Source organism: Brassica napus, chromosome A2, assembly GCF_020379485.1.
Source record: "Brassica napus cultivar Da-Ae chromosome A2, Da-Ae, whole genome shotgun sequence".
NCBI classification, from domain to species: Eukaryota; Viridiplantae; Streptophyta; class Magnoliopsida; order Brassicales; family Brassicaceae; genus Brassica; species Brassica napus.
Genome location: NC_063435.1, coordinates 3,610,414 through 3,676,896, shown reverse-complemented (window position 1 = coordinate 3,676,896; position 66,483 = coordinate 3,610,414). Strand labels below are relative to the sequence as shown.

The following is a 66,483-nucleotide window of genomic DNA, read 5'->3' as shown; positions in this document are numbered from 1 at the left end:
TAGTATTTTCTTTCAAAAAGCAGTTTAATAAAAACATAGAATTATAAACTTATCTTATAGAAAACTTCAAGCCATAACTTGGTTCTCCCTCAACACTGACTTTTACTTGGGCAAAGGAGAATGGTTAACATGAATGCTTTTGACAACCATAACATGGTTATCCCCAATCATCCTTTACAAGTTGGAAACTATAGTCGTGTTGAGAAATTTGTCCCTGGATTCAACCATAACATGGTTCTCCCCAGTCATCATAATACGAATGAATCTGGCTCAAATTTTGTTTAACATATGTTCAATAACTGATTTCAATAATAAGTATTTAACAATTTATTTCATCTAAATTTTGAAATTACAAAATTTTGTACCAAATATTATATAGAAGCGTATTTATAAAACTAATTAATGAAATATATTTATATATGTTAGTTACCTTTAAAATACAAATTTGCATTTTATCAAGTAATATATGGCTATACAAGCATTTATCTGTAGACAACAAATCGTTTCACTATATGTCACTTATCAACATATTGGATTGTTGTTACGGATAAAATCGGATAAGATCGATCATCACATTAATAACAAAAACCCCAAACATGCAAATCATCTAAGCTAATATTTTAAATTATACAATAATTTCATTTATTAGTTATTAAATTACTATAAAATAAACATAATCTGCGTTTTAACGCGGATCAAAATTTAGTATGTTATAAAATACTGTATGTGCTCTATTGAGATATATATATATATATATACTATTTTCCTAACAATATTACACTTCCAACAAATTTCTGCAATCTTAGACTTTTGGTTTCTTTAGTTATAGTGGTCAACTTTAATTTATTTAATCTGATCTTATGGATTTACCTTACTTTTCGACACCGAATGCTTCCCCAGCCATAAGTTTTGTTGGTCAATTTTGTGTCTATATTTAGCTATCACCTTAAGATATTGTTTATGACAAATAGAAACTATAAATACTATACCTTTGAGTCTTTAGCGTCTTTAGATCTGAAAATGAACCACTTCATTATATCTGTATTAGTTATTGCTATGTGTTTAGGTTTGAATGAAAGTAAATCTGGATGCTTTCCAAACACTGTAGAGTTTAAAAATCAACTTGGACCTGGCAGTGTACTCAAAGTCAACTGCACGTCCAACACAAATGAAAATAAAGGTATCCGTGATGTCAAATTCAATGAAAAATACCAAATTTCATTTAACGAGGCAGGGAAAGAGAGAATAGTATGGCGTTGTCATTTGAGGCAGGGTAAGAAAATGGAGCATTTTCAAGAGGTATGGAGTCTTTATGTAACAGCGCGTTCAAAATGTGGTCAGATGCGCTCATACACTGCTAAACTAGATGGGATTTACTTAGTGACAAATAATCAACCCATCAATCCAAAACTTCCTTGGAAGTAATGTGTTTTTTTTTTCTTTTCTTTTCTTAAGAACTAATCATTAAAATATACAATGTATAATAAAACTAGATTAAGACATGCGCCTTGCGCGGGCTGAACACTATATATATATAAATTATTTTATGTATTATATGTTCTTATATATTATAAAATAATAAATATATATTGAATAATTAAAATTCAATAATTATCACATATATAATTAAATTGGTGCGAACATATAAATCCATTTTATTAATTCAAATAATTTTTTCTCTATTTGATAAGATATATAATTAAATTTAAATGATATTAACATACATAGTATATTTTTAATATTGATGTCTATAAATGATGTTTTCTACTCATATTTTGTTTGATCATTTGTATCTTTTATAACAATATTTTAAAATTATTGATAACAAAAGTTTCATTGTGGGATTAATAGTTTTAGTAATTTTAAAGTTGTCAATGTTTGTTCAAAGTAAATTTTGAAATTAAAATATTTATATATTTTATATGGTATATAGTTAGTTTAATTTAAAACGATATATATATATATATTAAATCTTAATAATTAATTAAATTAGAATTTTTAGTTATATGATTTTGTAATCATTTATATTTTGTCATAACGAAAATTTTAAAATGGATCACAAAATTTAAATGTGAGACTTTTAACAGTTTTTCGTAAACTATAGTCATTTTTAAAATTCACAATATAACATATACAGAAAAATATAAATTTTATTGTATGGTTAATGTGGTTGTCTAATTTATTTCAATAATTTAAAAGTAAACAAATATGATAGAAAATACACTATTTTTTATAAAAATTATTAATCAAAATCATTAGTTTTCATATATATACTTTAGCCACATTTGGCAATTTCGTAGTTTTTATTTCAGGAAATAACAAAAAATATTAATAATGAATTTATGGTTAGTTTAATAAAAAATTTATTATATAATTAGGTGGACCAACCTACTCTTCTAATGATTCTAAGAATCATCATAATGATGACATATGACTAAAAAAAAAGTTGTAATGTTTATCAATTAATATATAGAGAATATGAGTTTACATGTACTCATAATTATAAATCTTATAAATTACATCGCTTTAATTTTGTTTTCCAGAAGTATAATAATTATAACGCTTATAGACAGTGGCATTTTTCCAATTCTAATGGTACAAAAATCTTAGATTAAGTTATAGGGAGACAAACCCAAGTTCTAATTGTACCATTTTTCCAATTTTCTCTAAACGTTATCGATCATGTTTAATTTAGTTTTTAAAAATAAAGTCAAAAAGAAAAAAATGGATGTAATATCCTTGTTTTGTAAAACACAATTTTGTAAGCTATAGACAACAATATAATTTTTGTCAGCAGAGTTTTTTTTTCGTTTAATTCTTACAGCTACATTTGATACATATAAATAAGAAAACAATTATAGACAAAATTCTACAATAAATGTTTTACAGCTACAACCCAACTATATCCAAAGGTATATTCTCTTCGAATACAAAACCAAAATTCACTCACACAAAAATGAAAAAGAAAAACAATTCGAAATCATATTGCAAATTCCATGATATTCAACATGGAAATAACATTCTCAAAATCATCACATGGAAGAAATCACTTGGTGCGAAGATAGTGATTCCATTGTCGTAGTTGTTGAGCTGAGCGTAAAGATGAGGAGGTCTATGTGTGTTGCATGGATATATATTTACTGTTGTCATGTTCGTCCGCCATCAGACTTAGTTAAGTCATTCACCTCGAGCGCCTCAGATGACTCCTGGGATCTCATCCCCCCCCCTATCACGAGTGTTTCTCCCTCTCAATCGCAACTCTTCTCACAAATCTCATGATGAGATAGTAATCATGTTAACGTTGGTCAACGATGATATGATCCTGACCAGCATCAAAGTCCAAGGTATGAAAGCATCATATGAAGCAGCTAAGCCATTGATCATGGTTTGGTTTAATGGTCATTTCAAAGGCTAATTGGATTGATCTATGAAGTTTTGGACCGAAAAAAGCTACTGAATTTGGGGTACCACATGGAAGCCTTTTAAATGAGGTTTGTGCTTTTGTTTAAGCCAGGGAAAGGGCCCAAGAAGTTAGATATCAGTGCCAGCCTATTTTCACGAAGTTACAAATTCATTAGAAGTCCAAAACAAGAGGTTTATTTGTTTGCCAAGAGGATGGACGAAAATCAGATATTGGATTGCATGGAAAGCTTTTCTCTCTTGCATGCAAATAAGCATTTAAAGTCTTTTATATTTACTAAGTATTTCTACCATTTCTCATGCTGTTCATGCAAGTGTTTTTCTTTTCCTTACTTTACTTTCTACATTTCCCTATGTTGATCATGCATAGCTTGTTGTTTTCTACTTAAGCTCTTGTATGTTTGATTTCAAATAATTCAACCCTTTTAATAAAAATAATCTTCTTTAAACTTGTTGAATCATTTCTGATTGTTGGTATGTGATATCCTTCAATCAAACTTGCTCTAATCTAGTGTGTCACATCTAGAGGCGACCATTATAGTGTAGTATCAAGAGAATTTATGCGCCTCTTGTGTCACCTTTCGATCCACATCTCTTAATTGTTTGTAGCTTTCTAGCTCAATCGGTGCAAAGTTTATCCATTACCAATTTCAGAGTGTCGATCTTTGGGAGGATCTCATCAAACGAACCGGACCTGGTTTGCAGTATCTCATTGTTATTTTAGTTATTTGTTTTAATGAGTTTTGTTGTTAATCATGGAGATTGATTCTTCCTAATGTTTAGAAACTTAATCATCCCACTTTTCCCATTTCATCGTTGTATAGGGATCATGATCCCACAATTGCTTCTTGTAACTTTTATCTATTTAAATCAATGAAAACAATAAAAAGAGGTAGTCTTAACTACCCAAAGAAAAGTGTGTTCTTAGTTTGTTCTTGACAAATTCTTTCTGATTTGAAGATGGGCCTTAATTGGTATCAAATCACATGTTTCGAGATCAACAATAAATAAGCCTATAACTGGGACCTATAATCACAGAGCAATGTGTTCATCGTTTCTGGAGGCATGCAATCATTGATGGAAATGAAGGAGATATGCAAGTGAGAGAATGCAGGATGATGTTTGTGTGGTGAGAGCAGAGAAACAAGGAAGAAGATGATGATGTGGCTTGTGGGTTTGAAACAGGCTATTAGGTTAGGCTTAATTAAGTTTTGGTTTATTATGTGTAACTTCGTTTAAGGTTTAATTTGTTATTGATTGGTTGTTTTCAAATTGAAAAATATTAATCCGATGTAAATCAGTTATGTGTCGGTTCTAGTTTCAACTTTCAAGATTATGTGGTTTTACAGTTTAAAACATTGAATTGGGAAATAATATGTTGAATAACTTTAATTAAGTGAAATTGAGATAGGATTGAAAGTTTGTGTGTAATTGTAACTATATGATAATTCTGATGTTTTTTTAAAAAATTAGACAACTATTCTATTATTCAAACTTGAGGTTGTCTGTGGAATCAGACCGGAACAGAACAACCAATGTATTACATACTAGATTTTGACTCACGCACCGGCGCGTATGTATTTTTTCAAAAATATTTTGCTATTTATTTGTCATGTCACTATTAGGGCTGAGCAAAAAATTTGAAATGAAGAACCAAACCGATTCCGATTACCAAACCCGAACTGAAATTGATTAAATATCCCAATTATTCAAATTTTGGTACTTAGAGAACCGAAACCAAATCTTTACGAACCGAAGTATTTCGGGTACCTGAGTGTATTCGAAAAAGATTTATATACTTACCTATATTAATTATTTTTAGATTTAATGTATATAAAAACATCCAGAATATATATGATACTTTTAAGTTGTCTAAAATACTTAGAAATATATACAAATAGTCAAAAATAAATATCTTAAATTGTTAAAGTATACTCAAAACACCAAAAATGCTTAAAATAATTATTGACTCTCTATCCAAATATTCAAACCAAACCAATTTATATGTTAAGTTTATGTATTCAGACATATGTTTTCAAATTTATGTGTAATATATTATTTTTAATAGATTTTGAGAAATTTAAAGTATATAATGAATTTTAAAATTTTAAAAATAATTTAAATGGGTTATATGAACCCGAATCGAACACGCAAAGATCCGAACCAAATCTGAACCAAAATTTAGAAATATCTGAATGAGTTTAAAATCTTTGACCTTTAAAACCCGAAACCCAAACAGACATGAACCAAACCCGAATGGGCACCCGAACGCCTACCCCTAGTCACTATTATATGTGTCATCATATAATTAATCGTATTTTATATGTACCATCATATAAGTGATAACATAATTAATAGTATTTTATATGCATCATCATATATATAATCACATATATTATATTTTTAGAATTTAATGTGAAATATAAAACCAATAATTTAAGTTGGTGTTTGAAATTGAGCTTTGTATTGTATTTTTCTTATATATATATATATATATATATATATATATATATATATATATATATATATATATATATATATATATTGAAAACATTTTTTTTATAATGGTTATTGAAAAATATTTTAGTAAAACTCAATTATTGAATATATGTATATTTTTGAATCATTTTTTTATATAAATCAATTTTAAATTATTATTTTGATTTGAAATATGTATATCAAGTTTAAATTTTGTTTTATGATTATTTTAGACAAAAAAACATGTTTTTAGGTAATTAGATTAGTGGACCATTTTCGTATATTTTAAAACTGGTCTAGATCTATAGTTTCTCATAATATAATGAACTTTCAATTTTTCTTAATAACATAAGCCCATTATTTTTTTCTTATATACTGCAATTCATGTTTCCAAACAACATTATATTCTTTTTTATACCGCTATTCTTGTTTCCAAACAATTCCTAAAGACACTTCTACTTTAATATGATAGATATATGTGAAAGGATATTGCTATCTTAGCTAAGGAATTAGAAGATACATTTTCAGAATGAGGAATAAAAATAATCGAGAAGTCGAAGAATCTATTCTTCAATTTTGACAACTCCTTCAGTTTAGTGGAAAAGTTTGTCCATGCTCCGGGATCTTGAATCACAAGGTTAAATCGTTAAAATCGGTGCCAAAAGCCGGACGCGCCGATAGCTATAGTATGCACTCAATTGCTCATGCGAGAGCCTCAAGTTCCGAGTGTATGATAATTCTGATGGATAAAATAAGTCGTTTACCCTGGTAAGTATGGTTTAAATCGGTAATTTTCAACCGAAAGTAAACATAGATACAATATGATTTAGGTATTTTATCCAAAACATCCATTTCTATCAATAAATACCTAAAATAATTAATATATTTAATTTATAATTTCAATTTTATGTATTAATATCAATATATAATTATAACTCATATATATATATATATAGATTTATTTATATAGATTTATATGTTTGGATACAATTCTCATTCAATTCTCGGTGCGGATCGGATTCAATATGTTTGAAATTTTGAATTGGGAAATAATAGGTTGAATAACTTTAAATAAGTGGAAATTAAGATAAGATTGAAATTTTGTATGTAACTGTAACTATATGATACTTATGATGGGTAAAATAAATCGTTTACCCTAGCAAATATGGTTTAAGTCAGTTTTTTTGTCTGAAAGAAATCATAGATACAATTTGATTTGGTTATTTTGTATTCAAAACATATGTTTCTATCAATAAGTACCTAAAATGGTTATTATATTAAATTTATAATTCTAATTTTAGGAATCAATTTTAAATTAAGTATAATTATAACTAATATTTCTGTATATATATATATATATATATATATATATATTGGATACTCATTCAGTTCGGTGCGAATCGGATTTGATATCGATACTTTGGGTTTGAAAAGAGTACATGTTCGGATATTTAGGACGGATCCAATCGAGTTTTGTATCCTGATTTTCAGATTCCTTGTCGGTTTTTTAGATGCGAATATTATGTCTAGCCCTAGTATCTAGGATGAGAAATTCACAATTGACAAAGAGATGAGAAAGCAATAAAATTATGATTATTAAATTGTTGAGCTATTGGGTAGAGTATCTCTATGTTAATGATGCTTTTAGCTAGGGGTGAGCATATATAATTTTGATTTGATTTACTCTGGAAATATATGGATATCCAGAAAATTTGGGGATATTTACGGATATTTGCGGATATCTCATCCACTTTGTTTAATACAAGTAAATCTATAAAACCATATAAATTTGTTTTCAAACATATTCTTATATAATAAGATAATAAGTAAAAAGTAGTGAAAGAATATGTTCTGTAAATATTTAGATTTTATTACTTGTCACAAAATTTAAGAAAAATTGTAGGTTTTATAATGATTTTATATTGTTTTCTTAATTTCATAATTTTATAAGTAATTTTGTGAATAAAATTATATGTTCAAATAATAATTATACAAAACTATACATTTAGAAGGGGAATTGCCACAAATAGCACATTCATAGTACCACTTTTCATGTTTACACTAACCACTTTTATCCTCACTTTTAATGAAGGGTAAAAGACAATTATACCCTTAGGGTTAACTAATCTAGACTTAGGGTTTAGAGTTGAGGGGTGGGGTAGGGTTTTTGGAATGTGAAATTTAGGATTCTAATAAATATATAAATAAATACTTAATAAATATATAAATTATTTTTTTTTATTTTTTATTTAAATAATGATTTATTATATATATATAATAACAAGGGCATAACAGTCTTTTGCCACTTAATGAAGAAGGTATTTTTGAAAATGTCTCTTTAGTGGTGTTAAAAATGAAAAGTGGTACCATGAAAGTGGTAAACATGTAATTTCCCCCATTTAGAACTATATATTTGATTTTATTTATATATATATATATATATATATTTTTTGGTATATAAGCCGGAGAGGAGCGGGTATCCGCATCCTAAACTTTTAATATTTGTGATTTTTTTCGTTTTAATGGATATTTATTTTTAATATTCAAATCAGAACGAATAACAGATCAAAACAAATTTTATGGATAAAATGTAGAACCTACTTTCAGACTCGTGTTTCTTTAGTTTTAGTGGTCAACGTTAATTTGCAATTTAAATTTATTTGATCTTATCTTATGGTTTTACCTTACTTTTCGACTGCGAATGCTCCTCCAACCATAACTTTAATCGAGTAATATTTGCGTCTATATTTAGCTTCGTACCTTATTCATCACAAAAGAAACTATACATAATACGCTTTGGGTCTCTAGCATCTTCAAAAAAAAAAAAAAAGATGAATAATCTCATTACTTTTATGTTAATAACTGTTATGTGTTTTAGTTCGAAAAGAACTTCCGGATGCAATCTGGTGGAATTTCAAAACCAACTTGAACCTCCTCGTAGTGTCAAAGTCAACTGCACATCGAACAAAAAGGAAACTATAAGTGTTCAAGAAATAAAATTCAATGGTAAATACAACTTCCCGGTTAGGGAGAGAGGCAGCGGCGATAGGATAGTATGGCACTGTTATCTAAGGGATGGCAATCATTTTATTGACATATGGAGAGCATACAGAGGAGCCTCCAGGAAACGATGTAATCAGATACGCGCATATATTGTTAAATCTGATGCCGTCCGCTTAGTGAGAAATAATGAACCGACCAAGCAAAGTTTTGTTTGGATGTTGGCACGTTTCTAAATAATTTGGTTTTGTTTCCTTACCATTTTGAAGCTGTGTTTTTTGGAGCCTTGTGCGCTAAGTCCTTTTTCAAATTTGGGATTATAATATAAAAAAAGAGAATAATAAAGTATGAGTTTATTTGATATATTTATTGTATTGTATCCATCTTTCAAATTATATCGCATTATATTTCCCCTACTTGTGTATGAATTTTCTCTTCAAAAGACATTTCTTCGCTCGTACATTCTCTTTTTCAATATTCTGTTTGAAGAAAAATAAATAACTCCACGAAAATGGAAAGAAAAAAAACAGTCCCAAATTCCATGGAAATAACTCCACAAAATAACCAGTTGGAAGAAAAATCATGAGTAGTGACAAACCAACTGATCATCACAAGACATCGCCGGAGAAGACGAAACTCTGAAACCACCTCACCCAACTTTTTCGCATGGACTCTTTTCACCAGAGAGCGTCATCGAGACTATCTCGAGATCTCCTCCAGAGCCACCAGAACTACAACTAACAAATTTAAGAACCACACCCATCTCTTTCTCCTTCACCGCTTGAGACCTTTCCACGGAGAACTTTCATCAATCCGTAGCTGAATCATTGAAAGAGCCTTGCAAAGCTAAAACTCCCACTGTCATCGTGATGAAAGAGATAAAAACAAGACTAACTAGAACAGCGTGAATGTATGGACTCAGGACAAAGGCGGCTTTGGTTGTTGCAAGTGGTGACAATTCAACTTCCCCCCCCCCCACATTGATTTGGTATTTTAATTAATCTTAATATTTATAAGAAAACTAGTATTATTCTCGTGCTGCGCACGAATCAAATTTATTGTATTTTAAATTATTTTATCATAATTTTTAATCAAAATAAATGAGTATTTTAATCAAAAATTATATATACATGAAAGTATTGCTTCCACAATATCAGCACACAGGGTTTCATACTGAAAATCTGATATTTTTAAAATTAAAATATCAAAGAAAAAGTATTAGTATTCTTTATAAATGATACTTCATATAAAAGTAAATCCATAATGATACTTACAATATGTTTATATCATATATTAATAGTTTTATGAGTTACTTGAAAGCTAATATTGGATTTCTTACTTTATTTTCAGTATCAAATATGTTTGAGAACTGCAAATAATTTGTCTAACTATTTGAGCTACTGCTTTGTGATATTCATGTGTTAATTAAAGTTCTGAAGTTAGGTATATATGTTTGAAAATCAAGATATTAATAATTAAGCACCTAGTCTTTAGATATTTTTCATCTTCTATGATTAGGTTTATACACTTCTGTTTATTACAATAATATTTGAGTTTATGCTGAATCTTAAAGAACTAATTGAGCTGTCTAAAAGTAAAAAAAAATTATGTTCCAAAGTTATTTAACTTACTGTTTGAAATATCATTTAGGGCTGTCTTGATACAACTTTTGAAGAAGATGCAAAAGCGCTTGCAGTGCTTGAGAAGATATTTTCTGCATTTCACATCAAAGCAAAAATGATAGGAGAGTAGGAAAATTAAGAATGATATGATGCTTTTAATATACAATTGTTTACCAATGCAGTAAACTGAATTTTTCTCTCAGTGTTGCAATTTGAATGCTGCTCCGTTTATATTCTTTTCCGGATCTTGAATATTCATATTGGTCGCTGAAACCAAACATACAAATTAGTTGATTTACGTTAATTAAAAATACAATGACACAAAATTATTTTACATATCCTTTGTAATTTTGACGTAGTGTTGCTTTCCATGCATATTGGAGCATGTTTTTTTTTGTTTTGAAAATGGAGCATGTCGAAGAACTATCGGTAGAATTTGCGAGTTTGTTTTCTATAGCACATTGAAAAATGCATGATTAGTTTCTGCACAATTTTAAATTTATTTGAATTTGATTATGAAAATAAAATCGTTTACCTTTGCCATAGATTGTGGTTGACTTCTGATGTTGTTGTCTCCTTCTCCCTGGTTATTTTATTAGGATTTGGAATCTTCATTGTTGAAACTTTGCAATGAGACCAACACGGACGTTAAAATGAAGTTTGTACTTGTTACAAATGTGTCAGAGACAATTTAATAACAAAGATTTGAAAACATAATTGGAAACGTGTGAAGAAAATAGACAAATGGATACTTTTGTTTGTGATGAAGAAGATATAAACAGTTTTTTTTGTTGCTTCGTTTAAAAAAAACAGTTTTTTGGCTAAAAACAGAAACGGTTGTTAAATCGAATGTTTTAACTTCCATGAACAGAAAGTAGAATACGTGGGTTTGGCAAAAAATTTAATTGATTTTTTTTATAAAAAAAATTGCCACGTGTCAGTATTTGATTCGCCAGACGACTTGCGCTTTAGTATATAAAGGATGAGATTCTTTCCTGAAACTGATAAAAAACATTTTTACTATTTAGAAAAAATATTTTAAAAAAGGAAACAAAAGGGCAGAGAGAGAAGAATCAAAGCCCACTTCTTCTTCTTATGTGTCTAATCTAATCTCTAATCAAATCTCTCACGCACGACTCTGAGAGAGAGAGAGAAAGAGTCCATCATCTTCTCCGATCGAAATGTAAGCTTCTCTCCTCCTTTATTCCCATTTGGGTTTCTCTTTCTGCTGCCATCGATTTCGAAATTAGGGTTCTTGATTAACCCTTTTCGCCCCAATGTAGTAGTGTATTGGATTTCGATTCGTGTTTACTCGCTAATCATAACCCATAAAGTTTTTAACTTTAATGAGAATCTCAGCGAATTTAATCAGAAATTTGACTCCTTTTTTTTTTTATCTGCAGAAGCATTTTATATTCATCGTCACCTTATTGGCTATGCAGTTTGCTACTCCTGAAGAAGGAGAACTAAGATCAAATTTATATAAATGAGAGACATGTTGTATTTAGAATGCAGTTGTAATGATATTCATCTCGCTGAGTGGCATCCTTTGGATTCTTTAAACTCCTCCTAAACCCTCTCTTTTTCACTCCAGGGTAAGGCTTGGATTTTGATTATTTGGTACAGGTTCTTGAGTTTTATATTTCAATTGTTTGTTTTTTTGGGGGGAGAAGGAAGGGAGATAATGTTTCGTGATAGTCTTTGGTTTTCCCGTACCATTGGTTGCTTTGGATGCTTTGGCACTTCTACTAGAACCCGAGAGTTGCCGCCTGAGAGGCCACTCCAACATGATGATACGCATTCCTCTGGTAGTGAGGCAACTAGCAGTTCCAGAAGCGAAGAGGACGAAGAAGAAGTAGAGCAGAAGAGCCGCTCTAAACGGTCTGACGAAATTTTGAAATTTAGATTAGATCATGGTTTGATCTGCAGGCAAGTTCCTGTGAAAGTCACTAATCAACTTATCCGTGGAGAGGTACAGTCATCTTCTCTCATATTCTGCTATTGGTTTGAAGAATATTCCATGATGTTGTCTGATGTTGTCAGGATGAAGATGGTAACAAGATGATCAATGAGTATGTTCGTGTGTGTAAAATTGGATCTGGTAGCTATGGCAAAGTGGTAAGTGTGAAGGAACTCATTTACAGTAACACTATCAAAAGCATCCCATGACATTGTTCATTGGCATTTATAATAGGTTTTGTATCGAAGCTCTGTTGATGGCCTATCTTATGCTATTAAGGTAAGCTATTTGTATTATTTCATTTGTTTAATTGATTACTCTTAGGGCTTTAAGATCTTTTGACATATTTTGATATTTTTAGGCGTTTCACAAGTCGCAATTATTAAGGCTAAGGGTTGCACCTTCTGAGACTGCTATGAGTGATGTTCTTCGTGAGGTATATCATCCCTTTTCATCACTGGCTTCATTGTAGAGAAGTTATGTTTTACGCTTCTTTATCTTCATTCTTCACCGCTTCCAGGTTATGATTATGAAAATTTTGGAGCATCCTAACATTGTTAATCTCATTGAGGTGATAGACGACCCAGAAACTGATCATTTTTACATGGGTAACTCTTTCTCCTCTTCTCTTTTCTGTTGTTTCTGTACTTACTCTCTGTGGAAAATAGCTTCTTATCTTGTAATGTTTTGCCTCTTTGGTTTCACCCAGTTCTTGAATACATTGATGGAAAATGGGTTTATGACGGTTCTGGACCGCCTGGTGCTCTCGGGGAGAAAACCGCTAGAAAGTATCTGCGGGATATAGTTGCTGGCCTCATGTATCTTCATGCTCATGTAATGATCTCTTCTTTCTTATGTGTGGTTCTCTGACTTCATTGTTCATTACCTAATATACTGTCTTGATTCAAAAAAAAAAACAGAATGTGATTCATGGGGACATCAAACCTGACAATCTGATGGTTACTAGTAGCGGTACTGTGAAGATAGGAGACTTCAGTGTCAGCCAAGTGTTCAAGGTAATCATCGATTCTTGAATATTTATCTTGTGACCACCTGAGTGTTGACAATTTAATTGGTTGTGTTATTACAGGATGATGATGATCAACTGCGTCGATCTCCAGGGACTCCAGTGTTCACTGCTCCAGAATGTTGTTTAGGTCAGCTTCCTTCTCTAATATCTTTAAGCTTGGTCCTAGCTCATTAGTGTGTATAGAGAATAAGCAAATATCTTTTTGTTTTTGATTCTGGAAACAGTGTCAGGTATAACGTATAGCGGCAGAGCTGCTGATACATGGGCAGTGGGGGTCACTTTGTATTATATGATATTGGGACAATACCCGTTTCTTGCTGATACTCTTCAGGACACCTACGACAAGGTATGGTTCTGGTTTTGATCAATGTTTTTTCTTGGGGCTCAAGAAAGCTCTTTGAATAGCCCTAATTATTTATCTCTTAACAGATTGTTAACAACCCTTTGATACTCCCGGATGGATTAGATCCTCTTTTAAGAGATTTGATGGAAGGTCTCCTTTGCAAAAGTGAGTTGCATGTTTTCATCATTATGGTGTGGTAAAGTACACAACTGAGTGATGCTATAGTGGACTAACGGTGGAATTCACATGTTGTTGCTGCAGATCCGAGTGAGAGAATGACACTGAAGAAGGTGTCTGAGCATCCTTGGTTCCTTGGAGAAGACGGGCATGTTCCTGAGTATTTTTGTTGCTGCAAACGCAAGTCTGCCTTGAAGATTGAACAAGAAGAAGAAGCTAATGGGATGTCTGAAGACTCAGATTTCTAGCTAAAAACTTTGGAAGCTTTTTGATTGTTTAGAAATGTATAAGATTGAAGAACATAGATGCAGGAAACGTTAACATCAGGCTATCGCATCTCCTTAACCATACAAGTTTCCGGTCGTTGTGTTTCTTTTTTTTTTTAATTTTCTTTAATATACTAGATAGTTTTCATATTATTATCATGTGTTGTTTTATGAGTTTCAAAATTAATATGACAATGATTTTTTATTTTTTTTATGGCTCAAGTTTGATAATTGTCCTGCAAGTAAACTATCCTTCAGTTAATAGGCGTAAAAACATTTTCATTAGAGGAAAGAAGTCTCTGCTTCTGCTACAGCTTATGTAGGAGTGAGTTCAAGTGTAGGAGAGAAAATGATCATCGCGTCAGGTTAATGTCGCTCTAGATTGTCTTGCATGTGTTCCAATGTCCGAGAGTTTCTCAGCCTTCATTCACTTAGTTTTCAAGCTTCAAATCTTTTGTAAACGACAAGATCATGATCTAAAGTTCAAGAGGACCTGAGGGTTTGCATAACATGATCAAAGCTTTCCTTGGATATCAAGAGATCTATTTGTAAAAGTAAAACTTAACCTCCGACTATTTATCTCTTCATAAATTGTTAACAATACTTTGATAATTTCGGATGGACTGATCAATCCACTTCTAAGTGATTTGATCGAAGGTTTTCATTGCAAAAGTGAGTTGGTTTCATCCTTTTGGAGTTAAGTTTGTAGACTAATAGTGTGTAACTTGTAATTGTAGTTCCAACCTAGATAATGACACTGAAGAATGTTTTTGAGCATCCATGCATAGGTCAAACCTGATCCGATGGGATCTCCAAAATTTCAGATACATCAGTCGTTTAAAATGTACAAGCTTGAAGAATAGAGGCGTCTCCCTTAAAACCGTACAAGTTTGATCTCGCTTGCGGTCTTGTAGATGGTGTGATGTTTATGTAACCGTCCACGGTTTCTTAGGGGTCAAACGTGAGAACTTTTACGTACGAGTTTGTACATAACGTATGAGTTTACATATATTAATTGGTGATTCTTATGTATTGTTTTGTCATGGAATATAAGAGAAAAATCACTATATTTATGAAAATTTGAGGTTAGATTGTTGAATTTCCGTGGAATTTTTGCTAAATAAAAGGGAACCAAATCCTTTTCTTTAAAAGTATTAGTAAAGTATTAGTTGACAAAAGCTAGCATTTTAACAAATAAATTGTATGCGAAGGTCAGCAATAAATTATCTTATATATTAAAACAGAAGTCACAACTTTGATTCATATGTGATTTTTTTAAAAAATGGACACTCTCACTAAAAATCAGTTATCATTCATTTAGTACTAATAATATGGATTAATAATATATCATTGTTAATGTAACATCGACTCCTAAAAACCCGGATTAGTTAACAAACTCACATATTCATGTGTGATATTTTTATTCGGATCATCATTTAAAATTTGTATTAAATGTATTTCATTAATGCTAATATATAATGTTGTAACTACTTAAATCATAATATAATTTGATATATTTTAATTTAAAACATAAATATATATATTTAATTTTCTTAACAAATTTGTTGAAAAATATTATAACAATATCTTAATTATCAAAAATTGTATATAAATATTTTCACTAATTTTGTAATTAGTAATGAAATTAATGTTATTATACATTAATATACATATATATAATCAGTTATCTTTTATAAAATTAAAAAAAAATATATCAAATTTTACTATTTTATAGTTATATCTATCATTTTAAAATAAAACATTGTATTTAACTAAATATGATAAAATTATTTTAAACTGATAAATTAATATAATATGTTGGTAGAACGGATTAACATTAGTAAATTAGATAATTCTTGTATAAATTTAACTTATCTTAAACATAAAAAAATATTGATAAAAAAAATAGTGTTTTTAATTACGGATCAGGATCATAATAATTGAATAAAAAATAATTTTAAAAAAGATAATAAAAAATACCAAATATATGTGATGATTTGAAATAATCAATTAACTTGCAGCATGAAAACTATCAAATTGTTATATTTAAAATAATTATATAAACATTTAAATATATAAGTAAGTTTAAAAATATATTCTAATTATGTAAAATATATATATAACCATGAAAATTAATACCCGCACGGTTGTGCGGGTCTAAATCTAGTTGATAATGTTAAAACTCTAGTTAAGAACCAAAATGCTAGAGGATAGTCTAATAAAACTACTTTTAAATTAATAAAAATTGTTTTTGACCAAAACAAATTAATAAAAATTGTCAAGATATGATACTTAAGAATGAATATTTAAAATTTTCCTAAAGGAAAGACAAAAAAGTCATGGTGTGCGTCAGAAAAAAATTCCCACTATAAGACTACTTATTCTAAATAATATTCTAGTTGATTCTTTCTCCCCCAACAATGTGGGTCTTTGAGCTTGATATATATATATATATATACATTTTGTTTATATTATTATTTATAACTACATATTATATATGGCTCTATTATATATGGTTCTATTATATATGGATAATTCAAACTTACCAGAGAGAAATAAAACAAAAAATATTTATACCAAAGTTAATTAGATCAAACAAGCTTTTTGTGAACATTAGATCAACTAAACTCCACTTTACCATTGTATTATATAAAATGTATATAGCTTATTCTAACTTCTAATACATGCTAAAAGAAGCTTATTATGCTACATGTAAAATAGTCGATCGTACAATCATTGCATAAAAAGAAATAATAATCTTATATATGTAGAGTGTGAGAGAGAGAGAGAGAGAGAGTGCTTCCCTATGAATATGCTTTAGCCTTTCGTGTGTCGGCCAATTCTGGTATGGTTTGGATAATTGGATCATCTTTACTTTCACGTAATCGGTAGGTTCCATTCAGATATATAAACATCAATTTAGATTTTTTTATTTTACTTATTTATATGGCTTTTAATTTCCTCATATCTTTATACTTATTTTGTATATTGTAGCAAACTATGTTTTTTTTTTGTAAAGGATGTAGCAAACTATGTTTTTTTTTTTTGGTAAAGGATGTAGCAAACTATGTTGTTATGCTCCGTATATCGTTTTTATTTGAAATTTCCATAACAAATTAATATGTTACAAAATGGTGATTTTTGGTCAGTGTGTTTAAGATCTTGTGGGCCAAAACACATGCAAGTTTTCAGGTGTGTATCCTACAATCGTTTTAGGTCTATGTTTTTGTTGCCGTTAAATCTGTGTTATGAATATTACTGTATATAGTGTAGTGTTATTTAACAAGTTTTAAAAAATGAAGATCCTTGCCATCTACCAAACTACTCCATTTTTATCAGCACTTCGCACATCTATTGACACAATAACAATACTAATATAAACCGTTATAGTCCTTATTTTCGACTTTCATGGTTTTGATATGTACTATTGTAGAGTATTATTTTGTTGATCATAATTATTATGAAATAAAAAGATGATTTACTCAAAATAGAGAGACACAAATCTTCGATAAAGAACGTACAAACCTATTTCTCAAAAAAAAAAAAAAAAAAGAACGTACAAACCCTTCAGCTTTAACACCTCCGGTGAAGATTGGCTGTTTTTTTCTGAAATCAAGTCAAAAGTAGCTTTAATCATACAATTAAATGATTACTCACACAATGTTTAAAAAAGCAAAGATTTCTTCTTCGTAAGAAGCAAAACATGGAAAATAAAGTCACTTTAATCTTGAGCATCATTCCAACTCGAATTCAAATAATGGAAATTGCATTGTATATATACATCAAATAAATTATATTTAATAATTAGCAAAAAATCATCCTCTATCATATACTCCCTCCGTTCCTAAAATATAGATTTTTAGTGTTTTCACACATATTAAGAAAACACATTAAATCACTATAATAAATTTATCGTTTTCTATAATTTTCAATTTTCAACAACTTTTAACCAATAGTAATCTAATAAAACCAATCAATTTTCTTAAAATTTACAATTTTCTCATAGAAAATATAAAATATACATCTTTTTGAAACAAATTATTTTTCCAAAACATTAATCTTTTAGGAACAGAGGAAGTATATCATATCACCCTTTTTATTTACTTCATTAAATGTTTACTTCTGTTTATGTCTTTCCCCTATGACCATATTCCTTATATATTCTTCAAACTATATAATAAACAAAATTTGAAATTCAACTCAAAAAGTATAAATCTTTTTCAAATACAACATGATTTGAATTTTTGAAATTACACACTTTTCAAAAATATAGATAGATAATCATAAAATTTTTTATTTCATACTATATAGAACATATATGTTGCTTTATTCTATATGTTTATATTTCCTCAGTAGTCATACATTTCTCTGTTATTAATTCTACCATAACTCTATATTATTTTTTATTTGTTTTATACTATTTTGACAAATCAAATTCTCAGTATTCAATCGTTTAAAACAACATTGATCAACAATAAATTCTTCCTACATTTAAATTTCATTTATTACTTAACTTAATTTAGTTTCATTAACATCTATCAATATATAGTATCATATATCTTCTAGTATGATGACAAAAAAAATCTTATAGTATACTATTATGTGTTTATCCTATATACAGGAAGTATAACAAATAGACAAATAATATAACACTATTATGTTTATAGTTAGAAGGGTAAAACATAAAAACAGTGTTTTTAGCTATTGACTTTATTTCCCACTTACTAGTGTTATATTCTTAAGGCTTATTGAGAATTTGGTTAATCGGCAAAATGCACCCTTCAAATAAGGTATTATATCGACTTTATCTTTCATATTAAAATTGGCATATACAAAGATGTGTGTATAAAACATACAAATTGCATGAATAACTTTTTAAGGTTCCGTATGTTTGTGGTTCTTAGCTTTTATCCACAACATATAATATATGAATTTTAAGTTATATGATGACACACTGATAATATTTTCAAAGTATGAGAGTTATGAGATTTTTACATACAATCTTTTTATATATTCAAAATCAGCATTTGACTTTTTAATTTAAATATTAATTAGTCCTGAGAAGGATTAAACTCAGAATATTTATGTTTGTAGTTATTCGTTATCAAAATATTTATGCGGTCATGATAAAATAAGCAGAATATATACTACTATAATTTCTTTTATCAATTCTCTTTTGTTTTGTTTTCAACCTAAAGCATTCTAACGTGGACTTATAAACAAATAAAACATAGAAAGTGGCAAATCACATCATTATTATCATATTCGTAGTTGTCGTATAGAATAATTATTTAAATGAGATAACTACGCCACCTAAATAAGCACAAACTTCTTCACTCAGGAGTCGTAATCGTGATATAAGAAACTTGGGTCATATCAAAAGCAACATCAAAAAGGAGATTTAGTTGAAATAAGAAAGAAAAAGCCACTATAACACTACACATGTCATACTTACACACAAAATATAATTAAGAAAACGATTGTAGAAGTCGTCTTATTGAATTGTGTGGCACAGAAGCTTAGTAGCACACAATAGTTTGTTTGTGCGATAGGTAGACAATAATTGTTTTTTTCCAAAATACTGTATATCTGTACATTTCTACCGGCTTCTTTTGTTAGGATTATGTGGGTATGAATAATACATTGCCAAATTAAATTGGAAGTCCACAAAATAATTTATATTTTAGAAGAAATAATAAGAAGGTAGTGAAATATAAATACTGTTGGTAAAAAATCCTGTCAATATAAAATTTAAAGTTAGAGGGGCATAATTTAGAAATCAAACGTAGGATATAAAGACTAGTAGTATAAATTTTCACGCATTATCTAAATTAATACTAAACATATTTGTTCTTTCTATATAATGGCAAATATTTGTAGCCAGTAATTTGCAGAAAAATGTTATTTTCTTCACATTATCACATTTAATAAGATTTATAAGCCCAACACTGGTGACTATCCAGAAACAAATTTGAGAATTTACATCAAAATGGCATAAAAATAAAACAGGAAATACTCGTACTGCTTTTTTTTTTTTTTTTTTTTTTTTTTTTTTTTTTTTTTTGGTCAAATACTCGTACTGCTTTAAACAAACAAAATAGTATGAAAATGAGGATGAAGTGGGCAAATCTTTAGAGAACAGCAGTGAGGTAGGCCCCCATCTTTCTCTCTCTCTCTACATGAGAATCATGCTTTTCTCTCTCCTTCCTCATTCTTCTTCCAATTTTCCACTATCTAGTCTTGCCCATGACTATAAGCACCAATCTCGAGAAGATAAAAGAAACAGCATCCCTCCCTCTCTCTTGTTTCAAAGTTAGTTTCTTTTTGGAGTGTTCTGTTTTAAGGGACGTTTCTTTTGTTTCTTGTACTTGTGGGTTTTTGTTTCTACTTGCTGCTGGTAGTGTGTCTAGTCACGCTTTTTCTTCTAACTAACTGTGGAAGCTTGTGACTACTCTGTCATTATTCTTCTGAGCTCTTGTCTGTTTTGTTCTATTGTTAAGGTTTCTCTTCCTCTCTCACACTGCTTTTGTTTGGTGAATAATAATTTTGAGTTTTTGTTAGAATATTAAAAGGTTTGTCTGAAATTCAATCTCTCCTTGTTTGTTATAGTGATGGCTACTGAGGAGAAGCCTCTTGATTCAACCCATGGTGACTTTGCCACTTCTTCAAATCAGGTACATACAACATATGTATATGTATGCAAATATGAATTTTTGAATGAATTAGACATGTCTATAAGAAAAAATTGTGGTTTTGATGATGAGAGCCTTTTTTTGTTTTAATTGCTTGATATGTACAAAATTAGTAATTTTGGAGCAGATCAAATTGTTATGGGAACCTTAGTGTCTGATCAAATTGATAAGTTCTAATAGAACTCTTTTGTTACTTTCATCTTTGTTCTTAACAAGAAGGCAGAAGGATCATATGCTATAACAGAAGGGACTTCTACAAATGTTCAACAATGGAGGAGAAAGAACCTATCTTTGCAGATACCCTCAAGAACAACTGGTCTCTCCCCTGAAGACTCAGTTGTAATCAAAATGCCTCCAACTCCTAGTCCAACTCCAAGAAGAGTGAACTTCTCTTTGACTTCAACTTCTCCTGGTCTTGGTCCTACTTCTTCTTCTGCTGCTGTTCCTCCACGTGGAAAATCTTCCCTGAAGAATCTAATCCCAAAAGCTGGCTTCAAACCAAAAACCTCTCATACCGATATCGAAAAGGGACAAGGGGATGTTGTATATTCTCCTTCTGCATTGCAGGAGAAGGCTTCAATATCGAGATCACTATCACTCTCAAAGCTGTTCACCCCTAGGATCAAGAGAACCTCATCTCTACCTGTGACTCCCATTGTTCTTTCAAAGTCAGAGTCAGCTCATGGAGGAAGCAACGCTGCTCCTCAAACTCCAAGTGTAAGCTTTCTTTTGTATCTTGTGGAAGTATCTTACAACCGTTTAGGTACACTTATACTTGGTATTGCAGTGCAAAGGGAGGGTGCAGATAGCTAGATCTCTCTCTGTGCCTGTTAATGACAAGGAAGCAAGCTTAAGGAGAATGGACTCATTCTTCAGAGTGATTCCTTCCACTCCTCGTGTAAAGGAAGGAGACGTTCTCTCAAATGCATCAGAGCCTGGTAATACCGGTAAGTTCATGGTTCTATCGGTTTTATAACTATATGTTTATTCATTGTAAATATATCTTTTAATGTATTGAACAGAAACATGTGATGCTGATGGAGAAGACATACCTGAGGAAGAAGCAGTGTGTAGGATTTGTTTGGTGGATCTCTGTGAAGGAGGAGAGACTTTGAAAATGGAGTGTAGTTGCAAAGGAGAACTTGCTCTTGCCCACAAAGACTGTGCTCTTAAATGGTTCACCATAAAGGGTAACAAAACCTGTGAGGTTTGTAAACAAGAAGTCAAGAACTTACCTGTGACACTCCTAAGGATCCAAAGCATGCGACTTTCTGGTGTTCATCAGCTTGATGTCACTGGTTACAGGTAAAATAAAAAATACTCATAAAAAGTTTCTGCAAGAAGTTAAAATTTGTTAGACTGTTCAAACATTAGAAACTTTCTTTTGGTTAAATGATTATGTCTCTATAGAGTTTGGCAGGAGATCCCGGTCCTAGTAATCATCAGCATGCTTGCTTACTTCTGCTTCCTTGAGCAGCTCCTGGTAATCCATCTCTACTGTTTTATATAAACAACAATAATCATCAGGATTTAGACATTCATACACAGATTAACAGTAAGTTTCATTTTGCAGGTTGAGAAAATGGGTACGAGTGCAATAGCGATATCACTACCATTTTCTTGTATTCTTGGTCTTCTTGCATCCATGACCGCATCAACCATGGGTATGTACCTTTTTGAACAAAACTTTTTCAATGTGCTTCCTCCTATTATCTGATATGTTTTTGGTTATGGATTGAATGTTGTGCAGTGATGAGAAGATTTGTGTGGATATACGCATCAGTCCAGTTTGCTTTGGTGGTTCTCTTTGCCCATGTATTCTATTCCGTGGTTAGTACTCTTCACCGCTTCTATTCTATAGACTCAAAAGTTGTTGTTGTTGTTATAATTAGATCACTTGGTTTGTAAACAGGTGGAGTTGCAACCGGTTCTTTCAGTTCTTCTGTCAACATTTGCTGGATTTGGTGTCTGCATATGCGGAAGTTCAGTGATGGTTGAGTTTGTTAGATGGAAACGTAGATGGCGAGCTAGAAGTCTAGAGCAGCAGCAGCTGAACCATGCTCAGACGCTGGATGCAACAACCTCTCAGCATCATCCAAATGCCTCGTAGTAGGCAAAGATGAAGCTCATTTAGTTATACAGTAGTTGGTTAAATGTTTGTGGTATGGTTTGTATAAGAAAAAGAAAAGTGGAAAGACTCTTCTTTTGTTTGTCTTTGCCTTCTTTACATTATTGTAAGTTTACAACTTTCCCAATCTCTAGAAATGAAAGGTTTGCAGTAGTATTGGATTTTTATTAATTTGGTTTGTGTTACCACACCTACTTCAGTGTATGACAGTTCTACAAGCTGGCCTTTGAAACCAGATTCAAGAGTTGAGATCGTCTTTAAGTCAAACTAAACATAACCTGATCATACAGTATAACTTTAAGGAGATGTATTTATCTATAACTCATACCCTTTTGCTTAGCTTGGGATCACAATTCGTCCTTGGAATCACTTTCAGTACTCTTTGTGGTGGTGCTCTCAAGCTTCCCTTTGGTCTCAGTAGTTTCTACTTTTGGTGTGGACTCGGCAGCTTTAGGAGATTCAGTTGATGCAGCAGGCTTCTCAAGTTTGAACGGAATCGTTGCGTGTTTCCTCAAAAACTTGTAAAATGCAACCACAGTGCGGTCTGCATCTACCGTTATCTGCTCCACATACAAACAAAGGAAAGACAATTCTTTGTTTTAGAGGGAGTTTAAGAACACAAAACCGTTGAAGCCAAGAAGCAGAACTTACCGGTTCTGAGGAGGTCTTGTTTCCTGCAGGGAAGAAGAGAATTGTAGGGAATCCTTCAGCCTGCAAACAATTTTATGTCAAAACCAGATAAAGAAATCAACTCTTGAGGCTTTGAAGCTTGGAAGGCTTCCAATGTACCTTTGCCTTGGGATGTTCATTGGTTGTTCCATCCATCTTGGCTATAACAATAGAATCAATGCTTCTTAAATGTTTGGCAAGCTTGTTATACATTGGTTCCAGGGCTTGGCAATGCCCACACCATGGTGCATAGACCTCAAGAAGAACATCCTTAGACTCGTCCAGGACAATTTCATCAAAGTTATCTCCAACCACGATTTTCACATCTCCATCATTCTGTATGGACCAAAAAAGTTAAGTCCATTGTTACACGAATGATAAGAAAGAGATAGTTTCTTTCTTTACCTTTTCAGGAATGGGGTCTGACTTATAGAAAGGCTTTAACTTGTCGTTCAAGAACTCTTCCCCAAATATCTGCAAAGAAATTACATTTTTAAACAAACAATCTATAGCCAGTAAAATAAACTTCAAAGAAGTACCTTAATTTTATCTGACTTGATTTCGCCTTCAAAGTAGTGTTTTTGAGGATCTTCATTTCCTGTGAAGGCAACAAGCTAGACACACCAAAAGGATGTATAAATATCAAATGTGCAACTCTTTCAAACCTATAAGAAACAAACAAAAGAAATGACTTACTTTAGGAGCATTGCTACTAGATACACCAAAGTATTCAGCAACTGGCTTCCCATAATCCTCGTTATCCACATCCACAGATACAAAGATGAGCTGTTGCAACAAGCAAAGGGCTTCTTGATGTGAAACAAAGCATATCAAAATAAATTTAAGAGTACATATGTTCCTCCTACCTTTCCTTTAAATAATTTTGCTGCTTCTTCAAACTCTTGAAGAACCTTTTCAGAGCCCTTTTCAGTTGCAAACAACAACAACTGCAAAGAGAACATATATGTTTTGTTCATGTTAGTAAATTCACTAAGCCAATCTTCAAATTTAAGAAACATTTGACACACCTGCTTCTTGATTGCACTCTCAAAAATTTCCTGGGAGCTCTCTGGGGTGAACACAGTGACCAAAGGAAGCTTGTTGGCGGACACAAAACTAACTAGACCCGACTTAACAAACTCCCCATCTGCAGATTCATAATCACCAAAATAAAAAATAAACAAAACAACACTAAATCAAATGACATAGTAAAGGTTTAAAGAACCAACCAAAATGGCTAATCTTCTCCTCTTCTCTCTTAACTAAGACAAGAGCAGGCCGTTTAGACTCCGGATCAATATGAAACATCTTGGCCACATCAGGGTTCACTGTTTGGTAGAAGTTCACATCGTCTTCAGCTTTGGAAGCAGCAGCAAGCTGATCGTGCTCAACACCAACCAAAGAGTTCAAGTAACCCAAGACGACTTTGTTCCCAGAAGTCAACACTTTCTCAGCATCATCTAACGTCGTCAAGTTATACACACTTGGACCTATCTTCTTCTTCACCCACGTCACTATTGTCTCTCTAAAATCACAAAGCAGTAAGCTTTAAACAAATCCAACAAACGCCACAGTAATACAACTCACACTAAAGACTTGAACTTTCAATACAATTCACACTAAAGATTTGAACTTCTTTTTTTTTTTTTTGGAAAGAATGTTAAATTAATCACCCAAAAAAAGATTTTTTTATAATGACTGTTGCTTGAGCTTTAAGTTTGAGCCAAAGGATCTAGTTTTACATCAAAAACCAACGAGACTTTATCTAAGCGAGAACCATGTTTCCATGGCTTAACCATTATACTAAAGATTTAAACTTTCAATTACAAATCAAATCACACTAAAAAAAGATTTGAGCTTTCAATACAACTCACACTAAAGATTTGAACTTTCAATACAAATTACACTAAAGATTCAAACTTTCAATACAAAAACACTAAAGATTTGAACTTTTAAATCAAAATACACTAAACATTTGAACTTATAATACAAGATCACACTAAAGATTTGAACTTTTAATAGAAATAACTCTAAAGATTCAAACTTTCAATACAACTCACACCAAAGATTTGAACTTCCAATACAAAAACACTAAAGATTTGAACTTTCAAATCAAATCACACTAAAGAGCTGAACTTTCAATACAATTCACACTAAAGATTTGAACTTACTTGGTCAAATACAAGTGTAAGATTTGAACTTTCAATACAAATCACTTTTCTTTTGGTCAAACAAATCACATTAAAAATTTGAAGTTTCAATTCAATTCACACTAAAGATTTGAACTTTGAATACAAATCACAATAAAGATTTGAACATTTTAGTTTCATATGACTTACTTGGTCCTTCCTCCAGTGTAGGGTTTGTGCTCACCATCTACGAAGAAGAGAATAGTGGGGAAGCCCTGAACGCTATACTGATGAGCGAGCTCGTTCTCCACCGTAGCATCAATCTTAGCCAAAACGACGCCGTCCCCTTTAAGCTCCGTGGCAGCTGCTGCGTACTCGGGAGCAAGAGACTGGCAATGACCACACCACGGCGCGTAGAACTCAACCATGACGTACTCGTTGTTCTCGATCACGTCTGTGAAGTTACGCTCTTTGATGACCACAACGTCTTTCTCGTCGACTTCCGGCGCCGGGAAGGGACCGGAGTCTGGGCTGGCTAGATCGTAGAAATGTTCTCCGTCTTCTTCTTCGTCGTCGTCTCCTCCGTCGAAGTCGTCGGTAAGTGGCTTAGAGGGAGCTTTGACTTCTTCGGTGAGGTCTTCGAGGAAGCTGAGATCCTCCTCGTCGTCTACGTCTGCGGAGAGAGAAGGAGAAACGGCGGAGAAGATGAGAAGAGCGGTGAGAGAGAGGAGGAGGAGGAAAACGCGGGACGCCATTTTGTTTTAGTGCGAAACTCTGATCGATCACACTGAGAAGACAAGACAAAGGTGGTTTTTTAAGTTGACTGTAACGTCGTCGTTTTCGTTGGAGTTTGAGTTTATTACGGCAAGTACTTATTTCGTTGACCACGTTTAATGGGCTCTCTACCAGAATTTAGTAACTGAATCCAAACTGAATAATATTTTTTTCTGACAGCAACTAAATTTTATTTAAGGGGTTTACATTTAATTTATAAATGCATGAAGGAGTATTAACGGAATATTACTAAAACGATTGATTTTAAAGTTTATTCTATAGTTTTTAATAATCAGCATGATTTATTGGCCCTCGTTTTTGGGTTCGACTGATGAAAATTTACTTCCTTATGTATCTGCTTCTACGTTAGATGTCTTTGAAAAGGTGAAGAGGAAAACGATGGCAAGTTTTGTTGGTGGTTTATTGTCAGCGAGAGATATCTTGGGTGAAAAAAAATCGTAAGCTGATATGGAGAGAAAGCAGATAGGTTTGAATAAGCTGGACCATGAACAAGTCTGCTTCCTGCAATGGACACACATATAAGCAATGAGAAAGGTATGTCATGTTTTTCTTCTCTGCGATATCTGTTAATGTTTGGTTTGGTTTTGTTTGTTGTATGTGTGTGTTTGTGGGTTTTATCTGTTTAATAGATGAGATAGTTCATAGTTTTTTTTTTCGTCTATTGAGATAGTTCATAGTTGTTGCTTGATTTTTTTTGTGCACCAAACTCTTATATTACATTAAACATCTGACAAGTTTGAACGGTTACAATCAGAGATAAACTCGACAGCTAAACAACAAATTAAAATTACTACAGCGATACGAGTGGCAAAAGTGTTAAAAGAGTGAAAATACCGGTAAACATGCTTCACTTGAAAAGCTGAAACTGATATTCTCAAGAATATACTAACGTGGGGATAAGGATCGGCGAAAAAAGACCCTAATAAAAGGGTTTGAAGATGGTCGGCCACCACCAACACTGGTGATAAGGGGCTCGCCTTTGTTTCAGTGATTAGAGACCATAGAAACAATGGAGGAGGAGAGTGTCTGAGGTTCCCAATGGAACTGTGTCGAAGGTGGAAAAAATTGTATGATTGTACAATGAATAACAAAAGAAGAAAGGGTCTTTCGAATGAGTGAAGAAAAGTCATGAAAACCAATTTGGTTAATGCAGTTATTTTTGTTTGTTTGTTGATTTTCACTCTTTTGTGGAATCTCCCTCGAATCATTTTGATTGACATTGTTTATATATGGTCTATATATAGATCAAATAAGTTATAAATTTGTGACACTCTTCTTGTGTTTGTATACTTTATTCATATCTATTGATTCTCAAGAAATTAGGATAACCTCATTGGTAATCTCTTTAGTAAAGTTCTTATAATTAAATTAAGAGAAATTACTTATAATAACTCTAATCATACATGTAATGACTAAACTAACTCTTATAATTTTATAATTACTAGAATAACACATCTATCCAGCAAAGTTACACAAACACCTTTGTTCATTCATTTATTCATCCAACTTTTTGTTACTTGAAATTTAAAATAACAAATGATACAGGTAGCTTACAAATGAAATTAACGTTAACTCTACTCAATGAAAAAAAAGGGAAATTGAGATTTATCTTAAAGCAACATTAATTAAAACCAGGTTTGCGACCAATGGGAAAATTCCAAGAAATTATAAAAACAGAACATATAAATAAATAAAAGATACAGGTAGCTTACGCTTCTTTTTTTTTGAACTTTAGGTAGCTTACGCTTAATACAGGTAATCATCATCATTTTATGAAAGATTAACTTGTGGCTTAATTCAAACAATTCAAGTTAAGCAGAGCTCCTAAAGGAGCCAAGAGATTTAATTCCAGCCGCTCGTAGAACAAACTGATGGTATAACGCAGCCGCCGCTGCTCCGATCATCGGTCCCACCCAAAATATCCACTGCTCAAATAAATAAGATAAAATAATTAAACATCATTAATTTCATTTGTATTTTAACTGATAGAAAAACGTATCCATATAAAAAGGTTAATGACGTACTTGGTCGTCCCAGGCCTTTTCTTGGTTGTAGATAACTGCGGCTCCGAAGCTACGGGCCGGGTTGATTCCAGTTCCGGTGATGGGGATGGTGGCTAAATGAACCATGAAGACGGCAAAACCAATGGGAAGTGGCGCCAAAACAGGAATATGAGAGTCACGTGCACTTCGCTTCGGGTCGGTGGCAGAGAAGACGGTGTAGACAAGGACAAATGTTCCGATGATCTCGGCACCTAGTCCGGTACCTTTGTTGTAGCCTTCCGCAAGCTGGTTGGCTCCACCTCCATATCTAGTGTTATTAACAATTTTGTTAGTTAATAAAAATCGTAATCATATATTAAAGCGATATCTAGACGGTTTGACTGGCTGATGCTTAGACAAAATAATAATTGATCGGCTCTTTTAAAATCTGGACGCATGAGTGTTGAGACATGATGGAACCTGTTGTAGTAAGAACTTTGGAACGCTTTAACCAGACCGCAACCGCAGATGGCACCAAGGCACTGAGCCACAATGTATAACACTGTCCTCACAAATGACACTTTTCGAGCTAAGAACAGTCCGAACGTCACAGCCGGATTTATATGACCACCTATAAAACACCAACGACACAAATAAATTAAATAATCAACTTAAAATGTAAGGTTGATCTTGATTTAGATAAGGCGCCGACCCGAAGTTACTCATACCGAACTTATCTAAAACTAATTCAAACTGAACAGGAAAATATATATGATAACCTAAAAGTGATATGTATTCGACAAAACACTGAAATTAAAACTGTACCAAAGAGATCTATATAAATTTATGTCAATACAATTAATATATTTTGATGTATTTGCTGTATAAACTATATCATATTTCTCTTTATTTGTTATGTGACAATCTATGTACCGTGACTGGAGCGTTAGTATACGTACCGGAGATACCGGCGGTACAGTAAACGAGAACAAAGATCATTCCACCGAAAGCCCACGCAATCCCCAATATCCCAACACCGCCGCAGTCAGCTCCTCCGGCGCTTGCGTCGGTCTGAGCTTTGTACCCGATTACGGTGAGGATTGAGACGTAAAGGAAGAGAAGTGTAGCCACAAACTCAGCTATGACCGCTCTATAGAGCGACCACTTCCCAAGCTCCTCCATGTCAAACAATGGGGCCGGGGGTGGATCCTGGTAATCCCTCGCTGCTCTTCCCTCTTGCACCTCCAAGTCCTTCGCCATGGCCAAAGATGATGATGAGAGGGAGAGAGAAAGATAAATGAGTTTTAGTGTTTGTTGTAGCTCTTGGGTTTAATTGTGTGTGTATATATACGCAGACTGTGCAAAGGTTCGGCATAAGTACATCATAAGACAGATCATTTTTGTGGTTATATAATCATGTGTACAGTTAAGTATATATTATATAATATTATAAATAATTATGGATGGAATCATATCAAATCCGTATATGCCTCAAATGAGCTGGTGGTATATTTATGCGGAACATCTCAAATTTGCTATCACTTTGTAAATGTTATGAAGGAATGATTTTCATAATTGCATGCAGCATTATGTTTTAACTTTCTGAGTTTTGATATTAATTGGTTTATATATCAACATTCGTTTATGTTTTTTATAAACTAGGTATGTTGGATTTAATTTCAGTCTGGTCGTATTTGGGGGATTGGTTAGGGGCATTTAATGGCTAAACTCCTATTGGAATATCATATAACAAAAACCAATGTTTTTAAGAACCATTCTAAAACTTGGATAATCTTAGACTTCCGTATCTTATTTCATAGCAATTGTTGACTTTGATTCTTTTCCATTTGTAATCAACTTGTCACATGTTTTGATAATGAAATCTTCTCTAGAGCATTATTGGTTTTATAGTGGTTTCCATGGTCCATAGACGTCTTGGTATTGACGATAAATTCATTAAGATTTGTATACAGCTATGATGATTCACTATACAATCACAATGACCACTGCAAACTATACCAAAACTAACCATAGAAGTTATAATGGACAATAACTGGCTTAAAATATCAGACAACCGCCAACATATTTGCTGGACGTTACATTTTGATGAGACCTACAAAACATCCGAAAGTGACTTAAGTAGCTACTCAACAGATGCAAACAAAGTTTAAACAAAGAATATATAGTTAATGACGTTGAATTACATAAAGGAAATAAACCCTGGATTACCACGAGGGAACTATTGTTGAAGAATGACTACCTTTGATAATGACAAGTTGCTTACATGCCATTATTATTTTTCACGTTAAATAACCAAGGTGTTCGAAATCAATTAAAATCCAGTAAAACCATAAACCAAATTCTTTATGAGATTTTTGTTGATGGTTTTGTAGTTTATTCTCCACACGAACACTCACCAACGAGAAATCATCGCATTCTTTCTATTCCTATATTGTAACTTGCACAACTTATATTTCTTTATTTTTCCTTTCTCTGAGCTTCTAATTTCATTGATACATTACATACTAAAGAATAAGGAAGCAAATCTTCGTTTTTTTAACGTGTGATTAATTATAATATTACAACGATGAGAAATATTACATAAACGAATCTAGAGCCGGCAATTCTACCATCATATGAGAATGCACGTCTGACTGCATCACTCCGAGTCTCTCTATGAGATCTATGTTCGATGATACGTCATGCACCATGCTAAATACCTCTTGTAATTTTTTTCTCCATAATATGTATAATTTGCGTTTTCTAGGATTTGAACCTCAGACCTCATGGTATAGAATCATTAATGGACCATTAGTTAAACCACTGGACTAAGGGCTTCCACAAACAAATCCTCGTTAAACACAAAAAAATTTCTTCAAGTAAACAAATTAGTCGAGACTGTACAAAAATACATTCATATATTCCTCTATCTCCAGAGTCTCCACTAATCTTTTTTTTTGAAAAAACCACTAATCTATGTTGATAAAAATAAATAAATACAAAGAGAAAAAAAATTTTACATCAAAAATTAAGGGCAGACAAACATTTTATATAAAACATTATATAATCTAGTTTTTTTTTTTGCTTAAAGGCGTTCAAATATAAAAAGAAAAAAAACTTGTTTTTTTTCAAAAAGAAAGGAAACTAGGGACAAAGATTTTTTTCTAAACATATACGGACATTAAGATAGTTAAACTTTTTGTATCCATAATCACAAACGGACATTTATTACCTTTTAAAATTATACAAGATAGTTTTCACAATTAATATAGCTTCATTTTTAGTACCTTTGTCTATATTATCCCTAGTTAATTTTATTGAAACTACTATTGAAGAATCTTGAACTGCAAAAGTTAAAAAATAGATAGCCAAAATTAAATTAAAAATAAAATGTAAAACAGATTTCATATCTTTTTTTATAAGACAAAGAATTCAAACCTAGCAACATCCCTAATATATTAATTGGAGAGCATAACAACATTTTTTATAATAACGTGTCATCACTACGATAATTTTTGGAATCTTTAGAAAAATTAGTTGGTTCATCTGAATTTATATTATATTTTTTATTAAACTAAATATAAAATTGATTAGTAGTGTACACAAAACATTTTTATTTATTTCCTTAAATAAAAATTACGGAATTATCTAATATGATTAACATATATATGATAATTAATAATTTTCAATAATAAATATTTGATATCAATTTTTGTATTTTTCATCATTTTTTTTTAATTTTATATGCTTAAAATAAACTAAACAATCACATTAATCATATAATAAAAAATTATATTTTTTCTTATATGTTATATTTTGAATTTTTTTAAATGACTATAAGTTACTAATATTGTTAAAACTCTGACATTAATAAATTTGTGATGAGTAGTTTAATTTTTTTTGTTATAACAAGATACAAATGATCATAAAATCATATGAAAATTAAACTATATACTATATAAAAATACATAAATATGTTAATTTCAAAATTTTCATTGCAAACATATTGAGACCTTAATATTTTAGTTTTGAAGTTTTATTGAATTTTTTTAAATGATTATAAATTACTAAAATTATTAATAATCTCACCCTGAAAATTTTGTGATTAGTGGTTTAATTTTGTGGGTAAAAAATATACAAATGTTAATAAAATTATATGAGTATGAAGCCTCAATTAATAAGTATCCATATTAATATATACTATATATATATATATATATATATTTGTTCATATAATTTAAATTTAATTATATAACATATAAAATAAATCTAATAATTTTATTTATTTATTTACCAATAAAAAAATATTGTTAAAAAACAAGAAATATTATTTTGATTTATGTTATTATTATAATTTAATTATATACATAAAAATTACTCACTTTTCTATTATTCAATATATTTATTATTTCATGACATGTAATAAACACAAAATAAATAATAATATGTAAAATTGATTTGTATATATAATATTTTCCGCATCTTCATGTTGCGTAAGGCGTAGATCTTCACCTAGTTTGGTATATTATAAGTACATTTTTCGAATTATATAATTACGGATGGGAGACACAGAGGTGTCTTAAAATTGTATGATTATTGGAAGATAAATTTGTTTTAAGTCGTCCAACTAACCTTCCATTTAGGCATTATATTGTGTTTGCATAAACTAAGTTGGACCCTTAATTAAATATTTTCAATTGCAATGTCAAATTTCATCTCGTTATTTATTTTTCTTTATCCAATATTCTGTTAAACTAGTCCAACATGTTCCATTAAATGAAAGTTATCTAGAAATAATTGAATTCACGTCTAACAAGATGATCAAACTATATACAATGGCTGAACCATCCCTAGTGTCATTAATTAATTATGTGGTCCAACTAAGATGACTTGGATATTAAACTCAAACATAATTTAAGATATATTTATATATGCACGTTTTTATTACAAATATTAATCATTTTTAACAGTAAGTTATATTAATCACTACAAGAAAACACAAGTTTTACGAGGGCAGTTTTCCTCGTGACTTCGTCGTAAAAGCAGTGTTACGAGGAATTAGCGAGGAAACCCGTTTCGTCGTTATACGTTTGTCGTAACGCATATATCCTCGCTAATTCGTCGTAACATAGCGAGGAAATAATTTCGTCGTAAAAGCAAAGAGGAATATTTCGTCGTAAAGACCACGTAAAGCTTCCACGTAAGGACGTCGCTAAATTTCCTCGTAAATACCACGAAAGACGTTCCTCGTAAAACCCACGTAAATAACTCGAAAGTAAATACTCGTAAAGTAAACGTAAATACCTTGATAGCTTTCCTCGTAAAGACCACGTGAACTTTCCACGTCATTTCCTTGTAAACAATTCCTCGTAAAAACCTCGTTAAGCTTCCACGTAAAGAAGTCGCAAAATTAGCTACGAATTTACTTCGTTTCGTTATTTTACAGAAATATAAAAAATTATAATTAAAAAATAATTTAAATAATTTAAATTATTAATAAAATTAAAATTCTAAAAAAATCAAAACCAAAATATTTTATATATAAATAAATTTTGAATTCATAATACAAGAACCGAAATTAAAAAGAACTAAGGGTCGTGAATCGCCCGATAGAATTCATCACTCCTCGCCGTTACATCCGCCTCGGTATGTGTGTCGGATGTTGACTCGCCTGGAATAGGATTTCGTTGTCGCATGGTCATCGGGGGAGGAGGAACCGATGGTCCTCTAGAAGAAGGAGACCCAAAGACTCTCTGAGTGTACTGAGTCTCGGGGACAGTCTCTTGTCCCGAAGAACCGGGAGCTGATGAAGACGACGGGTCTAAACGATTACCCGGCTCACCGAACATCTCTCTGTAATGGGCAGTAAGTCTACCTTTTCGAACCTGAGAAAAAAATTTAATTTTTTAAATTTTCGTCAACAGTATATTTTCCAACATTATCCACCTAATCAACACTAAATAACATAAGATCCGTAAACTTATCTAAATTCCCTATACTAACCACCTAATCTACCTAAACTAACCAAATTAGAGAGGAATTAGAGAGGCTTACCATTGCAACGAAACAGGGAGGAAGTGGAGAGGAAGTAGAGAGGAAAGAAAGAGTGAGCGCTCGGGGTGTATATATAAGATTACATTCCATCGCAAATTCCTCGTAATTTTACGACGAATTACAGAGGCCCGTGTTTTTTTTACGACGAAACAGCGAGAGATTACAAAGGCCCGCGTTTTATTATACGAGGAAGTTACGAGGAATTACAAAGGCCCGTGTTTTTTAGGTACGAGGACGTTACGACGATTTTGCTTACGTGGAATTACCGAGGAAAGCTTCCCTATAAATATACCCGTAACTCTCCTTCTCAACCCACACCCAAACTCCCAAATCACACCCTATCTCACATCATACTCTCAAATCCAATCCTATTCAAATTATAAAAATTTGAGAAAAAAAGAAGAGAAGATGATATTGGAATTTATGTTGGTGAGACTTAAGTAATATAATTGCTGGAAGTCTTGCCACATGTAAATCCAGTATATTTCTTCTTTTTCTTTTTTTTTCTAGTTTTTACAGTACGAGGTGTTTACGACGATTTTGGTTACGTGGTATTTACGACGAATTTGTCCTACGTGGTATTTACGACGAATCTCTCCTACGTGGAATAAACGAGGAATTTGTCCTACGTGGTATTTACGACGAATTTGTCCTACGTGGTATTTACGACGAATCTCTCCTACGTGGAATAAACGAGGAATTCGTCGTAAGTTCGACGTCAACATACGAGGAATTAACGAGTATTCCGTTTAAATCCCTAAAATCCGAAACCCCAAACCCCATATTCCTTATCTTCTACTTCATATATTCCAAACCCTATCTTTATTTTCATTCCAAACCACAATTCCCTATCTTCTAATTCATATATTCCAAACCACAATTCTCACTTTTACTTATTCATAAAACAAACTCCCACATTTTCTTATTCACAAAACAAACTCCCACATTACCTTATTCATAAAACAAACTCTCACATTACCTTATTCATAAAACAAACTACACAAAATCGAGTATATTTCTTCTTTTTCTTTTTTTTCTAGTTTTTACAGTACGAGGTGTTTACGACGATTTTGGTTACGTGGTTTTTACGACTATTCCGTCCTACGTGGAATTAAAGTGGGCCGCGTTCATCATTTATTTTACGTGGTATTTACGACGAATCTTTCCTACGTGGTATTTACGACGAATTTGTCCTACGTGGTATTTACGACGAATCTCTCCTACGTGGAATAAACGAGGAATTCGTCGTAAGTTCGACGTCAACATACGAGGAATTAACGAGTATTCCGTTTAAATCCCTAAAATCCGAAACCCCAAACCCCATATTCCTTATCTTCTACTTCATATATTTCAAACCCTATCTTTATTTTCATTCCAAACCACAATTCCTTATCTTCTAATTCATATATTCCAAACCACAATTCCCACTTTTACTTATTCATAAAACAAACTCCCACATTTTCTTATTCACAAAACAAACTCCCACATTACCTTATTCATAAAACAAACTCTCACATTACCTTATTCATAAAACAAACTACACAAAATCGAAAATACATCAATCGGATTCATCGACATTCTCGTCATCACTAGAAATGTCTTCATTTTCATTAAACTCGTCTTCAACAGCTTCCTCTGTGGCATCATCGGTAAGATCTTCGTACTCGTGATTATGCGGATCAATGAGAAGGATGTCATCAATTTCTTGTTCAGGTTCCCCGACTTCATTTATCTGTTCTTCTTGCAATGGTGGTTCTTCTCCACTGATGATTCGTCCTCGAGGTGTTACTTTGATCACTACTAACCAATTTATACCCGAATCTCTCATCCGAGAGTATGGAAGGAAGCTAACTTGGTCTGCTTGTGAAGCTAAGATGAAAGGCTCGAATTTGTTGTACCGTCGTCCACCGTTGACATCAACTACACCGAATTTGTTAGACCGAACACCTCTGTTGACGACGGGGTCGAACCATTCACATTTGAAGAGGACGCATTTCAGCTTCAGTATCCCTGGAAATTCGACTTCAATAATCTCCGTGTGTCACTTACAAAGTTGGTGGATTCAAAATTAATTAGGTGCAAAAAAAAAAACGTGTGTCACTTACAAAGTTGGTGGATTTAAAATTTCCTCGCTAAATCCAAGTAAATAGTTTCCTCGTAAATAAGACGCGAAGTTTACGTCCACTTTACGAGGAACGTACGTGAAACATGATATCATCGTTATTTCCTCGTAAATGACACGTCACATTACATCGACTTTACGACGAACGGTTTTTGTCGTTAGTTTACGAGGAAATAACGATGATACCGTTATTCACGTAAAATCCTCGTAAAGTTGACGTAAACTTACGAGGGTTTTTTTTCCTCGTTAATATTCCTCGTTAAGCTTGAGTTTTCTTGTAGTGAATCTTGTATTCATATATGTGACATTAATGTGGAAGAGATTTTTTTTTTTTTTTTTTGAAACACAAACTTTCATTAAACTCAAATGCAAATGCTACAAAGCCAAGAGAGAATTAAACATCTTCTTGTGGACAATTCATGAACTACAATAACAATTAAAAATAGGCATGATAAATCTTCATATGAAGTTGACAGCGAATTCAATACCAAGTTTGAATGCGTCGATAAAGCTTCCACGACAAAGTCGGACAGCTGAGAGATAGTCACAAGTGACGTTGAGAGACAGTCCTCACCAACGAGAAAAACCGAAGTAGTCTCGATTGCACCTTCAGGCCCCGTACGGACCGCTCCACAAGGTAACAAACCGGTGAGTAAACTGCAACTAAAACTCGGAAAAGAAACCGAGAAATTTTCTCCAATCATAGAAGGGAGACATGGTAGTGAAGTTCTCTCCACAACAGAAGAGGAGGTGAGAGTAGTGCGCCGAAAAACTGACCTTACTAGCTTTTGATGGCTCAGAGCTGGACGCCGGAGTGGATTCCCACCTACATCGGACGCCATTTTCATAAACAGATGGTTCAAAACTGGACGCCGGAGTGGATTCCCACCTACATCGGACGCCAAATTTACAAACCGTTGTAATAGAAGGTATGTTTGCGGTGGTTGGTGGCATGGATCTTCAGGTGATCGTTTTAAACCGAGTTTAAACTGTCTGAAGGGTGGAGGAGGCCAGGCATGGATGATGGAGTGGGGAAAAGGGATGTCGCTGGAGGATGCTTGTCTTCTCAAACTTATAAGGAACAGATCTGGTCGTCGGAGTGGAGTCCCACCTACATCGATCGCCGGATTAGCGTAAATTGTTGAGAGCGGAGCAGGTGAATTGACGCTAGACCCAACTCTTGTGAGACTCAAACCATCTAACGAGACAACAAAAACTTCAAGAGTCCTCGGCTTGAGTATAGTTGAAACGAAGAGGTTCCACGAAAGAGCCACTGAGGGATGAGAGACCGACAGAACCAGAAGGTTCTTGGGATCTGCCAAAACGAGCTCGAGTTGGGAGATGAACGGCACAATGACGGTGAAGGTTTTGGATTGTGTATAGGTCGGAGGGAGAGCACGTTCTTCGCCGCAATAGGAGAGACAGCCACCACCGCAAGATGTTAACGGCATGGAGATGGTGGTCGAGCTTCGTGAATCCCAGTCTGGTCGAAGGGTAAGAGCACAGACACATGTACATGTTACCAGATCCGGTCGATAAGAATAGTGAAAGCCCATAAGTGGAAAATGGATACCATCCACAGATCTATACTCCAAGAGCAGTTGAAAAGCAGAGCCAACAACGTGAACATATTCTAAATCGAGACATGTTTGGGGAGAGGGGAGGTCACCGGAGCTTGTCTCCGATAACCTGAGAGCAGCAGTGGCGAGAGAGTCCTCTCGATTCGATTTTGGAGAGACGACCCACCAGCTACGGCGAGACGCCGTGAGGACTGTGAAGAAGACGAGAATCCGAGGTGCTTGTCTCCGGTAAAAGATCTGTTGAGAGTCCCTTCCTCCGCTGAGCATAACGTTACGAACTCGTATCAAAAGAGGAACGAAGTGAGCAATGGACAAAGAGATAACGGTAGAGAGAAGCAGCGTTGTCAAGGGTGGCCAGCGCCGGCGAGAAAACGCATCACCGGCGCCGGAAATCATGGATCTGCGAAGCGTCTCGACTCCCGTGCCTGGGAGTGTTTTTCAAAATTCAAAGAATTCTCTTTTTTTTGGTTATAATGAATCTAAATTCCAAAAATAATGTGGAAGAGATATCTTAGAATATTATTTACTATTTACTATACATATCTAAATAGAGTTCCACACTAAAAATACTCTCTTTGTTCCTTATAGATCCATTTTTTAGAAAAAAAATTGTTTCCAAAAAATACATTTTTTTACATTTTCAATACATTAATTAATAAAAAATTATGTTTTTCAAAAAATACAATTGTGTTTAATAAAATTTCATTGATTAAAAGTTATTAAGAATTGTTAATTAAGAAAAACAATGTATTGGAAAATACGATTTTAAATATTTTTTTAATAATTATGAAAAAACTATAACATGGATTTTTAGGAACGGTGGGAGTATTAGGAAATGACAATATTGTAATGGTTATGTAACTAATAAGCATATGAAGAATGCCATATTTCGGGTATTGCATTTTAGCGCACAAGCATTTTCTGCATATAACGTTTTGTCGGTGAACACAGTCTCATCCCACCTACTTTTTAATCAATGATTTTAGTAGCTTATCGACTATAAGATGATTTATCAAAAGAATTCTGGTTTCTAATTTTTTGGATTTTATTCTGGTTTCTAATTTGATAGTAGAAGATTTCGACAACTATAAAAGAATATAATAAGAAACTAAAGACAATATTAAAATTGAGAAAGTAACTAATAAAACCTCAATTTAACACTCAGTTATCAAAAGTTAGATTTGAAAACTGAGGAAACTGTTTTTTTTTTCTAAAACACCAAATGCTTATACGATAAGAATGAGATCTCCTGACATGCAATATCCGGACAAACGTTGAACCTGTTATTATATGTTACAATTGCCAGACAATTTCTTCTGTACATAGGAGCATTATCTCACATTGATTTGATCCTGATTTTTCCAAATATTCAATTAACGTTGGACTTACATGCTTGATGCATGCATATATTATATATCTAGTTATATATAGGCTCCGAATGGTAACTGCGGTTTGAGCTGTGCGGGACAAGCAGTTTAACTGTGGTGCGGTTTTAACAGTTATAAAAATGTATAGATATATGGTACATGTAAAGATTTTTGTTATTGTTAATTGCGACGCGGATCGGGACGTTTCGTAACATTCGAAGCCTATAATGTATTGTCATAATCTAACTGTTACATAAATAAAATACTAAGGGTAGAGTACGTCAACGTTAGTAAGCTTGATATCAACGTCCAATAAACTATATTATAATAAACTAGGGTCGATCCGCCCTACGGGTGGGATATATATATATATATTAAACATTAGTTGAATTGGTATATCATATATTTAATATGTATTTGTATTATATGAAATACATATTAGTTTGATTTTTATATGTTTTGGTAACAGCAGACTAATAAAACTATACAGTCATATATATATTATTCTTGTTTGCTTATAGTTATGTATTTTTTTGAATATTTGAGTGTTGATCGTAGGAAGAAATTCTTATGGGTTTTGTAACTAATTATTGACTTTTTCGTAAATATTATGGATGAAATTTAAAAATGATTATTGATTAATATACATGTCCTTATATCAGAAGATGCGATGTACACTTTTTCACCTAGCAATATTATGGGTGTACAATCTATTAATATTATTTTATATTTTTCTACATATGTGAGAATAATTTTTAGTATATCGATTATATATCTACTGAGAATTAGATGTATTGTAATTTAAAAATGTTATAGAAAATCCGACCTTGATTTATGGCCAAACCGATAAATTTGGTGATTCGGCATATAATCCGATTTGAATTTTAGAAAAAAATCATGATTTAAAAACCTGGTAAAATCCACAAAAAAAAATCATTACAACCCGAAGCCCAACTACTGGTTAAGCCAATACATAACTTTTAATTATTATTTTTAATGGGTTTTATTAACTAATACAATATTATATAAAAAATTAATTAATTTAGTAACTCGCAATTTTTTTGGTGTCGACTCGATAACTCAGTAACTCGGTAAGTTGTTCAGTTCAGTATCCGGATCAGGTTTCAAAACAATGGTTATAAAAGATGTTGTGGAGTGATTTTTTTTTGTTAACAATAAAGATATAGTGATTCGGATGAGCAGAGAATGATTCAATTGTTGTTGTCTTAGAATTGTAGTCTTTTTACAACACGTTTATGGTCTTTGGAACTATGCTTTACGGAGCCCATATTTTGAATTTATTTGACTGTCTATATTTTGTTGCTGGATGAGGTGTGGGTTTTTATGGATTTGTGCTGATGTATAATAATTGATATTATGATATGGTTAGAGTTGTGATGTTTTTGATACGGGGTGCTATATAACTGGCTTTATTGGTTTGTTATGTATGGAGTCAATTGATTGTACGTGATTGTATAACAAAATATAGATTGTAATGTGTTCATTAAGTATGAGGGTGACATGTGTTTGACCTGGTATGGATTTATGGAACCTTCCTTTGGTATAATGTGCGCATTCTTGCATCACTGATGAGTTGTTAGATATATTGAACTCTTTTTAGCACTTACCATTCTGAAAGTCTCTTAGTTCAGTTACTGTGACGGCCACTATGTCTAATTTTCTTTCCTCCTTAGTCGTAATCTCACTGTCGTGCCCACACCCATCCCCCATCTGCTCACTTCCTCGAATGTTACGTACTTGAAAAGGCCAACTGCAATGTTCTTGTTATTGTTAAAACAACAATGTGTATATCGCCGATGCTACGGCTCAGTTGTTTATGCTTTCACAGTTTATACAACTTCACTTTCAAGCGCTTTTAAATTATCTGTTTAGGTCATGTATTTGTGTGTCTTTGTTGTGCATTTATTTCAGTTTGTTCTGCCTTTATTCAAGGCTTAAAGCACTGCTTACTTGTTTTTTTCTCATGTTCTTAGGCTGCGGCCTAGTATGTTGCTGTGCATACTGTGTGACAGTGTTTGGAAAGAGATGTTGCCTACAGTGGTGGCCCTGTGGGCCTAAATTTTGTATCCTCACATCAACTGTGAAACGTGTGCTCTCTGATTCTAATTATAATATTATATCTTCTCATGCTCTGCAAACAGTTGCAGGAGAATAAGATAGAGAAGAAGAAGAAGAAAAATAAAAACTGTCTAAAAGACTACGAAATCAAATGCACAAAGCATGGAGACTTTTAAGGATAAGAACGTTCAGAGTCTTAGGCCAGACTCTTTATTCAGAAACTAAGGTAGAAAGTAAAAACTTGCAAAATACTGATCATCCTCGAACTAAAAGTCTTTTGATGTATAATATTCTCAGTAATAACTTTGTAGTTAAGACATAGCAACCTTTGTATTAAATAAGTAACTAATCTTTTTTTATTAGCTTGTAGATTAGAAAAGATAGTTTTTGATTCTGCATAGATCTTTCAAGAACACACACACATATAACAAAGGCAAAAAAGAAACAGAGGACATAACAGAGAATAAAACATAATACGGAGAAATTGGACTGAAGCAGCCACTTATTTACTCTGAGCATTATTACTGTGACTGAACCAGAACCTTCATAAGAAAAAGAGAGAGTAACATCTATACTAAACTTCCTCAAGACGGAAATCCAAAACTCTTTCAAAATGCCAAAAAGCTTAAAGTCTATAAGAACTGTGAAGGAGCTTAAAAGGCTCTCTTTTTTTCTCACTTCTTCTTGATCTTCGATTTTCTTGCAATATCTTTGCCAAATGTCCCTGAAGGCACAATAACACACACACACACACACACTTCAATCCCAGCGAAGAGGAAACAAAATCTAAAAAGGGAGAAAGCGATATGTGAACCTCGAGCCACTCGTCAAGTGATGCGTACGTAGACCTTTGTTCCTACTTCCACCTTTGATACCTTTTTGGTTTTCTGGTAACAGAGGGTATGCACAAAAGCTTGATACGCTGCGTTTCATTTAAGACAGGTGTCGGCCGGACATCACTTGAATTGTTGCGCTGGCATCTGATGTGTACACCCTGGGAGTGATTCAAACTGTATTTTATATATAAAGATAACCATGCTTGAAGTGGGCTATATAATATTTGAAGCATTACAATTCTGGTTTTAGTAAATCAACGATTATATAATTCTCAATGACATTGGAACTAGCGAGAGAAATGACATCACTAATCAGTGCCGGTCCGGATCAATTTGGCGCCTAAAGCACAACCATAAAATTATGCTCCATAAATATAACTAATTTACTGTATTTTTAATATATAATCAACGTACATATTATTAGAACTTAATTAGTATACAAAAATAAATATAAACACACAAACAATTCTTGCAAAATCATTTGATCAATTTTGAATAACCATGTTGCTGTGAGCTTGAATTATTATTCCATTGACAATTCAATTAATTGATTCTTAGTTCTATTTTAGCATTTTTATAACAAAAATTGTATATTATAGCAATACATATGATCAAAATCACCTTAAAATTAACACCAATTAGTTTAAAAAAAATATTAACACCAATTTCATTTGAGAAATGTCTCACAGAATATCAGAACATAGTTTATGATATTTTGCTTTAAGATTTTTGAATTTTTTAAATAATTATAAAGATCTACAGAAAAATAAAGTAACAGAGTAAAGGTGGTACATTGGAGATTGGGAGAACCAAAAAAAAAATATCTCCTTTAAAAATAATTAGGATTTTAAGTAGTTATATAATTTATTAATAATATATCATCTAATGACTAATATAGTTTTGTAATAAAAGTAACTAGGTGTTTTGCCCGCGATGCGGGCTTAAACATTTTCATAAATTTTTGAAAAGTTCTTTGTATACTATACTAGTTATATTGTGTTTTCCAAAAAGAATTCTTGCGATCAATTTAGTATCATCTATGCATTGTCTACTCTCGAATATATAAATATATATATTTCTGAACAATTAAATATTAAAATATTTTAGTGGTATAATTTAAACTTGGGTCTCTAGTCAAAAAACAAAACTTGTTTCCAATTTATGTAAAGAATATTATTTTTTTGAATGAGCAAAGATTTAAGGATGGTTATTGTTTTAAGAAGTGGTATAATTTAAACTTGGGTCTCTAGTCAAAAAACAAAACTTGTTTGCAATTTATGTAAATAATATTATTTTTTATGAATGAGCAAAGCTTTAAGGATGGTTATTGGCAAATAAATGTTTGAGAACTTTAATTTTTTTTTTGAGATTCTACAGCTATAATAGTTTAAGGGTTTTTGAAATATTACTAATTAATTGTTATTGATTCGAAGATTTTCAAATTTCATCAAAATTCTTTATTTATTTGTGATAATAGTTTTTCATTCTATTTTAACAAAATTTAACGTTATTAAAATATAATTTACCTTTATTATTCATAAGATACAACTTTCAAAATAGTTTGGCAATTAAAATAATGGATGTAAGATTTTAAATCTGCTATGTATTTTGTTATTTGAATATCACAGCAGCAAATTACATATCGGTAGAGTTTAGGTTTTTTTAACTTTAAGTTTTGAGATTATTTTTTAGTATTTAGGGTTGGTAGAGTTTTAGCGTTAGATGGGATTTATGGTTAGGTTTAGGTAGGGTTTTAGGGTAAGGTTTAGGCAGAGTTTAAGGTTAGCAGGGTTTAAGGGTTAGGTAGGGTTTAGGGTTAGAAAGGGTTTAGGGTTAGAAAGGGTTTAGGGTTACGTAGGGTTTAGGGTTAGTAGGGTTTAGGGTTAGGAAGGGTTTAGGGTTAGGTAGGGTTTAGGGTTAAAAAGGGTTTAGGGTAGATAGGGTTTAGGGTTAGGTAGGGTTTAGGGTTAGGTAGGGTTTAGGGTTAGCAGGGTTAGGTAGGGTTTAGGGTTACGTAGGGTTTAGGGTTAGTAGGGTTTAGGGATAGTAGGGTTAGGGTTAGGTAGGGTTTAGGGTTAGTAGGGTTTAGGGATAGTAGGGTTAGGGTTAGGTAGGGTTTAGGGCTAGAAAGGGTTTAGGGTTAAAAAGGTTTTAGGGTTAGATAGGGTTTAGGTTAAGTAGGATTTAGGGTTAGTAGGGTTTAGGGTTAGGTAGGGTTTAGAATTAGGTAGGGTTTAGGGTTAGCATGGTTTAGGGTTAGAAAGGGTTTAGGGTTAGTATGATTTAAGGCTAGAAAGGGTTAGGTAGGGTTTAGGGTTAGGTCAGGTTTAGGGTTAGAAGGGGTTTAGGGTTAGGTAGGGTTTAGGGTTAGAAAGGGCTTAGGGTTAGAAGGGGTTTAGGGTTAGGTAGGGTTTAGGGTTAGAAAGGGTTTAGGGTAGGTAGGGTTTAGGGTTAGGTAGGGTATAAAATCCTTGGTTTATTTAATCATCAGGGACTCCCAAGCACGGGTTAGGTAGGGTTTAGGGTTAGGTAGGGTTTAGGGTTAGAAAGGGTTTAGGAATAATAGGGTTTAAAGTTAGTAGGGTTTAGGGTTAGTAGGGTTTAGGGTTAAGTAGGGTTTAGGGCTATAAAGGGTTTAAGGTTAGAAATGGTTTAGGTTAGGTAGGGTTAGTAGGGTTTAGGGTTATGTAGGGTTAGGGTTAGGTAGGTTTTAAGGTTAGGGTTAGGTAGGGTTTAGGGTTAGGTAAGGTTTAGGGTTAAAAAGGGTTTAGGGTAGGTAGGGTTGAGGGTTAGGTAGGGTTTAGGGTTACGTAGGGTTTAGGATTACGTAGGGTTTAGGGTTAGGTAGGGTTTAGAATTAGGTAGGGTTTAGGGTTAGTAGGGTTTAGGGTTAGTAGGGTTTAGGGTTAGAAAGGGTTTAGGGTTAGAAAGGTTTTAGGGTTAGGTAGGGTTTTGGTTAGGTAGGGTTTAGGGTTAGTAGGATTTAGGGTTAGGTAGGGTTTAGAATTAGGTAGAGTTTAGGGTTAGAAAGGGTTTAGGGTTAGTAGGATTTAGGGCTAGAAAGGGTTAGGCAGGGTTTAGGGTTAGGTCATGTTTAGGGTTAGAAGGGTTTTAGGGTTAGGTAGGGTTTAGGGTTAGATGGGGTTTAGGGTTAGGTAGGGTTTAGGGCTAGAAAGGGTTTAGGGTAGGTAGGGTTTAGGGTTAGGTAGGGTTTAGGGTTAGAAAGGGTTTAGGGTTAGTAGGGTTTAGGGTTAGTAGGGTTTAGGGTTAGTAGGGTTTAGGGTTAGAAAGGATTTAGGGTTAGAAAGGGTTTAGGTTAGGTAGGGTTAGTAGGGTTTAGGGTTATGTAGGGTTAGGGTTAGGTAGGGTTTAGGGTTAGTAGGGTTTAGGGTTAGGTTTTAGGTAGGGTTTTAGGGTTAGGGAGGGTTTAGGGTTAGGTAAGGTTTAGGGTTAAATAGGGTTTAGGGTTAGATAGGTTTACATTTAGGGTTAGGTAGGTTTACATTTAGGGTTAGGTAGGTTTACCGTTAGATAGGTTTAGGTAGTATGAAGGGTTTAGGGATTAGGGTTAGGTTTATGTAGGGTTTAGGGTTAAATAGGGTTAAGGTCTAGGTTTAGGTAGGGTATAGGGTTAGGTAGGATTTAGGGTTTAGGTAGTAGAAAAAGTTTAGCGTTTGGTTTAGGTTGGGTTTAAGGTTTGGTTTAGAATAATGCTTAGGATTATAAGGTTTAAGGTTTGTTTTTTTTTTGTTTATGCATTTAGTGCTGAATTTTTCGGATAAAATTAATATTATTGATTAATAATTTTTCTTAAAATGTTAAAAGTTTTAACGTGATTTTTAATGTTCTTTAAACAATGTATGTATTTTTTTATTAAGTTTTTTGTGACAATAAGTTGAATATATATTAAATCACAAATCATTAATATTCTTAGTCTTATACATTTTGTTCTTCAAGTTATTGTTACTTTTGTTTCCTTTTATACATTTCACTAAATATTTATGTATGCATCCATAATACTTTTTAAAAAGAATTTTTCATTAACTAATGTATTTGTTGTAGTTTTAAATATATTATAGTTTTTGTGCACTTGATTAAATTTTTTTGGCGTTGGTGATATTTGAAGTGGTTGAGAATCTGAATGGATATTTGCTTTCATAAAGTTTTTGGTGTATGTTTAAAAATAAAAATTTGTAAATACTTTTAAATCATATGAATATAATATTCAGCACACTACTGTTGACTGTTTATATACTTAAAATTTTGAGGTACATATGGTAAATATTGTTTTGATGATAATATAACGTTCATATCGTAATACGTGTTTTTTTTGTTTTATCTACTATGTATTAAGAAATAATTAACACATTCAATAATATTTAAGAGTAAAAAGTCCCTTTCAATTGTACTTTATAGTATAAGCCTAAAGTTAAACTCAAGTCTAACCAAAGTAATAAAATCCAGAGACAAGTGTCAGTCTGTCAGAGAGTGACTTTCCACGTGGATAGTTTAGGAGAGAGACAAACATATTTTTATATATATATAAATAAAAAAATTATTTGATTAATATTTAATTATATAATTTATGTTTTTAACGTTTTACTAAAATACTTTTTCATATAACAATACAATACAATATATATATATATTATCTTTTTTAATTATAATTTTTAGATTTTGGATAATTCAATATTCTATTCTTAATTATATAATTAATAATTTTATTTAATTAATATTTAGTTATAGAATTTATGTTTTTAACTTTTTACTAAAAGACTTTTTCAGATAACAATACAATATATACATAAGTTATCTCTTTTTAAAATTATATTTTCAGATTTTGGTTAATTCTTATTATTCTTAATATTAATCAATTATCTAATCAAAATCAATTAAAATTTTATTCTTATGTTTTAATTTATTTAAATATTTTATTCATTAAGGGTTAAACGATATTAACCACACTAACTTTTAACGTGAGAACTCCATTGCAAAAATTTACTTCGCAAATAATAGTTTTAAATTATATAATTAAAAAAAATTGTTTGATTGATATTTAATTATATAATTTATGTTTTTAATGTTTTACTAAAATATTTTTTCAGATAACAATACAATATATATATAGAAATTATCTTTTTAAATTATATTTTTAGATTTTAGATAATTCAATATTCTATTTTTAACTAGGTATTCTATCCGCACATGCGAGCATAGTGTTTTTATAGATATTTATTAGTTTATAATTATTAAATAAAAAACCAACATAATAAATAATTAATTATGTTTTAAAAAAATAAATCAAACATTAAAATTTATACTTTATAATAAAAGAATACTATTTTCAGATAAAAACATAATATTTTAGAATAATCTTATGTTTTATAGATATTTGTTTTTTAATTATTTATATTTTAGATAATTCTGATTATTATTAATTTTAATCATTTATTTAATCAGATAGATTTAAAATTTGTTTTTATTTTTGACTAATTTATATAATTGATTCATTAAAGGTATAAACGATATTAACCGCTCAAATATTTAACGTGAGGGCTCAATTCCAAAAAATAATGTTATTTTCAGATAAAACACAATATATTTAAGAATTATCTTATGTTTTATAGAAATTTGTTTTTAATTATTTATATTTTAGATAATTCTGATTATTATTAATTTTAATCATTTATTCAATGAGATAGATTTAAATTCATTTTTATTTTTTGACTAATTTATATAATTGATTCACTAAGGGTATAAACAGATAAAAACATAATATATTTAAGATTATCTTATGTTTTATAGAAATTCGTTTTTAATTATAGATATTTTAGATAATTCTAATTATTATTAATTTTAATCATTTATTTAATCATATAGATTTAAAATTCGTTTTTATTTTTGACTAATTTATATAATTGATTCATTAAGGATATAAACGATATTAACCGCTCTAACTTTTAACGTGAGAGCTCGATTCTAAAAATTGACTTCGCAAATAATAGTATAGATTAAGTTTGGCTTAAGTTTGTTAGAAAAGAAAACCAAACCATGAGGTCAAATCTTTATTACTACTTTCCAAAAGAAAAATAAAAAATAATAAAGGGATGAAATGTCGAACTCGTGACCATAGTACGGGAAAAGCAGCACCCAAAACCATTAAGACAAAGTGACTCTGCTAACATTTTGCACCCCCTAAAATATATGTACACTCTGGCGCCTAAAACTATTGTTTTATCAGCTTTACCACAGGGGTGGACCTGTCACTAATAGACGATTTTAGTTGTTGTTTTTTCAAATATTTTTGACTCGAGTACGGTTAAGTACAGCTAACCTGATCAGATGGTAACCTGTTGGATAATTCCAAGCTTGTGGAAACTTAACATATTATTAGATGTTTAATATGTTAAGATAAACACAATAAGGAAACCTAGAAATAGGAAAAGGAAGTTTCTATTTAGGTTAGGTTTGTGTTTACCATATCCCACATGTTAAAGGGAATTGTCTTTCATATAAATATAGGTCTAATGGAGAGGTGTTCCATATGATCTAAGTTAAACATATTGAGAGCTTTAGTTTTGAGTAGTTTCTAAAGCTAATAAGAAAAGTTGTTCTTATAACTCTTTGTGTTTCTAAGAGATCTGAATTGGTATCAGAGCCAGGTTGGGCCATTACCATCATTAAAGAGCCTCATGTTGGAGACTCAATCTAAGCTTAAGGTGAAGCTTAGATCTTGGCGACAGGAGGAGAGATCACGAAAGCAGATGGCCGACGTGACTACAGCTGCGCCACACATCAAAGACTTTGGATTCACATCCATCCATTGTCTGATGTTGTCATCGACAAACTACCAGGTTTGGTCGATGAAGAGGAAGGAGATGATCGTCAGAATGCAGAGTGTAACACACGAAGAAGGCGTGTGTAACGCATGTCTAGCAGAGAAGCAGACGAGACACTCATTCCCGAGTGTAACACACGAAGAAGGCGTGTGTGACACATGTCTTGCAGGGAAGCAAACCAAAGACACATTCCTGACTAAGGCCATGGTTTGTACATCAAAGCCATTGGGATTATTGCTTGGAGACTTGTGTGGACGAATCACACCACCAACGCCTGCAAATAATAAGTATGTCTTTGTCTTGATCGATGACTTCTCTAGGTATATGTGGGTTATGCTATTGAAGGAGAAGAGTGAGGTATTCGATCGATTCAAAAGGTTTAAAGAGAGTGTAGAGAAGCAGACAGGCTCAACCATCAAAACCTTTCGCACCGATAGAGGAGGAGAGTTTACCTCAGCTGAGTTCAATCTATTCTGTGAAGAGAATGGAGTTAAAAGGCACCTAACCGCGCCTTACACACCTCAATAAAACGGTGTTGTGGAGAGGAGAAACCGAACCTTGATGGGAATGACAAGAAGTATGCTGAAGGCAATGAAGATGCCGAACTACTTGTGGGGTGAAGCTGTACGACATTCAACTTACCTCATCAACAGAGTTCCTACAAAAGCCTTGAAGAATCAAACACCATACGAGTGCCTTACATCGAGGAAACCAAATATCAAGCACTTGAGGATATTCGGTTGTGTAGCTCATGCGAAAATCACTGGTCCTTATCTGAAGAAGTTGGATGAGAGATCAAAGAGTATGGTCAATCTTGGAACTGAGCCGGGTTCCAAAGCCTACAGACTTTATGATCCAGACACAAGGAAGGTGATGGTGAGTAGAGATGTGATTTTCGATGAAGAGAAAGCTTGGGACTGGGCGTCTACAACAAACCAAGCTGATTGTGAACCGAGCATGCTTAAGCTTCCACATGAGGGTGATATAGAAGAAGGTAATGATCAAGGTGAGGATCATGAACAGGAAGCTATAAACCAAGATGAGGAAGAAGAAGAAGATGCGGATCACAATGCAAACCAAAACGGTGGAGGTCAACCGCTGGTGACCAGACAAGGCCGAACCATAACAAAACCAAGATATCTCGATGATTATGTGTTACTTGCAGATCAAGAAAGTGCAATGCTGTTGCTCACAGTGGATGGCGAGCCAGAGAACTATTTTGAAGCTGAACACGTACGAGAATGGGTTGAAGCGATGGTGGCCGAGTTGGAGTCTATCACAAGAAACAAGACATGGAAACTTGTGGATAGACCGGCTGGAGTGAAACTCATAGGGTTGAAGTGGATCTTCAAGATCAAGAGAAAGGCGGATGGTACAGTGAGCAAGTATAAGGCGAGACTTGTGGCAAAAGGCTATGTACAAAGAGAAGGAATAGATTTCGACGAAGTGTTTGCACCAGTGGCAAGACTTGAAACCATTCGGCTCTTAATAGCCCTCGCAGCAACGAACGGTTGGGAGATACATCACATGGACGTGAAGACCGCTTTCTTGAATGGAGATCTAAAGGAGTTAGTGTATGTAACTCAACCTGAAGGTTTCGAAAAAAAAGGAGAAGAGGATCGAGTGTATGTGTTACACAAGGCTTTGTATGCGTTACGCCAGGCACCCAGGGCATGGAATGTAAAACTCGATCAGGTTCTCAAGGAGATGAGATTTGAGAAGTGCACGAAGGAACCATCAGTGTACTGCAAGACTGAAGGAGGAGACGTCTTGATCATTGCCATCTACGTTGATGATCTATTTGTGACAGGGACTTCACTTAAGGTGATTAGGCAATTCAAAGAGGAGATGTCTAAGAAGTTCGAGATGTCAGATCTAGGTAAGCTAACGTACTACCTTGGCATAGAGGTGATTCAAGGAGCAGACGGAATCAGAATAAAACAACAGAGGTATGCTCAAGGAATCCTGCGTGACACAAAGATGGAAGCGTGTAACGCAACTCAAATTCCAATGGAAGCGAATTTGAAGATCTCAAAAGCTGAAGATGAACAAGAGATAGATGCAACCGAGTTCAGAAGAATCATAGGATGTTTGAGGTATCTGCTTCACACAAGACCCGACCTGTGTTACGCAGTAGGTGTTCTTAGCAGATACATGCACAATCCGAGAGACTCTCACGGACAAGCCATCAAGCACATACTGCGGTATGTGAAAGGAACAACAAACTTCGGTCTGTTCTTCAAGAGAGATGGGTCAAGGAGTGTCATTGGTTATAGTGACAGCAGTCACAACATTGATCTCGATGACGGGAGGAGCACGTCAGGACATGCATTCTACTACGGTTCATCACTGATTACTTGGACGTCGCAGAAGCAGCAGACGGTTGCATTGTCATCATGCGAAGCAGAATTCATGGCAGCAACAGAAGCAGCGAAGCAAGCTATATGGATCAAGGAATTGTTGAGTGAGATATTAAGCAAAGAAGGCGAGAGAGTCAAGCTTAGGATCGACAACAAATCAGCCATTTCTCTAACCAAGAATCCAGTTTTCCATGGAAGGAGTAAGCATGTACTCAAGAAGTATCACTTCATTCGTGAGTGTGTGGAGAACGGGCATATCGAAGTGGAGCATGTGCCGGGTGTTGAGCAGAAAGCCGACATCCTTACCAAGCCATTAGCAAGGATTATGTTCAAGCAAATGAGGAGCTTAATCGGAGTTCAAGAAATTGATCTCCCTAATTCAAGTTGGAATTAAGGGGGTGAATGTTGGATAATTCCAAGCTTGTGGAAACTTAACATATTATTAGATGTTTAATATGTTAAGATAAACACAATAAGGAAACCTAGAAATAGGAAAAGGAAGTTTCTATTTAGGTTAGGTTTGTGTTTACCATATCCCACATGTTAAAGGGAATTGTCTTTCATATAAATATAGGTCTAATGGAGAGGTGTTCCATATGATCTAAGTGAAACATATTGAGAGCTTTAGTTTTGAGTAGTTTCTAAAGCTAATAAGAAAAGTTGTTCTTATAACTCTTTGTGTTTCTAAGAGATCTGATAACCAACCCCAAAGACACTGCTAACGCAATCAACCGAACTACCATTTTAGGAACTGGTACACTGTCACATTTCTGTCCAACAAGTTTTTAAATAGCAACTGCAAACTATAACATTGCGCATTAGACCAGTCAAACTAACCACTCTGTACTGTTGTAAAATTATGTTGCATTCAACAATGTCGTTATATTTGAATAATCCAAACAACCCAAACTTTTTTAGTATATTCAACACTTCCGACAAAGACATCAAAACCTTAGTTATGATTTTTCTTCAATTCACTTTCTGATTCATACCAAATTCAAAAACAAAAAAAAATCAATTGGCGCGGATACAATCATGCTAACGAATCTTGTGATGCATTCAAAAACTAAAATCCATCTTTATCATCCCAAAAATTTCAGACATTCAAAATCAAAGATAGATTAAAGATTCCAACTTAAATGATTCAACTCCAAAAATTTATCCTCGTATCTACATAAAGAACGATAAGACAACTATAAGGAACGTTTTTCACTAGTTAGGAACATCAATGTCACCATTGGCAATCTCCTCCTGAAGCTCCTTAGGATTTCTACCATCAACCTCAATTCACATTTTCGCAATGCTAATTTGGGAAAATAGCTTTATTAAACACAAAATTTTCTTCTTTTTCTTTGAGAAAGAAACATACAATTTTCATGGGCCTGGTTTTCAAAAAGAAAGTTAATGGATTCTTGTTTGACTGAATACGGCTTCAGTAGGTTTGATAACACCTTTGTGGCTGGTTAGAGTTGAGGATACGTCACTCATTAGTGCAGGAACGTACGCTAACCTTTGTGACGTTTCCACCACGGGTAAAGGAGAAGAGATAAAGCCTTGTCTTGGGCCGAAGCAATGGCTTATCCAGTTGACCAATCCGAACCCATAGTTACATATTCAAGGTCTGTGCCACTCGATATGATTACTCTGGGCTTGGAAATATGGCATAACAACTAAAATCACTAGACGGGCGAGTGGCTTTCTGTTTTTTTTTTCTTTTTTCCTTCTCATTTTTGATTGTGTTTATAGCTTTGAATGTCACATTCCCGTATTTTGCAAATGGATATTTCATTTAGTATGGTCCATCTAGTTTGATTTTCGGTTTAAAAGAAATATAAATGAAGTGAATGTAGATCTAGTAGATCGGATGACTACATGTGTATTTCTGAAGTCATCATGTTCTTTGAGATTGGCATTAGTTGGCCTTTAGTCCATTTAATAACTATGGTTATAATTCTTGTTAAACTTCATTCGATGGTTATACCCGATTGTTTTTTCATATGAATTATTATGCTATATACTATGGAAATGTAAACGCATACCTAAATGGAAACAAATAAAAACCTTATTAAGAATCATATTTACATTGAGCAATGAGCAGCTGATAGCCTGATACAACGACACAGCCATAGTGTTCACGATACATATAAGCAAAAGCTTTGCGTCTCTTTCTCTCCACGGGAGTTCTAACAATATGACACGGACAAGGGACGATTAGGTGATGATCTGCTTGATGAAACACGTGTATGGTACGAAACAGTTTGTAATTTCTGCTCTGGAATTATGGTACGATATTTTTTTTTATCAAGAATTATGGTACGATATATTTGCATTATATAAGCTCTAAATGTTGTCTTGAATCATAAATGGAAAACTTCTTTTTTTTTTTTTTTTTTGGTCAAACATTCATTTATAAAAGCTTAAGCTATAAGGTTCTCTCTTCCCAAAGAAGAGTTTGATACAGAAAACAGAGCCTCTTTGGCCAGACGATCAGTGATCGTATTACAACGCCGAGGTACAAATTTAAAAGAGATAGACGACATGGAATTACTCAACACACTGATGTCATGGAGAATTCCTTGGAGTGCAATCACAGACGTGTTTCCTGTGATCAGATTGATCAAGCCTTTTGAGTCTGAGTGACAGACCAGATCTTTGATGTTAAGGGAGATAGCGGCTTTGATACCCGCCTTGAGTGCCAGTGCTTCTGCAACTAGCGCTGATGCCACTATGGGGCACGGTGAAGATCCTTGCAGGAGAGTAGCACCGGCAGAGTTAGAGCATGTCCAGCCCAAACCTCCTGCACTAGTAGCACTATTCCAAGCTGCATCTGAGAAGCAGAGAAACTCGTTCATTTAATAAAAATACTGAATACATTAACTTCACATCATCTGTCTTACCTAAAAACAAGCTAACCGATCTTATATATTGGTCAATAATACATGTCCCGAAATCATATGCAAGCGATATGTCTACCTAATCACATCATTTATCAGTATAGTTGCGATATGGAATATACTATCTGCTTCCGGTACTTTGCAGTGTGTTGAATTTTCAAAGAGAAATGGGTCTATACGTACATAAATTTATTTCAGTATTGAAAGCTGAGAAAATTGATCAAAGTTCAAAGGATGTGAGTAAGACAACGCCAAAGACGTATATGTATACCCATACAAGAGATAAAGCATTTTCTGAACAAGTTTTTTTTTGGGATACATTTATGAGTTTTGCTGATGTACACTTCAATGACATTCACCACCAACGATTGAGCACTTAAAAAGACTACACTAAACAAAATATAAAATAGGCCAATGATTCACCACTAACTTAAAAACTGTTTGTATAAACCATATTCTCACTTTTCCCTGAGCCTTGTGACTGGCTGCATCTTATTTAAAAACGATTTCGAGTTATAATACATTTATTATCCTATATTTCACATCTAACTTTATTAAAAGGCTAACATGATTGGACGAAGCATTTATATTATTATTTCTCGCAATAAAAGTCACTTTATCATCATCACCATCACATAGCAGTATTTTAACTTTACCTTTTTCTAATCATTATTTAATTTAGCTAATAATTTAAAGATGTGCCCACAATGTCGACACCCAATTTTTATAGATAATGCTTTTATCCGCGTGAACAAACATTTCGACTTGATTAAGGGTATGATTGGCTTTTTCGCTACCACCCGCAAACGCAGCTTTTGCGGTTGATAGCAGTTGTTGGCGTTTGGCAACTATCGTTCAAACCGCTCTAAACTAATCTAAACCTCATAAATTCAAAAGTTATTTTCAACTAGCGTTTGCGGTTGCAAACGGTTGCGGAAGGATAATTTTTTTTTTAAACAAAAATAAAAATATTCAATAAAAAAACTAAATTGAAATTATAAAAATACTAAAATATATCTATTATATTTTAATTAATATTATAAAATTTTAAACTAAAAATATTGTCCATAATTTTAAAAAATCTAAACTATAACTTTCTAAATATAATTTTTATATTTATTATAATATTATGATTTTTGATAATTTTATAATTATATAAAATGTAAATATTGTTAATGTGTTATTTAACCACTGTTGCATTTGGTAGTTAACCAGTCATAAATATCCCGCAAACACACCAATTTCTAACCGCAGAACCAGTCGTACAAATTTCTTAAAACAGCTAGAAATCACAACCAACCGCATCCGCAGACTCCCGCAATCGATGCGTTTGAATCAATCAAGCCCTAAAATGGTTTATAATCTGAATTTATGTCTTCCACTCATTTCAACGGACAAATAAAATCCGTCCACGGTGCATTAGTTTTTTAAAGGTTCATTAGTCATGTTTATTGATCCAATCACCACCTAACTTTTCTTTGTGCGAATGACAACCAAGTAGGTCACTCATCTTTCTACTACTCTAGTTCAAGCACGCTTAATTCTGGAGTTCTAAACAGATGTGTGACAGAAAAAATAAGTATACTTTGGTGACATAGGTAGCCAAATCAATTTTCTTAAACATTTTCATATTTCACAAACCGGAATATTACAGTTCACCTTCTCTCAAAGAACGTAAAATCCTCATTGCGCCCCAAGATCGTTACCCATGTTAGTGTGATCCCTACTCCACATTCATCTGAGTTTCAGGTACCAATTGTAACACCCCGACCGTCCACAGCTTAATAGCCACCCACACTCGGTCCATGGATTCCATTTCGTGGAAATGACGGTGTGTTAACTTTTTTGGGAGGCTCATTAGTCATGTTTACTGACTTTGCAATCACCACATAACCTTTCTACGTATTTTAAACTTACTTACACGATATCACGAATCACTTCCCGATATATCATCCATCGTTCTACTACTCCAATTCAAACACGTTTAATTCTAAAGATTTAAACGGATGTGTGACCGAAAAATAAGTGCATTTTGATGACATAAATAGTCAAATCAATTATTCTAATATTTTTCATATACCACAAAGTGGATATTACATCAGCATCCAACAAAACATCCTCAAATATTCATTATACGTTGTAGAAAATAAACCTAATTTTCTAAGACACATCAAATATGAACCATTTGAGAGTTAATTAAGTTTTAGAATTACGATTTCATCAGTTTTGTTCTAACCATCTTTTGATTTCAATTGTTTTATACATGGAAAGTGTTAACATTTACCCAAAAATATATATACTGAAAGTGACACCTCAAATAATATCACCATATGATTTTTTAAATTAACACTAATCTATAGTTTTCAAATGTGTAGATGTGGATATACACAAAAACCTAATGGGGAAACATAAAATAAAGCAAGTTTTATTCGAACAACGACTTAAAATAAGTAAAGTGGGACCTACAAAATGGGGAAACATAAAATAAAGCAAGTTCTACTTTCGACGAATATGTGAAACTAATAGTTAAAAAAAAGCCCACTCGCGGGTATTTTTCAAACACCGAGACGAACCTCAAAGAGATGAGAAAATATCGAGATATTATATTTTTTTTTTTTTTTTTTTTGGTCAAAATCGAGATATTATATTTAATCAAACTGTTACGAGTCTGTCGCGCGTGGGAGAACATCGAGAAAGAGAGAGAGAGAAGAAAACGAAAGGACTTTAAATAAAAAACGTGAATTTCTAGCCGGTGAGATATAAGCGCGTTAGATCCAAGTAATGAGTGGGTCCTACTCCCACGTGGCGTCCATCCACGCTAAGCGGCACCACGTGTAGTAAGATGGGGTTTTTAAGACACGTGTTTTGATCTTAGAGACTATGCTTTGTCTCTCTCTTTGTCTTCGGAACTGGGGACGTGAGAAAGAGAATCCAGCCCCACACGAGTCACGACAAAAACTTGACCAAGTTATGATTTTATCAGAAATGATATTTTAAGAGTTTGAAGAGTGTTTTCGTTCAAAAAAAAAAAAGAGTTTGAAGAGTGTTTTATTTAAATTAATTTTTTTTTCCAACAATAAAAAAATGATAAGATAGTTTGAAGAGTGTTTTTTAAAAAAAAAATGTGAAGAGATTCTATACTTTCTTATTTTAATAAACTTCTTAAAGCACATCTTATAAATATAAATAATAGTAATAATCATTTCAAAATAAAACGGATTGTAGATCTTATGGTAATTTCCTTTTTTTTTCCTTAAATAAGTCGTTTTCGTTTTCTTGATACTACCTAATATTCCCCTACTTTTGTTTTCTTGTAGCATAAGAAACACCAGATTTGTACCGGCATGATCCGTTTCTTTTATAAGTATGTTTTTTTATAAGAAACGCAAACTAGCTTAATTAGAGAAGGTATATTTGTATAAATACTCATTTAATATCAACAAAATTTATCTCCTTCCTTTTTTATCAGCAAAAAAGTTATAGCAGAACATTTTCTGGTGATAACCATTGGCGTAACGGGCTTTCTCAGTTACGGATTTCGATAGTACAACATAACATTGTTTATACCCAAATAAAAATTCTAAGTTAAGCAGAATTAATAACCTAATTTACGTGGACAAGAAAAACCTAGTTTACAATGTTTTGTTAGTGTGAACTCTGGAGTCTGCTGTTCGTATCAGACAGTCAGACTCTATAAAATATGAAGAAATAGAGCGAGGCGATCATGGTCCAAATCTGATAGTCCACATAATTTAGTAGTTTAATACTTATAGGGAGAGACAGTATAAATTATGAAACTATTTATAGCTTTAGCAAAAAAAAATATTAAAAGAAACTATTTATATAGGGAGAGAGACAGTATAAATTAAATAACTAATAACAGAGAGGAAGTACGAGTAGAGAAGCTTTGTGCAGATTGTTATTGGATACAGATGTATGAAAAACAAGACAGGTTATTAAATAAAATTCAAATGTGGAACGGCTAAATTGACGAGTGATGATGTAATCCTCGACGGTTCTGGTTCTCCGCGCCGCTAACACCGACCAACCTCGTAAGTTTCCACACGGTGGAGGGCCTCAAGGATATATTTTTTTTTTTTTGTAACATAAGGCTTAAATTATTATTTTTTAACTACCATAATATTCCCTGTCACTGCTCTTTCTTATTATAGAGCTTTTTTTTATTATAGAGCTTTTTTTGTAGTCTCTTTTGTTTTCTTCACAAAATTGCAAAGGATATATTTCCTTTTCAACTATTTACAAAAAAAACTATTGCAAAAAATGAATATATTTCTTTGTCTAGTCGAAAACACACAAGAAGGAAAGAGATTTATATACATCATATAAACTACAATTATTTTATTTCCTAATTATGTAAATTAGTATATACTATTATTTTGGATATACCTATATTCAGAAGAATATACTGGTTTTATTTATCTCGTAAATAAAATACTGTTTTATTCACACTAAATAAAAAATCTTTATAGTAATTTTCTTTTTGAAATTTTTTATATAAAGCAGAATTTATAATCAGGTACCAAATATAAATTGAACTCAATATAAAGTAAATACAAAAGAAACTGTAATTACGTATTATATTTTTAGCAAAAATATTTTTCAGACGACAAAAAGAAAGTAAAAAAGCAAAACAAAGTGGTAAGAATATGCCAATACGACACATGTAATATTCTCCCCCACGAAAAGAGCAATCTCTTAAAAATCCTTTGAGCTCGTGGCATTAATCGACACTTCATTTAATTTCATCTAAAAACTAAGGGTAGTAATGTAATTTCACACTGACGGAAACTAGAAGTTAAGAGAGAGAGAAGGTAACCTTATCCATTTTATCCACCCCAAAACCTGTATAAAACCATAGACCCCCTCACGACTAATTCTTCTCACACCAAAACCAAAACTAAATATTAAATTTTATTAAAACTTTCTTCTTCTTCTTCAATGGCCACCGGCAAAAGCTACTACGCTCGGCCAAGCTATCGCTTCCTCGGCACCGATCAGTCCTACTTCGCCTCCACCGATTCAGGTCTCGAGTTCGACGAATCCGATCTCTACTCATCCGCCGGTTCCGTCCACTCCCCTTCGCCTCGGAAAAAAATCTCTGCATCCGTCAGATCCGGTAAAACACCGTCGAACCGGCCGTCCTCGTGCGCCGGCGCCGCCGCGACATCGCTCCCGATAAACGTGCCGGACTGGTCGAAGATTCTCCGCGAGGAGCACCGCGATAACCGTCGGAGGAGGATCGAGGACGACGACGGAGAATCGGAAGACGGAGAGGAGTGGTTGGACGGTAGCGGCGGGAGATTGCCGCCGCACGAGTTTCTGGCGAGGACGAGGATGGCGTCGTTCTCGGTGCACGAAGGAGTTGGGAGGACGTTGAAGGGGAGAGATCTGAGTAGGGTCCGAAATGCAATTTTTGAGAAGATTGGGTTCCAGGATTGATATTTCGAAAGTTTTCCCGGAGGTCCCTTTATTTTTGGTTTACTTCAATCGTTTCCTCTTGGTTTCTTAAGTAACCGCGTGAGAGAGAGAGAGAGAGAGAGAGCATATAATATTTATAGAAATGCCCTCGATTTATCGAATTTCCTAGAATCTACCCATGTAATTTTTTAATATTGAGATAATATCACATTTTGCGTATTGAGTAATAGATATATAAACTTTCCGGGAGAAATTATCGTTTTATTCAACGAGTCAGTTGTTCATTTGATGCTAAATAAAATGTGGAATCAAGATTTTTGGAATTTTCGTTTGAGAATTTGTACTCCCTACACATAACTTTCTCCCTATTTGCATTCTATACTCTATTTCCCTTTAATTTTTTCCTCCCCTCCATCATTACTATTTTCCCCCAATTCAGTGGTATCTCACTCTTTTCAGTATATTGAGCTAATTTGCTCTTTTCGTTTATGAAGTTAAGATTTAGGGTGAGGTGAAAAAGTTTAAATACTGGTGGTATTTGGTGGTTGATGTGTTTGGTGGTGGGTAAAGAAAAAGCAGAGGCTACGAATACATGATAGTGACATTGTTGCTTAAGAATTATTCTCTTAATTTTTATTTATTTATACTGCAACATTTAAATTATGGTTTTACGACTTATGATTCTCAACCAAATTCGTCTGCTTCTTTTTAAGAAGGGAAATGTCGAAAAGTGATCAGTATAAGCTTCTTATCTAAATTAAGATTGGATTGTTTATTAAATTAAGCAAACGAATACGTGAATGGTTATTGTGTTATTAAGGGACATAAAATTCATGTGAATATGAAGATTATGCTTTCCAAAATGTAGAATTTTGTCATTATCCAAGCACAAATTAAAAACAAAATTAATTTTGGAGTTTATCTTTATGTCCAATAATCTATAGAGGTTTGTAATTACCTTATACGGAGTACAGTATATGAAACTAAAAAGTTGTATTCATCAAAGTTTTCCAACTAATACTATCATCTTATCCTCAACTTAATTTTGAAACTATATTTTAATCCGCGCTATGCACGGATTTATATACATTTATATTCATGTTTTATGTTCTTTAAATTAACATTCATTATTTAAAAGTATTTTATAAATTTTGAGGTAAAATTTCGTTGTTTTTGAGTAAATAAGAGCATTTAGATGAATTACTTTTAAATTAAGAATTCATGATCAATGGTATTTTATAAATTTTGCTATTTTGAATAAATTAGATTAAGTTATGTTTGGTTAGATATTATGGTATAATTGTAATATACCCCGCATAATTAAAATATGGTGGAAATGTTTTTTTTGTTCAAATTTAATTAAAATAACTGATTACTGTGTTTTATATTATTAAAATATGTTTAGTAAATAATTTAGGGTTAAGCAGATGTTAAAAATATATATTTTTATTTTGTAATATTGTTTGTGTACGAAACAAAAGAATGTTATTTTGTCATATTATTATTCGGGAGTTTTTTAAACTTTGGAAAGATATCAAAGAATCATTTATGTTTTTGTTAACATTATTAGCTTAATGTTAGGAAACTGTTTGAGATAAATATTGTATGACCAAATTATAAGAGATGTTAACTTTAATTAATTTCTAATGAATGGTAAATATGTCTAAAACTTAAATGACAATTTTTTAAGTAGATAAAAAGTATGATTCTATTTTAATAGAATAGATAGATATCTCCTTATCTTTTTTACAAAAAATAGAAATAGAGACTCATGAATTTCGAAAATAAAAAGTACCATTGATTGTTTGACCAAAATAAAAGTACCATTGACCATTGTATAATTGTAACATAAATGTGAAATGGGGTCGTAATGGCCCAAAAATGTCAATGTAATGACTACTGAAGTCTCAAGTTGGGTGTCGTATTCTGATCAAACGCCAACCGTTTCGGCCCGGGTGTAGGCCATACGCAATATGAGGACAACAAACATATATATATCAACATAATAAAATATCTCAATGAATTTAGAAAAAAGCTATAAAAATAACGAGCGTGATTGCCCCGAACCGAAGTTTTTGGTTATTGGTTAGCGGAGTGGCTAGTAATAGTGTTTAGTGTAGCCAGATAGATATTCATATTATTAGTATCGTCATTATGTCACTACTGATTCAAATTTCTTAAGAGTTTAGACTAAAAGTAAACTGTCTTGTTTTGTGACATATATATATATATATATATATATATATATATTAAACTCTTCAAGTTAGATGAACTGTCCACATCTGTTATTGTCACTAATCATCATTTTGTCTATTTAATTCAAGATGTAGTATGACACACTTATTAGTAAACTAATATGATTGTGCATATATACACGTACTTCCACCACAAGGTCAAATGGCCCACGAATATAAAGCCCAAGTCTATTATAAGTTTTTGGAGATATAGATGATTATTAAAATGCTGACAAAATAAAGATCCTTATAAAATTTATGTTTTTTAATCTTTGTGGGCTTATCTATTCAGAAACTGTAACTAGCATTTAATCTTCAGATAAACCAGACCATTTCTTATACAAAAACTACTGCAGATCGATCTTCACATCAGATGACATAGGTAAAAGCTAAATTACGATCTTTATTTTGTTCATCTTCAACTCTATTTCATTTATAAGAAAATACTTTATTTCATTTTTTCGCAAAATAGAATTTGAAATAAAAATATTCTAACCCGACGTCAGTTTCTACTCATAGTTATGGATTAAAAAATAAAATTAATTTATAAATAAAATAATAATTTTAGTTTTTATTTATTATTATTTTAATCTAAAATAGAATAAAAATAAAATAAAATTTAACTTCATTATGGATTTACTTTACTTTTTTATTTTGAAATAAAAAAAAGTAAAGTAATATACAGTGAAGTAGCTGATACATCAAATCTTGGCACATCACCTCTTCATATTAGCAAGTGGAAATTTTTCTTCTTTTGTTACAAAGTGGCAGGTTTTAATTCGCTTTTAAACATATACTAGATCTTGATCCGCGCGTGTATCTTTTTCAATTCATATACATAAATATTTATTTTAGATAATTGGTAGTATACATTTTAACGTTAATCATATATTTAAAATATTTATATAACTATTTCAAATACAATAATTTTATAGTTTATATGTTATAATTAATTACTTGTTTAAAATTGTCATGTGCATTTGTCTTTTCTTATTATGTATTTATCTTATTGTATTTGCATTTAGTTACTGAAAAAATTAATATATGCATGAAACAACATATCTGAAAATTATTTTGCGTTTAGTTTATACTAAATTCTGATCCGCCGTCCTTCAAAGCTGGATTTTCTCTTAGCAATATTTTTTACGTTATTCATTTTAGATAATATATTTGTGTATACAAAATTTTAAGATATGTAAAAATTTTGCTAAACTATTTACGAAAAATGACATTGGTTTATAGATTATATGTTTATAATTAGGTCGAAAAATCTTTAAATTAGTAATGAATGCATTAATAATTAATTATAAGATGTTTATAATGTTTATAATGAGGTCGAAAAACACCTAGTAAACATGTAATTTAAATTTTAAGGTAGGTCGAATCAGTAAATTTCTAATTTATTTTGTTGATTAAGATTTTGTCGCTTATTGGTACTTAGTGTTCATATGTAAACCTAAGTGATGATATAGGTATTGTGATCAGTCTCAATCGTGGGGAGTTTTGTTTCTATTTTTTTTTTAACTCAACATCAACTTTTCATTAACCAATTAAGGGTACAAATGATTTTACACCCACAGTGTTTCAACCACACTTACAACAAAGAGATTAGTATCATCTAGAATCACTACTTGGATCCTACACTACCAATCTGAACCTTTGTTGCAATTTTCACCCAATGAACACGACACTCTTCCCACTACACAGGAAAAGCCGGCTCTTAACAACTACTTGGACCATAGGGAGTGAAGGCAGTGTAGATAGATAGTGTTCATCACTCGCCAAGTTACCATATTGACACAATGACATCGGTCTCCCAAGGATTTGATTGATGAACCGGACCAATGCCTCATCACCTCTCGGTGCTTCTCTTGGTTGGACTCAACACGACTGATCTGAAAGCTTCACTCCTAACGCCAACAGAAACTTAAACCCCTACAATCGACCTAATGGTGCGACCAACACCTACTAACGCAAGAGAAAAAACAAAACTACTCCCGAGTCCAATCTTAGTCTAACCTACTGATTCCATATGATCGACTTATAGGTACATGAACCAGTAGCTTCTTCACCAAAGGCGCATCCTCGAGTTAGCGTCATCCTCTTGGGAGTTTTGTTTCTATCATATGTAGATTTTCTAGTATGACTGCGTTTTCTCATGCAATGTCAATGACAGTTGATTGTTATAGATGTTAAAATCTTGAAAATGCCTATATGTTCCAAAAACTAGTTTGACTTTGGTTCATAGAAGAAAACAAAAGGTTGAGGAGAGAGTAGGAGGTATAATCATGAGAGCCACGGACGTTTACACAAAAATGGTAAATCGGCAACAACACATTAGTGTTCAGTCAACTACATTGATTAGCTAAGTCTTAAGCAATACTCTTCGAGTTGTCGTTATCAATGTTAATCGACGAGGACCAATCCTCTGTGTTCTCCTAGTTGGAGATTTACATATGTATTATTGTTTGTTTGCTTTCTCGTGAATCCTTAGTGAATATTCTTTTTCTAAGCCAATCAATCGTAAAGCGGAAACGGCAAATACAAACGAGGAAGAGCCTTCCGTTTTGTATTTATTTTTCATGTAAATTCGAACGCAAAAACTGCGTTTACAACAATCAAGACCGTAGTACCATGAGAAAGCATATGATCAAAGGAGGAGAGGGGCACAGAGACATCATCAAGTAAAAACCTGATAATCATTCAGTTTGTTGACAAAAAGGAATATATAATGAAGGGATATGATGATGGGTTCCACTTAGGTCAGGTATCCACATTTTATCCCTACAAGTACTGATGAGCCCCATCATAGGACAGAGTGGACCCATATGATTGGATCTCTTATTGGCCCAAACTATTTGGGTTAACGGACTATGTCCCATTTCGTAAATTATTCTCTTACTAGTATTGTTTCCCTTTCCCGTGCCCGTGCTTAATTGTTTTGTAATCTTCAATGAAAATAAATACTTACTTTGAGGTTATAAAAGTTACAAAAAATAAATGTTATTTTGAAGGGTATTTATCGGTAAATTTTAAAAGAAAATTAAAAGCTTGTTGTTTATATCTCCAATAGTTATATGTTAATCGCTTTTCTAAACCCAAATCTCCTGTATATTAATTCTAGAGCATTACAACATATTTCCGTAGCCATGTGTCATCACGAGAATGATTCTTAGAATTGTTAGAAAAATAAGTTGTATGTATAAATATATACTATGAAATTTATTAAACTAATAATTAGTAGTGTACAAAAATATTTTTTCTTTCCTTAAATAAAAGTTAGAAAATTCCCTAATATGGTTAACATATATTTGATAACAATTTTTCTAACCTCTCTCTTTTTTTTTAATTTTATACTATTAAAAGAAATTTAACAATCACATTAAAAAAATTATATTTTTCTTATATGCTATATTTTAAATTTTTAAAAACAACTATAAATTACTAAAAATGGTAAAAATCCCACATTGAAAATTTTGTGAACAGTGATTTAATATTTTTTTTGTTCAAGCAAGATACAGATGATCAAATATCGTAGGGCGGACGTTCGGATACGCGTTTGGGTTCGTATCGAATATTTTAGTATAAAAGTATAGAACCCATTCAGATATTTCTACATTTCGAGTATTTTATGTTCGGGTTCAGATATTTTGGGTTGGGTTCAGATATTTAAATTTTGAAGAAAAAATAAATAAATTATTGTTTAATTTTTTGTATTTAAAATATATTTTAACTTAACTTGTTTTCTAATTTTTAAAAGAATAAACTATTAATAGGTTAGAAGGACGCTAATTTAATAGTTATTTTGAAATTTTAGATGCAACTTTTGTTAATGCAAGAAACAAGAGCTTGATATGTATTTTAAGTGACTAGCAAATGATTTTATCCATAATTGCATGTAGATTATCTAATTTTGAGCAATAAACATCATTATTACAAATATTTTGAATAAAGCGAGAAAATAAACTAGAAATATAGGGTTAAATAT

At 32.5% G+C, this 66,483-nt stretch overlaps 6 protein-coding genes and 1 long non-coding RNA gene across 12 annotated transcripts; 3 read left to right on the top strand and 4 right to left on the bottom strand.

The window, feature by feature from the left end:
* The first annotated feature begins 11,508 nt into the window (after positions 1-11,508).
* On the top strand, positions 11,509-14,503 carry LOC106385941 (serine/threonine-protein kinase GRIK2). 2 transcript variants are annotated; one of them, XM_048750000.1, is made up of 13 exons: positions 11,509-11,703; positions 11,924-12,115; positions 12,194-12,492; positions 12,564-12,638; positions 12,715-12,759; positions 12,842-12,916; positions 13,001-13,088; positions 13,190-13,314; positions 13,401-13,496; positions 13,571-13,637; positions 13,735-13,856; positions 13,940-14,018; positions 14,115-14,503. In XM_048750000.1, the coding sequence occupies exons 3-13, from the start codon at positions 12,205-12,207 to the stop codon at positions 14,276-14,278; spliced, it is 1,224 nt and encodes a 407-aa protein (XP_048605957.1). In that variant the 5' UTR covers positions 11,509-11,703; positions 11,924-12,115; positions 12,194-12,204; the 3' UTR covers positions 14,279-14,503. The 2 variants fall into 2 exon arrangements, with proteins under 2 accessions (XP_048605957.1, XP_048605961.1); XM_048750004.1 differs by lacking the exons at positions 11,509-11,703; positions 11,924-12,115 and having other exon boundaries at positions 12,137-12,492.
* Positions 14,504-20,426: 5,923 nt separating this feature from the next.
* Positions 20,427-23,287, top strand: LOC106385981. Of its 5 annotated transcripts, none has more exons than XM_048749991.1 (9): positions 20,427-20,445; positions 20,906-20,970; positions 21,205-21,705; positions 21,776-21,935; positions 22,011-22,293; positions 22,399-22,471; positions 22,562-22,652; positions 22,739-22,818; positions 22,901-23,287. In XM_048749991.1, exons 2-9 carry the CDS (start codon positions 20,908-20,910, stop codon positions 23,096-23,098), a joined length of 1,449 nt encoding a protein of 482 aa, XP_048605948.1. In that variant the 5' UTR covers positions 20,427-20,445; positions 20,906-20,907; the 3' UTR covers positions 23,099-23,287. The 5 variants fall into 5 exon arrangements, with proteins under 5 accessions (XP_048605948.1, XP_013681340.2, XP_022556099.2 ...); XM_013825886.3 differs by lacking the exon at positions 20,427-20,445 and adding an exon at positions 20,474-20,608 and having other exon boundaries at positions 21,208-21,705; XM_022700378.2 differs by lacking the exon at positions 20,427-20,445 and adding an exon at positions 20,475-20,608.
* Positions 23,248-26,723, bottom strand: LOC106385972 (protein disulfide isomerase-like 1-4). Its single transcript, XM_013825877.3, has 10 exons — positions 26,125-26,723; positions 25,015-25,310; positions 24,814-24,932; positions 24,652-24,732; positions 24,482-24,571; positions 24,325-24,399; positions 24,191-24,259; positions 23,906-24,121; positions 23,768-23,827; positions 23,248-23,676 (listed from the first exon to the last, which is right to left on the bottom strand). The coding sequence occupies exons 1-10, from the start codon at positions 26,667-26,669 to the stop codon at positions 23,464-23,466; spliced, it is 1,764 nt and encodes a 587-aa protein (XP_013681331.2). The 5' UTR covers positions 26,670-26,723; the 3' UTR covers positions 23,248-23,463.
* Positions 26,724-28,313: 1,590 nt separating this feature from the next.
* On the bottom strand, positions 28,314-30,033 carry LOC106416895 (probable aquaporin PIP2-4). Its single transcript, XM_013857780.3, has 4 exons — positions 29,651-30,033; positions 29,172-29,322; positions 28,734-29,019; positions 28,314-28,634 (listed from the first exon to the last, which is right to left on the bottom strand). The coding sequence occupies exons 1-4, from the start codon at positions 29,949-29,951 to the stop codon at positions 28,521-28,523; spliced, it is 852 nt and encodes a 283-aa protein (XP_013713234.1). The 5' UTR covers positions 29,952-30,033; the 3' UTR covers positions 28,314-28,520.
* Positions 30,034-41,262: 11,229 nt separating this feature from the next.
* LOC125583322 lies at positions 41,263-44,458 on the bottom strand. The gene is made up of 2 exons (XR_007320321.1): positions 42,708-44,458; positions 41,263-42,617 (listed from the first exon to the last, which is right to left on the bottom strand). It is a non-coding gene; the product is annotated as an uncharacterized LOC125583322 (long non-coding RNA).
* Positions 44,459-54,345: 9,887 nt separating this feature from the next.
* Positions 54,346-54,780, bottom strand: LOC125589062. Its single transcript, XM_048761232.1, has one exon. The coding sequence runs from the start codon at positions 54,778-54,780 to the stop codon at positions 54,346-54,348; it is 435 nt and encodes a 144-aa protein (XP_048617189.1).
* A 4,788-nt stretch (positions 54,781-59,568) lies between these two features.
* LOC125583318 lies at positions 59,569-60,480 on the top strand. Its single transcript, XM_048749977.1, has one exon. It carries the CDS (start codon positions 59,782-59,784, stop codon positions 60,280-60,282), a length of 501 nt encoding a protein of 166 aa, XP_048605934.1. The 5' UTR covers positions 59,569-59,781; the 3' UTR covers positions 60,283-60,480.
* Positions 60,481-66,483: the final 6,003 nt, after the last annotated feature.

Bases quoted from the DNA above. Each gene is read 5' to 3' on its own strand.
- LOC106385941 (XM_048750000.1), top strand. From the start codon at position 12,205: ATGTTTCGTGATAGTCTTTGGTTTTCCCGTACCATTGGTTGCTTTGGA. The intron at 12,493-12,563 runs GTACAGTCATCT...TGATGTTGTCAG, and splicing joins ATCAACTTATCCGTGGAGAG to GATGAAGATGGTAACAAGAT. The intron at 13,638-13,734 runs GTCAGCTTCCTT...TTCTGGAAACAG, and splicing joins TGCTCCAGAATGTTGTTTAG to TGTCAGGTATAACGTATAGC.
- LOC106385981 (XM_022700378.2), top strand. From the start codon at position 20,476: ATGAGAATCATGCTTTTCTCTCTCCTTCCTCATTCTTCTTCCAATTTT. The intron at 21,706-21,775 runs GTAAGCTTTCTT...TTGGTATTGCAG, and splicing joins CTGCTCCTCAAACTCCAAGT to TGCAAAGGGAGGGTGCAGAT. The intron at 22,294-22,398 runs GTAAAATAAAAA...ATGTCTCTATAG, and splicing joins CTTGATGTCACTGGTTACAG to AGTTTGGCAGGAGATCCCGG.
- LOC106385972 (XM_013825877.3), bottom strand. From the start codon at position 26,669: ATGGCGTCCCGCGTTTTCCTCCTCCTCCTCTCTCTCACCGCTCTTCTC. The intron at 24,572-24,651 runs GTAGGAGGAACA...TTGTTGCAACAG, and splicing joins CAAAATTATTTAAAGGAAAG to CTCATCTTTGTATCTGTGGA. The intron at 23,828-23,905 runs GTACATTGGAAG...AATTGTTTGCAG, and splicing joins ATGAACATCCCAAGGCAAAG to GCTGAAGGATTCCCTACAAT.
- LOC106416895 (XM_013857780.3), bottom strand. From the start codon at position 29,951: ATGGCGAAGGACTTGGAGGTGCAAGAGGGAAGAGCAGCGAGGGATTAC. The intron at 29,323-29,650 runs GTACGTATACTA...GGTGTTTTATAG, and splicing joins CTGTACCGCCGGTATCTCCG to GTGGTCATATAAATCCGGCT. The intron at 29,020-29,171 runs GTTCCATCATGT...TAATAACACTAG, and splicing joins CAAAGTTCTTACTACAACAG to ATATGGAGGTGGAGCCAACC.
- LOC125589062 (XM_048761232.1), bottom strand. From the start codon at position 54,780: ATGAACGAGTTTCTCTGCTTCTCAGATGCAGCTTGGAATAGTGCTACT.
- LOC125583318 (XM_048749977.1), top strand. From the start codon at position 59,782: ATGGCCACCGGCAAAAGCTACTACGCTCGGCCAAGCTATCGCTTCCTC.